The 72,089-nt window shown below is 38.2% G+C and overlaps 1 protein-coding gene across 1 annotated transcript; it reads right to left on the bottom strand.

The window, feature by feature from the left end:
• Positions 1-13,262: 13,262 nt before the first annotated feature.
• On the bottom strand, positions 13,263-71,473 carry LOC128666881 (cytochrome P450 2G1-like). The gene is made up of 10 exons (XM_053721687.1): positions 71,272-71,473; positions 66,217-66,430; positions 61,582-61,744; positions 57,221-57,370; positions 43,463-43,623; positions 37,164-37,340; positions 31,107-31,248; positions 27,832-28,019; positions 13,571-13,712; positions 13,263-13,458 (listed from the first exon to the last, which is right to left on the bottom strand). The coding sequence occupies exons 2-10, from the start codon at positions 66,400-66,402 to the stop codon at positions 13,277-13,279; spliced, it is 1,491 nt and encodes a 496-aa protein (XP_053577662.1). The 5' UTR covers positions 66,403-66,430; positions 71,272-71,473; the 3' UTR covers positions 13,263-13,276.
• Positions 71,474-72,089: the final 616 nt, after the last annotated feature.

Here is a 72,089-nt window from a genome sequence, read left to right as displayed (position 1 = left end):
GATTACCGTGTACATGTGTACAGTTGAGGATTTGCAGACATTAGGCAGATCATTTATAATGTAAATAGTAGGGGGCCAAAAATGGATCCTTGGGGAACACCACACGTGACTGGGAGAGGGAGGGAGACGCTGTCAGAAATGGAGACATATTGTGATCGATCCGATACATATGATCGAAACCAGGTTAGCGGACGATCACCAATACCTGAGTTTTTTAGTTTGAGCAGTAGTATATTGTGGTCTACTGTGTCAAAGGCCTTTGCAAAATCAAGGAAAATAGCTCCAGTTAGGTCTCCTTGTTCCATGCCAGTTTGGATATTGTTGCAAACTTTTAGGAGGGCAGTTGTAGTGGAGTGATTCGGGCGAAAACCTGATTGATCAGGGGTCAGATAATTAGATTGTTGGTAATACTCACATAGTTGCGTATGGATGCATTTTCTAAGATTTTTGACAATACTGGGAGCAAAGATATAGGACAATAATTAGAAACCAAGGTTAACTCCCCACTTTTATGGATAGGCACTACTCTTGCAGCTTTCCAAAGTTTGGGTATGTATCCAGACACCAAGGATTCGTTAATTAGGGTTGTGACGGGTTTAGCAATTGCTGGCGCGCTGAGCTACAACAGCATTGCTGGGTTTGATCAGGTCCAGACTGGTTTTTCATTTTTAGATTATTAAGGTGTTTCTTAATGACATTGATGGGTACAGGTCTAAAATTGAACTTCTCTATATTGGGTCTTTGCTGATTTAATGGGGCCTGATCCACATTTGTAGTTTCAGGATGTGTGTCATTTATTAGTTTGTCAATAAGGGTGGTGGAGCATCCGACAAAATAACTATTAAAGGCATTTGCTACTTCTAAGGGAAGTTGCAGGGTTTGGTTGTCCACATTGACAGTGGGGGGTTGGGAGTGGATTGGTTGATTTTGTAAGTTGTTTATGAGTTTCCAAAACTTTCTAGGGTTTGATATGTTATTGTTCAGATTTTCACAGAAATATTGGTCCTTGGCCAATTTTGTTTGTTTAGTGCATATATTTCGCCATTGTCTATATACACAGTGATCGTTCATAGAGCCTGTATGATTGAACTTTGACCACAATGAATCCCGAAACTGGTACATTTGAATGAGGTCAGCTGTGATCCAATTTAAGTGTGCTTCTTTTACTCTTACCTTACGCAGAGGGGCATGCAAATTGCAAACTTGTAGGAGTTCAGACTGAAAGAATTCAACTGCAGAATCTAGATCTGGGATTAGGTTTAATCTGTGCCAGGGGAGGTTCTTGATGTCATTTAGAAATGATTGAAGATTAAATTTTTTGAAGGACCTGGTGATTTTAACCTTGGGAGAGGATTTAGTTGCCTTTATTTTGCGCACGCAGTACACTAAGCAGTGGTCACTGAAATTGTTAGGGAGAACACCTGCCTCCTGGATTCGGTCGGGAGAAGTGGAGAGAATCCAGTCGAGCAGGGTGTGATTATGGCTTTTGATGTTTATGCAAGTTGGGGAGGAGATTAATTGCGTTAACTGCAAAGATTTAAACAGCGAGCGACAACTATTATTTTTTGGATTCAGCCAATCAATATTAAAATCTCCAAAATAACAAAATTTCACTTTTTGGGTTTTGAGCTATGATTTCACTAAGGAGATGTGCTATGTCAGAAAAGGAATGTACAGGGGAGCTAGGTGGGCGGTAGATCCCTGCAACAATTATTTACTGCATGAGATCTTAATTGAGCCAGAAAGGAAATCAAAGGTGGCAGGAGAGCTAGATTTTTGTAAGGGGGTGTACTTTGTGGAATTGTCAACATAAATTACAATGCTGCCTCCTCTTTTTGCTCTATCATTTCTATGGCATTAATACCCATGTATTGCAATGGCAGAGTCAGAATTCACCTATACCAGGTCAATAAGAATAATAGGGTTATGGGATTCTCGGCCTAATGAGGTGGTTTTATCAAATTCAGTAGATGCTATTAAAAATTACCTTTTTTTTTTTTTTTTAAATATCGTTTTTATTAAGGAGGAAAAAAAACCGCACACATATACATTGATGTACAGGATAATAGAAATACACATTGCATACAATTACGGCCACTGTATTGCCTGTTTTGTTACTTAGAGATCTTACAACATAGACATGAATAGATCATAAAAAAAGAGGGATACTTCTTATCAGTGCGATTTCCTCCTAAACATTTTCTTAACATTTTTCTATAAAACTTTTAACTAACTAACTCTAACTAACCATAACCGAAGCAGTACCAATGAGAGGTCTTGCTTGCGGTTGTGCTCTTGTCAGCTGTGGGGCCCGGCCAAGGAGAGTGGAAAAAAAAAAAAGGGGAGGGGTTGTGGGGCAGGGTGCTGATAACCTAGTGACTCTTCAACGAAACAAGTGTTCCCAATCCCCCCTTAGGGAGTCTTCCATGAATATCACTGAGTCCCTAAATGGCATTAAGACCAACCTCTGTATCTCTAGTTCAAAAGTTAGGATAAGTCTGCGCCATTTGCGTAGAAATAAGCTCAACCTGTGTAGTACATCAAATCTAACATCCATTTGTTCTATGAATAACTGGGTTTGTATCAAGTTTTTAAAACCCTTGAAGGAGGGTCCCACTTTCGTTATCCATTGTTTTAATATGTGCTTTCTAGCCACCAGGATAACTAAGCTCAGCAGTGAGTCATATTGCCCAAAGCTGTTGTCCCAGTTCAGAAATATGACGGTTTCAGGTTGCAAATTAAGCTGTATCTGTAATTTTTGCTTCATCCAAAACTGTATTTTACCCCAGTACTGTCTAATCGGTGGGCATTCCCATATATAGTGTAATAGGTTCGGATTGTCCATTGCACACTTAATACATCTATTCGGGCAACTGGGCATCCATTTTGCCATCACCCTTGGTGTGAAGTAGGCTTTATGTAGGAAGCGTATTTGGGACTCCCTATACATTGCTGATAGTGTCGCCTTTTTTGTTTTTTCCATACTATTTCTTATCTCTGCCCATGTGACCCCCCCCAGTCCCTCTCTGGCCCATCCCGTTGATATGGACGGCTGTAGGCCCACAAGGCGATGCTGCAGAAGTGTTTGGTATATTTCCGAAAGTGAGAACCTGCCCATCGCATATAGTGATTGGGTGAGACGAAAGGGTGAGCTTTCCCAGAAATCTGGGTTATTTCTCACCAGTTCTCCGATGTAATGGCGTGCTTGGAGGAAAGCATAAAAGTGAGTTCTGGGCAAGCCAAACTCCCTCTGTAGGACTCCGAATGTTTTGGTTGTTCTAGTAAGCGGGTCCATCAAGTGTTTGAGTGACCTCAGTCCCCTTTCCTCCCAGACTTTAAAAGGTAGGGTCTCGGATCCAGCCGGAAAGTCTGGGTTTTTTCGGATAGGTAGGTAGTATGAGGCACGACAGGCCTTACTCAGGTACCTATGCGCCAGATGCCATGCTTTCAATGGGTCTGTGAACATCACACTGAGGCCCAGGGTCCTCAGGGATTTCGTGTCTGCAATGTGCGGGAGGTAAGCCAAGGACACCCCCCCCAGCATCGCTTGCTCTAAGTTCGATCGGCAGAAGTGATGTGTGCCAACCTGCCAGTCCACCACCAGGCAGACCAGCGCGGCCCAGTTATATAGTCTAAAGTCTGGGAGGGCTAAACCTCCTTTGAGGAGATTCATGCTTAGCTTATCCCTCGAAATCCGTGGTTTCTTCCCTTGCCAAACGAGACCTTTTGCCGCGGTATTTAAGAGTTTGATATCCGATTTACTCAGAAGTAATGGAAGCATAAGTAGCGGGTACAGTAGCCTCGGGAGAACCACCATCTTAATTAGGCTGATTCTCCCAGACAAAGAAAGCGGCAGAGCTTTCCAACCATTCATTTGGGCCTGTAATTTAGCACAGATAGGGGTTAAGTTATTGGCATATAGCTTGTTGGGGTTAGCCGAAAGTTTGATGCCTAGGTATGTAATATCATGTTTGGCCACCGTAAAGGGGTACTTAACGTCGGTACCTGGTACTTTGTTAAGCCAAAGAATTTCCGACTTTTGTACATTTATTTTGTAGCCTGAAAAAAGTCCGAAGTCGGCTAGGTCTGTCACAATATTGGGTAGATGCGTCTGGGGATCTTGTACAAAGAGGAGCATGTCATCCGCATAAAGTGCCAGATGTTGTGGGGCTCCTGCTATGTCAATGCCTGGGAAATCTTGTCGTAGCTTGATAGCCAAAGGTTCGAGCGCTATATTAAAGAGCAGTGGTGATAACGGACACCCCTGTCTAGTACCTCTATGTAATTGAAAACTAGATGACAGTACATTGTTCACCAGTACATTTGCAAGAGGAGAGTGATAGAGATTTTGAATAAGGGTGAGAAAGGGGCCAGAGAAGTTGGCCCGAGTCAGGGTGTCAAGTAGATGACTCCATTCCACGCGGTCGAAGGCCTTCTCCGCGTCGAGTGACAGCAGGAAGGCCTCCGGTCTATCCACTACCCCGGTATCACGAGATCCGGCCCAGAAATGTTGGATTACCTGTAGGACCCTCCGCATGTTGACCACCGACGACCTTGCATGCATAAAGCCTGTTTGGTCCTCATGGATGATGCTAGGTAGGATAAATTTTAGTCTCTCTGCAAATAGTTTGGTGAGGATCTTGTAGTCCGAGTTTAGTAAGGAGATTGGCCTATAAGACTCAGGCAACAGGTTATCCTTTCCCGCCTTTGGAATCAGCGTGATAGAGGCTGCTAAGAATTCAGGGGCAGGTATCTTGTTTTCCTTAGAGTAACCCGTGAACAGCTCTACAAGAGTCAGGGCTATCTGCGATTTAAGCAGACGGTAGAACTCAATTGGCAGCCCGTCAGGGCCTGGTGCCTTGCCCAGTGACATGTTCATGATGGTTCTCTCAATTTCCTCCCTCTCTATGGGAGCATTTAAGTTGGCCAATTGCTCTTCAGAAATCTTAGGGAAGGAGATAGTCTCCCAGAATCTATCCCTCGTCTCCGTTCCAGAGGGGAGCTCACTTGAGTATAGGGAGGAATAATACGAGGCGAAGGCTTCCGCTATTGAAGCAGAGTCTCGGAGAACCCTGCCCCCCACTTTCACCGCAGCAATGCTTCTGGAGGACGTGGGCAACTTTACTAACGTTGCTAGAAGTTTCCCAGATTTATCGCCATAGCGATAGTATTTGCCTCGAGTACGTAAGAGCGTCTGGGAGGCCCGGTGCGTAAGAAGCGCATCATACTCCTCTTTAGCACCAACATATTTATGATATTTCTGAGTGGAAGGGCTGGTACGATAGTCACGATAGGCATCTGCTAAGACGGCTCGCAGCTGCTCTACTCTCTCCATGCACTGTTTTTTCCGACGTGCCAGGTAAGCAATGATGTTACCTGCGAGAACAACTTTTGCCGTCGACCAGAATAACTCTGGTGTACTTAAATGCTGGATGTTGTTAGCTCTGTAGTCATCCCAACAGTGCACTAAGTGATGTTGGTAAAAATTAACTTTTTAACAAATCAGGATATACACAAATATAACAGTTAGTATTGACAGTATAATTATAGTAGCTTGTTTATCCAAATAGAAATCTGATTCCCTGTTTGGTTTTAAGAAGGCTTTTTTTTCCCTTTGAGACGCAATTGAAAATGGCTTCAATTTGTTTTTGTTTTCTCTTTTTTTTTTGTCAATTTTACTAAGTGACTTTATGTAACTGTGTGTAGCACATTTGTAATATTGAGTTGACTCCATTGTAAATTTCAATATTCACATCTTTGGTATCTTCCATTTTATATGATAATCTATGCATGCACCATTACTGGATCATATTAAAAACAGAGCTCATTTGGGAGATAAGAATCATTTTCTTTGTCCTTACTTAAACTGATTGCTACTGAGCTTGTGCAATAATATATACAGTATATATATATATATATATATATATATATATATATATATACAGTATATATATATATATATATATATATATATATACATATATGTACTGTATATATAGTTCAGTGTCCCATAAACAGTTTAAGATGAAGTATTATGCTGTAGGACGGATTTGTGGTCTATTTATTAGAGTGCCGTATTTGTTCCAAACAATATGTTGGACAAACCTCGAGGGAACTTAGATACAGAATCAGGGACAATATAAGGGACACCAAAAATTATGAGAAGGACTCAGCAACAGTTAGGCATTTCAATTATGTGCATATGACTAATGTTTTTCAAATGTCAGTTATGTTTATTGTCATTGCTACCCTTTCTCCTAGAGGTGGCAACAAGTATTAAATATTACAGAAGATGAAGTTATTTTGAATTTATGGACTTGAGACAAAGGTCCCTTAAAGTTTGAATCAGGAATGGGATGTCTATAATAGGATTCATGACTCAGTCCATGTTATTTGAGTTGCAGTTCTTCCATCATACATCTTCATAGCTTTGTATATCCTACTGGATTATTCAAATGGGGCTAGATTATGAGTGGAGCACAATTGAAAAGGGGTTTATCCTTTTGTGCACGTCAGGTTTTTCCCTCGTATTACAAGTTGAAAGTAAACACGATCACTTGAGTGCAATTTAAGTTAATGTGGGCGAATGTTTTGCAACATTTGAAAAAATGAATCGAATTTTAACACGATTGTTCGTTTGTTTCAAATTTTTAATGTTTGTACAACATTCTAACATTTGTTTAATGTAATAGGATTTCTAATGCTTTCTTTAAATGTACGCTTCTATTTGAATGTTTATAAAAATTTGATTCGAATAAGCAATATTAAAATTCTTAAAATTTGAATTGATATATTTCTAATAGTATTTCTAATGCTCTCTTTAAATATAATATTCAAATTATGCATTATTCGAAGTAGAAAAAATTTAAAAATGATGTTTGTATATATTTATATATTTCAAATGTTCTCTTTAAATTTAATATTCAAATTATGCATTATTCGAAATAGAAACATTTGAAAAAATATATTTGTTTCTATTATGTACCATTTTACTAAATTCCCTACCACTTGATCTATTGAACATCTGAATAGTATTTGTTAAATCTAATGTTACATTCGAAATTTTGAAGGTGGGTATTTAATTTAATTATGAACATTTGAAAAAGAATGTAACATTCAAAACCATAAGTAACATTTAAATACTGAATTTTAATGGATATTCTTTCTGATTAACATTCGATTGTCTAAAACGAATGTCCACACGTCTATTTGTTCTACCAAACTGCATTTTCAGCACAATCGTCCATCCTAGAACTAACCGCTAACTTCATTTACATAGAAAAGGCCTAACTTCTTAGAAAAGTAATTTTGAGTACAATGTTTATTGAACATATATTTATAAGAAAAGATTTGATAGAATATAATTGAAAGAATCATATGTTTATTTTTCTTATATACAGTAAAAAGTTACAGAAAGGAAAAAACATCATCATTGATTTTTAGATCAAATATAACATGATTGATTGAACAAAAAAAAGGATTTAACGATTACTCATGTTTATCTTTTTTTTTTTTTAACAAAAGCATAATGAAGCAAATTTGATAACAGAACTAAATTGGAAACGTGTTTAAAATTGTATATTCTATCCTAATCATGAAAGGGGTTTCCTGTCCCTTTAATTATCTAAAGGAAACAATTCACCTGCTCTATTTGACATTCTACTACCTTGAGCCTGATATACAGGTAGAAAATCCTTTATCCAAAATGCTTGGGACCGGAAAAAGGTTTGGATTGCGGAATACTGGGCAGAGATAAAACCAAGTGTAAACAACAATATCTTAGGTCATTTAGGCAATATTTACATGTAATAATGCAGCTCATACATGCAACCTAAAGGTAGTTTTATATCATATTTAATGCTTTTGTATGCATAGTTCTATCAGAAAGATAGTACAGTACTCTAATCAGAAAGGCAATAGTTGATGTTTTAAAGAAACATAAAGGGGCTGATTTACCATTGTGCGGGCGGACATGATCCGCTGTAGTGGCTCATGTCTGCCCAGCATCGCTAAATGACGACAGCATGCACTGTTGGCATTTAACATTGCACACGCATTTCTGGTGAAATGCTTGTGCAATGCCGCCCCCTGCACATAACGCCGCCAGCTGCTAGCAGAGGGTGTCAATGATCCCGATTGGTGGAGGACAAGTTAAGGAGCTGTGGTTTTTGACCACTGCTTCTTAACTTGTGTTTCCGGCGAGGCGGAAACATCGCAGATAGAAAGCAGCATGCGCATAGTCTATTATTTGCATTTTAAAACACAAAACCAAACCAAAGACACAGGCCGAGAAGATTGTGACTTAGAGGTGGAGGAAATAATAGTCATGTTTATTCATTTTATTTTTATCAAAAATATTCATTAAAAAGTTTGGATTTCAGAATAATTGGCATTTCGGATTTGGGGAGTTGTACCTGTACACACATATATATATATATATATATATATATATATATATATATATATATGAAGTAAGGCAAGAGAAGCTACCAGCGCTAAATTATACCTATTATTCTAAATGGACAGAGAGTGGTATAGAGAGTAGTCTAATGAAACTACCTGGTCGTTCAAATGGTAGTGCAGCTTGAAATGATCTAAGTGTACCCTTGTCACTTATAGAAATGTTAACACAAAAGAGAAAAAATCATATACAGAGTTCAGCGCAACAATTACCATATATAAATTATTATTCTATTATAAGGCGTACTAATACTGATAAAGTCTTAGTATAAATATACTGTTCGTTGGTAAGAACAGCCTACAAAGTCTTTTCTGCTTCCAATATTAACGTGGATTATGATCAACAGCATTCACTATAGTAGGTGTCTCCTTACCAGATTTACCCTCAATCATATGAGGTAATGAGTGGTCATGAAAAGGTAAACTCAGGTGATTCTGGAGCAGTGGTGGTGTGTTGTCTGTGACCGTTTTTCACAGGAGAGTGTGGGTACTCTGTTCTTGTGCGTGCCACTTGCTGAATGGAAACTTCCAATGGATCTTTTCCTTATGTTGAGGAACTTGTCTGTGATCTCTCAGGAGTATGGTATTATCCTTTTTTTTCCACAGGCCAAACTGAAACAGCAGTCTTTCTGTGCTTTTCCCCAGCTTTTTGCACCTCCTCTTGGGCCAAGAGGAGGTGCAAGAAGCTGGGGAAAAGCACAGAAAGAACAGAGTACCCACACTCTCCTGTGAAAAACGGTCACAGACAACACACCACCACTGCTCCAGAATCACCTGAGTTTACCTTTTCATGACCACTCATTACCTCATATGATTGAGGGTAAATCTGGTAAGGAGACACCTACTATAGTGAATGCTGTTGATCATAATCCACGTTAATATTGGAAGCAGAAAAGACTTACCAACGAACAGTATATTTATACTAAGACTTTATCAGTATTAGTACGCCTTATAATAGAATAATAATTTATATATGGTAATTGTTGCGCTGAACTCTGTATATGATTTTTTCTCTTTTGTGTTAACATATATATATATATATATATATACATTTGAACAAGAAAAAATAGACCCTTATTTATCCAGCACCCAACTATGTCTGAAAAAATATATACTATTAGACAAGGAAAGATTATTGAGTCAATAATTCACATACTCTTTGAAAATGCGTAATTATAAGATTTATGTATCAATATCAGCATTACAATAAATCATAGGCATGACCCCCAAATTATAAGGCTCAAAGTCCACAACCCGGGTTGTTAGTGGAAGTTTAGTAAGTTAGTCCGTTAATCACTAACTGAGAAAATTTCACAATATGTGGACTTTTGCCTTAGACCAAATTTACTAAACCTCCCTTCCTATATCAAAGATACGTTAGATGTATTGAAAAAACTCAATGACATAACTGTTTCTGCAAACACCCTATTGGTTGCAATAGATGTTGAGTCACTCTACTCAAGCATCCCTCACGATAAAGGGGTAGAGGCAATAAAATATTTCCTAATTCAAAGAGGTTCTGAGTATGACAAGCATACAAATTTTGTATTGGAACTGTTATCTTTTATTTTAAAACATAATTATTTTGTTTTTGGAAATAAATGCTACCAACAAAATTTAGGAACAGCGATGGGGACTTGCTGTGCCCCCACATTTGCTTGCCTCTACCTAGGCAAATGGGAATTTGATCAGATTCTAAATAGTGCTGAGATAAATGACTCCATCTCTTTATGGCTAAGATTCATCGATGATGTGTTCCTCCTGTGGGAGGACACTGAGATGAAACTGATAGAATTTATGCAAAAATTAAACAACAATGAATGGAACTTAAAATTTACCTATACTTATAGTAAAAATGAGATTACATTCTTAGATCTACGCATCATTAATGACAACAACTGCCTAAAAACAGCCACATTTCGCAAAGATACTGCAGGAAATTCACTATTATCATTTGACAGTCATCACCCCAAAAAACTAATACAAAACATTCCCTATGGCCAATTTCTGAGACACAAAAGAAATTGCTCAGATATTGAACAATTTAAAATTGAAGCAGGGACTCTAAATAAAAGATTTAAAGCAAGAGGTTACACACAACAATGTTTAAAAAAAGCTTTTAACAAGACCAAAAGCAAGAACAGGGAAGACCTACTATATGAAAAATCAGATGATACATCGGAATCATCTTTAGTTCGATTTATAGGAACTTACAATCAAAAATGGCAGGACATTTGTTCAATCCTAAATAAACACTGGCATATATTGTGGATTGATAAATCAATTGGGAAATTTGTAGGAGAATCTCCACTAATGACTCCAAAAAGAGCACCTAACTTAAAAGATTTTCTGGTTCAGAGCCACTTTGAAAATAAAAATACAGGAAACTGGCTAACCAATAAAAAGAATGGGAATTTCAAGTGCTTACACTGCTCAGTTTGTACTAACATGCTAGTAGGCAAGAACTTCTGTGACAAATTTGGGTCCTTCCATACAATAAAGGGACGTATAACTTGTAAGAGTGAAGGAGTAGTTTACATGGTCTCCTGTAACTGCCCCCAATATTACATAGGTAAAACCTATAGGGAGCTCAAAGAAAGAATAAAGGAACACAAAAGGGATATTAAAAACAAATGTACAAAAACTAGCAGTGTAGCACGTCACATTGCAGAGTGTCATAATAGTGACAAAAGACTTTTAAAATTCAGAGGTTTGGAAATAGTGGACTTGAAAGGTAGAGGAGGAAATCTAGATAAGATTCTATTGTGCAAAGAAAGCAAATGGATTTTTAACCTAAAAAAGTCTGAAACCAGATGGCTTAAATGAAGAGTTAAATTTTGGCTCATTTTTGGGAGATTGAAGCAATATACAGAATATTAATATTTGGCATCTAACCGAAACATTATGAAAAATACTCAAACTATATTAATGAAAAATTTAACAACAAGTCATTTCCTACAAAGAAATTAAATATTAATGTTGTTGACCCTGTAATGTATGAACTAACAACATTGGAGTATCTTATATAGAAAATGTGTGATTTTATTAATTTGTATGAGTGTTAATAGCGTAGAAATATAGATAGTTACATTTGTCTAACATTTCACCTGAATGGCTTAAATATGTTGTTTTTTTAAAAAGTTAATTGAAGGCGGAGCATATTGTTTAAATGTTATGGAGAGCAATCTCCAATCATGCACAGCCGGAAGAAGCCCGAATGGTACCCGGGTGAAACGCGCGTAGCTGCTTGTTTGTTCAGTTGGAGCGGTGCAACAGCTGAGCACCGTCCAACAGCTGATTTCCCAAGAAAATCATACTTCCGCTGAAAGTTAAGGCGTGCGGATGCACTGAAAGAGCCGAAAAACTGCGGAGGAAAAAGCAAAGGTGATATCTCCAAACCCGGTCTTTATCAAAACAGTTGGAAGCAACGAGCAGGTAGATATGGCACCATGATATGTCACTATCGAAACATCGAGGAAGCAGGTACTTGTTTATTATGTCTCTACACGCAACATAGAACTGTCACAGCGAGTTAAATGTGGTATGGAAGAGTTGCCATTTTTTGCTGAAAGTGATACAGTTACAAATTTGCATTGGGAGTACGAAGATACAAGTTATACCTGCTGTGTTAGTGTTACACAATAATTGGTGCTGTCCTTGCATTAACGTTGGTTTCCAATCCTGGGATTACAAATATGCCAAAACAAAGGCATTTGAATTTATCCAATACCGGTTAATTAACGGACTAACTTACTAAACTTCCACTAACAACCCGGCTTGTGGACTTTGAGCCTTATAATTTGGGGGTCATGCCTATGATTTATTGTAATGCTGATATTGATACATAAATCTTATAATTACGCATTTTCAAAGAGTATTTGAATTATTGACTCAATAATCTTTCCTTGTCTAATAGTATATATTTTTTTCAGACATAGTAGGGTGCTGGATAAATAAGGGTCTATTTTTTCTTGTTCAAATGTATATTAACCAAATACCCTTATCAGTGCACTATACTGAGAAGTGTGGTCCTATATAGGACACACAATATCTTATCTCAGTATATAGAACTGTGACATTTATTAAACTAGGGGTGCTGGCACAATTTATATAAATATATATATATATATATATATATATATATGTATATATATATATATATATATATATATATATGTATATATATAGATATATATAAAACGCAATCCTGAAAGTAAATCTGCCCTCCTGGGTCAACTGCCTGGTTGCAAACATGAAATGAATAGGGCAACAAACAAAAGCACTCTCAGGTCTTGTTAATAGTGGGTCATAAACCAGTGTTTATTGACGTTTCGGGGGTTCACACAAACTCTGTGTGAACCCTGAAACTTCAATAAACACTGGATTATGACCCACTATTAACAAGACCTGAGAGTGCTTTCGTTTGTTGCCCTATATATACTGTATATATATATATATATATATATATATATATATATATATATATATATATATATTAACCATGGACGTATAATACCAGCACAAAAATATAAGCGCTATGAATTGTGCACTAAATTGCTTGCATTTTTGCACTCCACTAATCTGAACAATAGATTTATGCAAAAAATACTCTAGAACAGTATTTTACACTTTTATGTAAATTTGAAATATTTGATAATACATTTATTTTATCTTAATTTATAATAGGGACAAATATGATATTATTTCATAAGTAATAAAGTCTATAGTTACAGACATCAGTGAATTATGATAAAATATATAGGTAAACATCGAAAATGTATTGGAAAGGACATTATTTTGTAAGTTGACAAAAATATTATCGAGCAATGAAAGAGAGTTGAAAAGATATGGGGTGATTTACAAATCCAGTAAATTTTGGTGCGACTTCATCATCACTAAACTTTTTCTCTGAGGTTAAGGTGAAGTTTTGCAGGATGATGGTGAGGAATAGAAAGAGCTCTATGAGAGCGAGTCCCTCCCCGGGACATCTCCGCTTCCCTGTAAAAATATAATAAAGTTATTTGCTAGAAGCTTTATGATGACCATAGTAAATAAAATAAAAACCCATCGGTTCTCTGCAGTGGATAAATATCCTGATGAAGGTTATTACCTGCAGAAAAAGCCATCATAGCTTCATTCTCCTTGAATTGACCATTCTCATCTAGGAAGTGGTTGGGGTTGAATTTGTACGGTGTAGAGAATTGGCTGGGATCACGGTGAACAGTACAGAGCAATGGATAGACATCAATGCCCTTAAGAAGTAATACAAAAAAGAACTTTAGCTAATTATTAAACATATAGCAAAATTAGATACTTCTGAAGTATTGGAATATATCTATAAAGAAAAATATTATTTGGTCATTTTTTTTTCTCTCCAAGAAATATTTTTCTAGCTTTTTGATTAGTGACAAATTCCTCTGGTCCAAATGCATATATGAACTTACATAGAAGCATACATTTTTACTGATAAGAACCATAGGCCCATCAAGTCTACTTATATCATTCTAGAGATATGGAGCTCAATGTACAAAACAGTGGATGCATATGTGAGTCTGCTTTCTGCAATGTGAGTAACAGCAGTCATCTAACACATCTGTTCATGGTGACTGTCAGGCCCTGCTCTTGTTTGATTGGTCACTTGAGCTCAAGGGGTGGTGTTGCACGAGAATGCCCTTGTGTAATGGTATTTCCAGGCAGTGTACACTGCTGTTTGCCATGAAGGAAAAGGGAACAAGTTGCCAAGCCGGTACACCTGTTCGTACCCCTTTAATACATAGTGCCTATGATCTCAAGGACTTTACAATATATTCAAGATAAACCCTAATTAACTTGCAGTGGGTTTGCCAGGGAACACTAGTACCCTCAAGGTGCCCCCAAGTGTGATTGGCTCTTGTTTTGCAGCCAACAATTTTTGCAGGCTCCCTCCACCTGGCCTGTCCACTACATGCTCCACTCCCACATACAGACTTCCTGTCCCATCTCTACAATTGCATCACCACCCGTAAAATGTTTGATAGCCACCAGGAAGTGCCCCCCTTCCTTGAGATGTCAGTGCCAACTAGTGATCTGTAAAGTAGCATAGGAACTTTAATATTCTTGCTGCTGATACTTCTACCTATACAACCAAGCATTCTATTAGTCTTACTTGCTGCAATAATTACCAAAACCAAGCATACTACCAGCCTTAATCGCTGCAATAATTACCAAAACCAAGCATTCTACTAGCCTTAATCACTGCAATAATTACCAAAACCAATCATTCTACTAGCCTTAATCACTGCAATAATTACCAAAACCAATCATTCTACTAGCCTTAATCGTTACGATAATTACCAAAACCAAGCATTCTACTAGCCTTAATCGCTGCAATAATTACCAAAACCAAGCATTCTATCAGCCTTAATCGCTGCAATAATTACCAAAACCAATCATTCTACTAGCCTTAATCGTTACAATAATTACCAAAACTAAGCATTCTACTAACCTTAATCACTGCAATAATGACCAAAACCAAGCATTCTACCAGCCTGAATCGCTGCAATAATTACCAAAACCAAGCATTCTACTAGCCTTAATCGCTGCAATAATTACCAAAACCAAGCATTCTACCAGCCTTATTTGCTGCAATAATTACCAAAACCAAGCATTCTACTAGCCTTAATCGCTGCAATAATTACCAAAACCAATCATTCTACTAGCCTTAATCACTGCAATAATTACCAAAACCAAGCATTCTACTAGCCTTAATCACTGCAATAATTACCAAAACCAAGCATTCTACTAGCCTTAATCGCTGCAATAATTACCAAAACCAAGCATTCTACTAGCCTTAATCGCTGCAATAATTACCAAAACCAATCATTCTACTAGCCTTAATCGCTGCAATAATTACCAAAACCAATCATTCTACTAGCCTTAATCGCTTCAATAATTACCAAAACCAAGCATTCTTCCAGCCTTAATCGCTGCAATAATTACCAATTTCAAGCATTCTACCAGCCTTATTTGCTGCAATAATTACCAAAACCAATCATTCTACTAGCCTTAATCGCTGCAATAATTACCAAAACCAATCATTCTACTAGCCTTAATCGCTGCAATAATTACCAAAACCAATCATTCTACTAGCCTTAATCACTGCAATAATTACCAAAACCAAGCATTCTACTAGCCTTAATCGCTGCAATAATTACCAAAACCAAGCATTCTACTAGCCTTAATCACTGCAATAATTACCAAAACCAGGCATTCTACTAGCCTTAATCGCTGCAATAATTACCAAAACCAAGCATTCTACTAGCCTTAATCGCTGCAATAATTACCAAAACCAATCATTCTACTAGCCTTAATCGCTGCAATAATTACCAAAACCAATCATTCTACTAGCCTTAATCGCTTCAATAATTACCAAAACCAAGCATTCTTCCAGCCTTAATCGCTGCAATAATTACCAAATCCAAGCATTCTACCAGCCTTATTTGCTGCAATAATTACCAAAACCAATCATTCTACTAGCCTTAATCGCTGCAATAATTACCAAAACCAATCATTCTACTAGCCTTAATCGCTGCAATAATTACCAAAACCAAGCATTCTACTAGCCTTAATCGCTGCAATAATTACCAAAACCAAGCATTCTACTAGCCTTAATCGCTGCAATAATTACCAAAACCAATCATTCTACTAGCCTTAATCGCTGCAATAATTACCAAAACCAAGCATTCTACTAGCCTTAATCACTGCAATAATTACCAAAACCAAGCATTCTACTAGCCTTAATCGCTGCAATAATTACCAAAACCAAGCATTCTACTAGCCTTAATCGCTGCAATAATTACCAAAACCAATCATTCTACTAGCCTTAATCGCTGCAATAATTACCAAAACCAATCATTCTACTAGCCTTAATCGCTTCAATAATTACCAAAACCAAGCATTCTTCCAGCCTTAATCGTGCAATAATTACCAAATCCAAGCATTCTACTAGCCTTAATCACTGCAATAATTACCAAAACCAAGCATTCTACTAGCCTTAATCACTGCAATAATTACCAAAACCAATCATTCTACTAGCCTTAATCGCTGCAATAATTATCAAAACCGAGCATTCTACTAGCCTTAATCGCTGCAATAATTAACAAAGATGTTTTTGAAAGTACAATGACATGTCTTGATGGATCATGTTTCTCCTACAATAACGATTCTTATATTGTAAAAGTGTCAGTTTTTACATTTCCTAAATTCTGGCTAGGTAAACATTTGCCTTTTTATTTAGGAAATTATATAACAGTTTGTATGTGATACAATGTTTTATATCTGTTCCTATGAGTGATTACATGACATATACAGTCTCCTCACATCTCAGTATGTAGAATTACTGGTTATATGACTGTTTTATATATGAAAAAAATATTGGATATATATATATATATATATATATACATCACTTCTATATTGAATGGACATGAAACCCAAAATATTTCATGATTCAAACACAGCATAGAATTTTAAACAACTTTCCAATTTACTACTATTATCTAGATATGTGCATGGCGAAAAAATTCGGTTCAGTTTGGATCGATTTGGAATTTTTCGAATTTTGGTTCGGATCGATTCGAATTCAGAAAATTTTGAATCGATTCGTTTCGGATTCATTCGGATTCGAAGAAATTCGGCTGGATTCGGTTCGATTCGGAAATTCGGAATTTCGGTAAGTGTTAGGTGGGATTAGACTAGTATTATGTACTGTATATTAGGTGTAACCCATAGCAGAGTGATATAATCTAATATACTGTACAATACTAGTGTAATCCATGGCCATCCGAATTTACCGAATAAATCAGAACTAATTCGGATTTATTCGGTAAATTCAGCAGTATTTTAATTCGGAAATTTGGTTCGATCCGAATCTCCGAATTTTCCGAATTTCTGAATCGATCTGAAACGAATTGCACATATCTACTATTATCTAATTTGCTTTGTTTTCTTGGTATCCTTTATGGAAAAGCATATCTATAGATAGTGGAGTACACCTAGCGCCTACTAAATAAGACCTCTGGCTTTGATAATTTGACACCTAGTTGTCAAAATGGAAAGATGAAACTAATAAGGTATACCAAAGCGCCAACTATACGAAGGCTGGGTCTGGACCTAATGCAATATTATCAAACGATTACAATAAACAATTTATTGAGTACACAAATAAGTTAAAAACATGGATCCATGTATAAACAATCAAATTTATACAACAATATTAGCTAAATGTGTTCAAATAGTAACTTATATAAATGTAAATAATAGTCCAAAAAATAGTCCAACAGTGAAAACTTAATAGAAAAAATAATCCAACAATAAATTATAATAAGTAGTGTGTCTCTTTAAGAAAAAACAATAATCCTGAAATTGTGCTTACCAGTCGATGCGTTTCGGTCACAAAGAGACCTTTATCAAAACACACAGTTAAAGGTCTTACTCAGAGCCTTACACATTAGTCACTATTGGCAATATTTAGGAGCATTGCATAGAATCGAGAACATTATTGGTTAGATAATATTATATAACTGACTAATATATTTCACCTATTATGTGTATGTGGTAAACACAAAGTTGATTTTTTGTTGTGAGCCTTATACTTAATTTGGAATTTTTTAGGAATATTTTTTAAAAGCAAAGACCTAGATTTGGAGTTTGGCGTTAGCCGTGAAAACCAGCGTTAGAGGCTCCTAACGCTGGTTTTAGGCTACCGCCGGTATTTGGAGTCACTCAAAATAGGGTCTAACGCTCACTTTTCAGCCGCGACTTTTCCATACCGCAGATCCCCTTACGTCAAATACAATTCCTACAAATAAATACAATTAAATAAACTAGCTAAAGTACAAAAAATAAAAAAGAACTAAGTTACAAAAAATAAAAAAATATTTACAAACATAAGAAAAATATTACAACAATTTTAAACTAATTACACCTACTCTAAGCCCCCTAATAAAATAACAAAGCCCCCCAAAATAAAAAAATGCCCTACCCTATTCTAAATTACTAAAGTTCAAAGCTCTTTAACCTTACCAGCCCTGAACAGGGCCCTTTGTGGGGCATGCCCCAAGAAGTTCAGCTCTTTTGCCTGTAAAAAAAAACATACAATACCCCCCCAACATTACAACCCACCACCCACATACCCCTAATCTAACCCAAACCCCCCTTAAATAAACCTAACACTAAGCCCCTGAAGATCTTCCTACCTTATCTTCACCCTGCCAGGTTCACCGATCCGTCCTGAAGAGCTCCTCCGATGTCCTGATCCAAGCCCAAGCGGGGGGCTGAAGAGGTCCATGATCCGGCTGAAGTCTTCATCCAAGCGGGAGCTGAAGAGGTCCATGATCCGGATGAAGTCTTCATCCAAGCGGGAGCTGAAGAGGTCCATGATCCGGATGAAGTCTTCATCCAAGCGGGAGCTGAAGAGGTCCATGATCCGGATGAAGTCTTCTATCAACTGCATCTTCAATCTTCTTTCTTCCGGATCCATCTTGCAGACCTCCGACGCGGAACATCCTCTTCTCCCAACGCCTACTAGCCGAATGACGGTTCCTTTAAGGGACGTCATCCAAGATGGCGTCCCTCGAATTCCGATCGGAATTAAGGTAGGAATATTCTGATTGGCTGATGGAATCAGCCAATCAGAATCAAGTTCAATCCGATTGGCTGATCCAATCAGCCAATCAGATTGAGCTTGCATTCTATTGGCTGATCGGATGAAGACTTCATCCGGATCATGGACCTCTTCAGCTCCCGCTTGGATGAAGACTTCAGCCGGATCATGGACCTCTTCAGCCCCCCGCTTGGGCTTGGATCAGGACATCGGAGGAGCTCTTCAGGACGGATCGGTGAACCTGGCAGGGTGAAGATAAGGTAGGAAGATCTTCATGGGCTTAGTGTTAGGTTTATTTAAGGGGGGTTTGGGTTAGATTAGGGGTATGTGGGTGGTGGGTTGTAATGTTGGGGGGGGGGTATTGTATGTTTTTTTTTACAGGCAAAAGAGCTGAACTTCTTGGGGCATGCCCCGCAAAGGGCCCTGTTCAGGGCTGGTAAGGTTAAAGAGCTTTGAACTTTAGTAATTTAGAATAGGGTAGGGCATTTTTTTATTTTGGGGGGCTTTGTTATTTTATTAGGGGGCTTAGAGTAGGTGTAATTAGTTTAAAATTGTTGTAATATTTTTCTTATGTTTGTAAATATTTTTTTATTTTTTGTAACTTAGTTCTTTTTTATTTGTTGTACTTTAGCTAGTTTATTTAATTGTATTTATTTGTAGGAATTGTATTTAATTAATTTATTGATAGTGTAGTGTTAGGTTTAATTGTAACTTAGGTTAGTATTTATTTTACAGGTAATTTTGTAATTATTTTAACTATTTTAGCTATTAAATAGTTCTTAACTATTTAATAGCTATTGTACCTGGTTAAAATAAATACAAAGTTACCTGTAAAATAAATATTAATCCTAAAATAGCTATAATATAATTATAATTTATATTGTAGCTATATTAGGATTTATTTTACAGGTAAGTATTTATCTTTAAATAGGAATAATTTATTAAATAAGAGTTAATTAATTTCGTTAGATGTAAATTATATTTAACTTAGGGGGGTGTTAGTGTTAGGGTTAGACTTAGCTTTAGGGGTTAATACATTTATTAGAGTAGCGGTTAGCTCCAGTCAGCAGATTAGGGGTTAATAATTGAAGTTAGGTGTCGGCGATGTTAGGGAGGGCAGATTAGGGGTTAATACTATTTATTATAGGGTTAGTGAGACGGATTAGGGGTTAATAACTTTATTATAGTAGCGCTCAGGTACGCTCGGCAGATTAGGGGTTAATAAGTGTAGGCGACGTTGTGGGGGGCAGATTAGGGGTTAATAAATATAATATAGGGGTCGGCAATGTTAGGGAAGCAGATTAGGGGTACATAGGGATAATGTAAGTAGTGGCGGTTTACGGAGCAGCAGATTAGGGGTTAATAATAATATGCAGGGGTCAGCGATAGCGGGGGCGGCAGATTAGGGGTTAATAAGTGTAAGGTTAGGGGTGTTTAGACTCGGGGTACATGTTAGAGTGTTAAGTGCAGACGTAGGAAGGGTTACCGCATAGCAAACAATGGGGCTGCGTTAGGAGCTGAACGCGGCTTTTTTGCAGGTGTTTGGTGTTTAGTTTTTTTTCAGCTCAAACAGCTCCATTGTTTCCTATGGGGGAATCGTGCACGAGCACGTTTTTGAGGCTGGCCGCTTGCGTAAGCAACTCTGGTATCGAGAGTTGAAGCTGCGTTAAATATGCTCTATGCTCCTTTTTTGGAGCCTAACGCAGCCATTCTGTGGACTCTCAATACCAGAGTTATTTTTATGGTGCGGCCAGAAAAAAGCCGGCGTTAGTTTTTCGGGTCGTTACCGACAAAACTCCAAATCTAGCCGAATGTTTGCACTATTTTAAATCCCATATCTGCTATTTAACTATTTGTTTTAATTATTCATTTAGCTATTATTGCTGTATAAATTTGTGTATGTGTATGTGGTAAACACAAAGTTGAATTTCTGTTGTGAGCCTTATACTAAATTTGGAATTTTTTAGGAATATTTTTAAGAGAAATGTTTGCACAATTTTAAATATATCTGTTACATAACTATTTGTTTTAATTATTCATTTAGCTATTATTGTTGTATAAATTTGATTGTTTATACATGGATCCATGTTTTTAACTTATTTGTGTACTCAATTAATTGTTTATTGTAATCGTTTGATAATATTGCATTAGGTCCAGACCCAGCCTTCGTATAGTTGGCGCTTTGGTATACCTTATTAGGAAAAGCACATCTAGATAGGCTCAAGAGAGGGGAGCTAGCTGCTGATTGGTGGCTGCAGAAAAATGCTTCTTGTTATTGGCCTACCAAGGTGTTCAACTAACTCACACGTAGTGTATTTATGTTCCTTCAATAAAGAATACCAAGATAATTAAGCACCATTGCTAATAGAAGTAAATTGGAAAGTTGTTTATAATTGTATGCTCTATATGAATCTTGAAAGAGAAGATTTGGGTTTCATGTCCCTTTAAGGAGTAATAAGTTGTCAGTATTTTTTCCCTGTTGTATTTGCCATGTGCTGCTGGCAGCCATTTTACTCACCGCTCTTCCTGACTATGGTGCATTGTGGGGGATGCTGCTCAATTCCTGCACTTCCTTTTGTGGCCAGACTGGTGTGCATCATCCATGTGAGACAGAATGCAGTCTCAGAATTGTGATGTCATCACTTATTATTTAAAGGGCCTCTGTTCAGTATGCTTTGCCTTTGCGTTGTCTCAGACCTGTTTGTGAGAGTTCCTGTGTATTACCTGGCTGCCTGATGTCATTCCGTGTTCCTGATCCCTGGCTTGTTCCTGACTCTGCTGTTTTCCTTGTTCCTGATTCCAGCTCGTCTGACTATTCGCTTTGGCTCCTGACTCGGCTCGTCTGACTACCAGCTCTAGTTTTGATTCCTGGCTTGTTATTTGACTTGTGGAATTTTTATTATTTTTTGCTATTAATAATGGTGTGATTATTTTTGCACTTCTTGTCTCAGTCTGATTCCTGTCACCCTGAAATTACGCAAAGGCCATGAATCCTGATGGTGCTAATAATCCACCTTTACCTGCCATCATTTCCAGGATAGATGTACAGGATAACCGTTTGGATCAATTTGCACTAGCCCTGCAAACCCTGATGACTCGCACTGCACATTTGGACCAAAGTGTCCCACAAGTTATGGCTGCTCCTGTTTCCACTGCTGCACCTATACCTACCAGGAGCATGTCCGGTTTTGCACCTCTACCTCAGCAATATGGAGGCGATCCTATTCAGTGCAGAGGGTTTTTTAACCAGGCGTTTCCCTCTGACAGAGCTAAGGTGGGATTTCTCATCTCGTTACTCTCTAAAACAGCTCTTGCCTGGGCTAATCCCTTGTGGGAGACTAATAAACCTGTGATTTCAAATTACCCTGAATTTGTGGCCTCCTTTCGAAGGGTATTTGATGTTCCGGCTTGCTCCTCCTCTGCTGCTAAACAACTCATGTCCATTCAGCAAGGTACAAGATCTGTTGCTCAGTATGCTATAGAGTTCCGTACGCTTGCCGCAGAGGTAGGTTGGAACAATGAAGCCCTTGTTGCTGCCTTCTTTCATGGGCTCTGTGATGCGATTAAAGACGAAGTTGCTGCCAGAGATTTACCAGAGGATCTCGAGGCATTGGTGTCTTTTTTGATCCTAATTGACATCAGACTCAGAGAGAGGCCCTCTTTCAAGGAGCACTTGCAAAAGCCTCCTGTTCCGTTGTCTCCTACGTGTTCGTTCCCACCCATGCCTCCCTCTCCTCCCATGCCTCCTGGTCCTGAGTCACCAGGTACTGCTGAGCTGATGCAGCTGGGATTCACGCACCTCTCCGAGGCGGAGAGGGCCTTTAGGAAGAGGGAGGGGCTCTGCCTCTATTGTGGGTTACAGGGCCATCTTTTGAAGTCTTGTCCTACATGGCCGGGAAACGCTCACACCTAAGGTCCTGTCGAGGGCAGACCTTGGGTGGTTTATCCTCGTCCCCGGAACCGCTTAAGGAGAAACCTTTGGTCATGGTTGTCCTTTCCTGGGTGGACTCCTCCATAGTCACCCAGGCTCTTGTTGACTCCAGTGCTGCGGGCTATTTCATTGACAGTGCTTTTGTATCAAACCACTCCATTCCTGTTTTGTCTTGGTCCGTTCCGCTTGCTATTGAGGCCATTGATGGCAGGCCCCTTCAGCCCGCACTTGTTACTCATGAAACTGCTCCGTTGTCCATGGCTGTTGGGGCTCTCCATTTTGAAACCCTCCAGTTCCAGGTGATAAACTCTCCACATTTTCCCGTTGTTCTGGGTTATCCCTGGCTCCAAAAGCACATTCCCAGTCTCGACTGTCTTCAGAAACCAGTTAAAGTCTTGTGCACTTCTTCAGTTTCTCAATTGCCAGAGGAGTACCAAGAGTTCCTAGATGTGTTTGACAAGGTGCGTGCCAGTACGTTGCCTACTAAGCGGTCTTACGATTGTGCCATAGACCTGCAACCTGGAGCCATTCCTCCTTGGGGCCGGTTGTACCCTCTGTCTGTTGCAGAGAATTGTGCTATGGAGGAGTATGTTGCCGATGCTCTGTCATGGGGGGGTCATCCGCAAATCCTGCTCTCCTGTAGGGGCTGGCTTCTTCTTTGTGAAGAAAAACGGTGGCGAGTTAAGACCATGTATCGATTATAGGGGTCTTAATTGTCTTACCATTAAGAATGCTTACCCTATTCCACTTATTACGGAACTCTTTGACCGCCTCAAGGGAGCTACGGTGTTTACTAAACTTGATTTGAGAGGAGCGTACAATCTCGTAAGGATTAAGGAGAGCCATGAATGGAAAACAGCATTTAACACCAGGAGCGGGCATTATGAGTATCTTGTAATGCCCTTTGGCCTATGTAATGCTCCTGCTGTTTTTCAGGAATTTATTAATGATGTCCTACGAGATATGTTGCAACAGTGTGTTGTGGTGTACTTAGACGAAATCCTCATACACTCACCCACACTTGAGGCTCATCGTTCTGATGTTACACGGGTTCTTCAGAGACTACGTGAGAACGGCCTGTTTTGTAAACTCGAGAAATGTGAGTTCCATCAGACTCAAGTAACCTTCCTAAGTTATGTTATCTCCGTTGCAGGGTTCTATCATGGATCCTGACAAGTTATCTGCAGTTCTGCAGTGGCCTCGCCCAGTTGGTCTTCGGTCTATTTAACATTTTTTGAGGTTCGCCAATTACTATAGAAAGTTTATTAAAAACTTTTCTTCCTTGGTCAAACCTATCACAGACATGACCCGTAAAGAGAATGATCCACTCCATTGGTCACCTATTGCCATTAAGGCCTTTGATAGTCTTAAGACTGCCTTTGCTGCCGCTCCAGTTCTGGCTCATCCTAACCCTGTCCTGCCTTTTGTTCTTGAGGTTGATGCGTCTGAGACTGGAGTAGGTGCCCTCTTGTCTCAACGTCCTACACCTGACGGTTCCTTGCATCTGTGTGGTTTCTTCTCTAAGAAATTGTCTCCAGTGGAGTGCAATTATGAAATTGGCAACAGGGAATTACTGGCCATAATTTTGGCACTTAAGGAATGGAGGCATCTTCTCGAGGGTACTAGTGTGCCAGTGCTCATTATTACTGACCACAAGAATTTAACTTATCTATCTGAAGCAAAACGTTTGACGCCCTGACAGGCCATATGGACGCTATTTCTGTCTCGGTTTAATTATGTGGTCTCCTACCTGCCTGGTAGTAAGAATGTTAGGGCTGATGCCCTCTCAACAATTTTCACCTCTGTCCAAGGAGGAGTCTGTACCTACTCCTGTTATACCTCCTGACCATATTTTAGCTACCATACGTACTAATTTGACTTCTCCCTTGGGGGAGGAGATCCTGGCTGCACAAACCAATACTCCTCCTGAGAAACCTAGTGGTAAGTGTTTTGTTCTTGAGAATCTTCGAACTAAACCTTTGCACACTTACCACTATCCTAAAGCCGCAGGTCACCAAGCAAGAAGCAAATGATTTGGTCTGTCACTCGACAATTCTGGTGGCCAGGTCTTCGTTCTGATGTTGCTGCGTATGTTGCCTCCTGCTCAGTTTGTGCACAGAATAAGACTCCTCGACATCTTCCTGTGAGTCTTCTTCAACCAATTGCTAATGGTGAGCGTCCTTGGACACATCTTTCCATGGACTTCATTGTCGAGCTCCCTGTTTCCAATGGCAATACTGTTATCCTTATAGTGGTTGACCGGTTTTTTTCTAAAATGTCACATTGCATTCCCTTGATGAAGCTGCCTACCGCTCAGGAGCTTGCTTCAATTTTTGCCTGGGAGGTCTTCCATTTACATGGGTTACCCAAGGAGATAGTGTCGGACCGGGGTAGCCAGTTTGTCTCCAGATTGTGGCGTTCTTTTAGTGCTCAAATGGGGATCCAGCTTTCCTTCTCCTCAGCATATCACCCTCAATCCAATGGGGCTGCGGAACGGTCTAATCAAGCTCTGAAACAGTTCCTCCATTGCTATGTCTCAATCACCACAATAATTGGTCTGAACTGTTACCTTGGGCAGAGTTTGCTCGTAATAGTGCTATTAATGCTTCCTCCAAGTTATCCCCGTTCATGGTGAGATATGGGTTTCAACCATCCTTATTGCCCGATTCATTCATGTCTCAGGGTATTCCGGCTTTGGAGGAGCATCTCCGGCAACTCCATTCCACGTGGGTGCAAATTCAGGATTGCCTTCATCGTTCTATGCAGCGCCAAAAGTTCCAGGCTGATCGTAGGCATCTGCCCGGAACTTCCTACCAGGTTGGTGAGAGAGTTTTGCTGTCCTCCCGCAACTTGAACCTTCATGTGCCTTCCAATAAATTGGCTCCCTGTTATGTTGGTCCGTTTCGAATACTCTGACGGGTTAATCCTGTGGCCTACGCTCTTGACCTTCCTCCTGCTATGCGCATCTCCAATGTTTTTCATGTCTCCCTCTTGAAACCATTGGTTTGTAATTGGTTTACCACTGTGTTGCCTTGTCCACATCCTATCTTTGTTGATAACCATGAGGAGTATGAGGTCAGCAGCATTATTGACTCTCGTATGTCCAGGGGCCGTGTACAGTATTTGGTTCACTGGAGAGGCTACGGTCCGGAGGAGCGTTCTTGGGTTCCCTCCTCTGATGTTCATGCTCCCGCCCTCCTCCGTGCCTTCCATGCCCATTTCCCCAATAAGCCTTTTGCGGGGGAGGGGTCGTTGTACTGTCAGGGTTTTTTCCCTGTTGTATTTGCCATGTGCTGCTGGCAGCTATTTTACTCACCTCTCTTCCTGACTATGGTGCATTGTGGGGGATGCTGCTCAATTCCTGCACTTCCTTTTATGGCCAGACTGGTGTGCATCATCCATGTGAGACAGGATGCAGTCTCAGAATTGTTATGTCATCACTTATTATTTAAAGGCCACTGTTCAGTATGCTTTGCCTTTGCGTTGTCTCAGACCTGTTTGTGAGAGTTCCTGTGTATTACCTGGCTGCCTGACGTCATTCCTGGTTCCTGATCCCTGGCTTGTTCCTGACTCTGCTGTTTTCCTTGTTCCTGATTCCGGCTCGTCTGACTATTCGCTTTTGCTGCTGACTCGGCTCGTCTGACTACCAGCTCTGGTTTTGATTCCTGGCTTGTTATTTGAATTGTGGACTTTTTATTATGTTTTGTTATTAATAAAGGTGTGATTATTTTTGCACTTCTTGTCTCAGTCTGATTCTTGGCACCCTGACATAAGTTTATTTACATTGATGCATATAAGATTACTGGCTATACAACTGCACATTTTATATTTAATTACATGCTATATACTTGACCCTGCTGGCTACAGAATATCATTAGCTGCTTTGCCTTTACCTTCTTGCCTGAAAACCTGTTTATGAACATTCATGCTTCACTGGATTGTGCCTATTGGAAATAACTACAGTGTATCCACTTGATTCCTAAATATATGTGTATGAACCTATTTAATTTATCAGACTGTGCTTATTGGAAACTGGTATTGTGAAACCTCTATTGCTTATTGTACTGTACGCTAAGCCATCTGCAAACGTTTACCAGTTTGTTTAAGCATTGCAGTACCTCTTGTTCTAGGTTCCCTGTTTTCAACTCACTGTCTGACCATAAATTACCGGATTGCTACAGAATTACAGCACTTCTTGTTCCAGTTACCTTGTTTGTTATTTACTGCAATGAACTTATATCATTTAAATATGACTTCCCCTGCATTAAACTTTGGTGAGTAAGAATCCAGCCTCCAGATGATGTGTTTTCTATGGTCTACAACATCTAATGTAACAGGGTTTGTTCCCCTTATAGTTGTGTTTAGATTCTTTGACAACTTAAGCTGAGGGTCCAATATCAAGATTATACAAGTTTACTGTTAAATCTTGACATTAAAAGACATATGAATGTGATAGTATTGGCTTTATCTGCCTTATTTATCTGAGGTAATTAGCTTCCTACTAGCTTTTTGTAGTTATAACTGATGTCTATATGCATGATAATAAATTTTTTAATACTAAATATATAAATATACTGTTTATAAAAGATTCTGGCCATCTGTATGTAGGTTTACAGGACACTATATACAACGTATCTATTTGTGTGGGCTTGATGACTATATATTTGCCCACTACTTCTATGAGAATATGTATGCAGCATTATCTGGCATAATGTGTGAGAAACATTTGAACTGGTAGCTCCATTAGATTTTATTGGTATTATCTGGAAACCCAGGCACATCTTTGACATAATTTTACCTTGGGTATAGTATATCCTCGGAACTGGACATCTTTTGTCACTGAATGTGTGCTATTCAGGGGAGAAATATCAGCAAATCTCTGGACTTCATTGATCACGGCTTCTGTATAAGGCATCTGGCTCCGGTCAGACAGCAGTGGAAGTCTATTTCTTCCGATCACCTGATCAATTTCCTCATGAAGTTTGGCTGCAATGTACAATATTATTGGTCAACATTTTGCAATATGATGACTAGACCTCATAGACAAAAATTTCTGAGCATGGAGAGAAATCTGGCAAAATATTGTTTTTCTTTGTTTTTAGCATTAAAGAGTAACATATGTGTCTTTCTTTCTGTGGCCGGACTGTTATCCGACGGACATTTGTCCGACTGACATTTGTGCGACAGATAATAATTCGTCATACAAATGTCAATCGGATAGCAGTCCGGCCACAACCAAATGTGTCTGATTCTACTCACGCATTCTGTCTGTGAACCGTAAAAAGTATGTCCTGGGGTGTGGGACCCATGGTTAGGTTCCCAGAGGCACTGTTTAGAACAGAACTCTCTGAATCGTATCTGCCCTCGGCCGAATGTACGTCCACTCGGAATATAGTCTCTCTGACATATGTCTGATGGACAAAATGTGCTTTGGCATTCTGCCACAGAACCCTCTCTATTACAAACAGAACCCTGCATTGCAACATAAACTGCCCTCAAACTAAATGTACCGTTCTACTTCAGTACTGATCAGACATTTTAGATAATTTCACCAGACCAAAGAGTTTTAGAGAATCAGGTTGTAAATCTGATAGTTTTGTCATTTTATGCATAAAGACCACTACTGCAATGTTATGTTTTTTTAATTTCATCTCATTTTTAGATTTTTGGCATTGCTTAACTGCTTTGTGACAGTGAGGCATGTGTAAATAGAGTGCTCTTGCTGAGACCTGCACTCCTACAGCTCTGGAAGTCATTGCAACATTTTGTGCCTAAATACTGTAGTTTAGGATGCCTGATACACTACAGCCATATTTTTGGAACATGTGGTAAGGTAAATATAAGAATATATACATAAGAAATGTGCCTTTTTTTTTTGGATGAATGCACTGTCTTTACGAAAATTTGATTTTCCTTTCATTTGAATGAAACAAAAATCAGAAAGGATGCACCAATGAAAATAAAGAAAATGAAAAAATACTGACGAAAAATTGCCAGTATCCATTTGTTTGCTTATAATTTTTTAAGCGCTTAATACTTACCTTAATGTGCTCTCCATGCTCTTGAGAGCATATTAACCCCTTTCCACCATTAGGACATTCCATGCCATCCTAACTGCAAGGAGGGTGTGCTTAGCATCATATGCACTTTCCATGACCAGATCCCATCATTGAAATCACGCGATCGCATGGACAATTGTGTGATTTTAATTTGTTTATATCAGAACTTTGTTCAGATGAAGACAAATTATACCGGGCAGGAAAGGATTAAGGAAAGTATTATAGCTACAGGTAGCTTTGAATCATTTACATTTGTTTTAACAAGACACAAACCAAATAGTGCAGCCAATGATATTTGGGGGAAATGAATTTGCCAAAATATTTGTTTTACGATAATTTCTTACAAAATTAAAATTTCTTCCCTGCACATCTTTAATATACATTATAAGGAATAGATGTTTCAAAGGAATATTCCAAAACTGACAGTCAATCAGAAATGAGAAAATCATAATACATTGATTAATTGTTGCTAATGAATGTCTAATGTGTTTTTGCTTAGAGGCTGTTACTCTACTAAAGGTATAGCTGAATATATTCCATGTGTGAAACCAACCCTTGTCAACATGTGTAAACAAATGTAAGTACAGTTGTAATCAACATTTTTCAACCCCATTGCAAATCAGGTTTATTGTCAAAATGTACAGACTTTCAGCTGTTTGCAATGAACAAATCAAACAAAAGCAATTTAAATAGCTCAACAAAAGATATGCCTCAACTGGTTTCCCAAAATTCTATTGAAAATGCAACGTTTAATGAACTCTGCAGTCTCAAGATTTATCAAGCCCCTCATGGCAAGCATCTTTAGTGCTTAGCAGTGCACCCTTTTGCTGTTATGACCTGCTGCAAATGAGATGCAGAGCCAGACACCAGCTTCTGGCAGTGTTCCTGAGGAATCTTAGCCCATTCCTCATGGGCAATGGTTTCCAGATCAGTAATGTTCATGGATTTGCGTTCTGCAACCCCTTTCATCAAATTCCATCAGAGATTTTCTATAGGTTTCAAGTAAGGTGACTGATGGCCACTGTAGAATTTTCCAGGACTTCTTCTGCAACCAAGCCTTGGTGGAATTTGAGGTATACTTGGGATCATAGTCCTGTTGTTGGAAGATCCAATGACACCTAAGATTCAGCTTCCTCACAGACGGCATGACTTTTTCTCCTAGGATTTCCTGATACTTCAATGAATCCATCTTGCCTTCCACACGCTGCAGGTTTCCGGTGCCAGAGGATGCAAAGCGGCCCTAGAGCATCAGCGACCCACCACCATGCTTAACTGTTGGCAGATTGTTGGCAGAGTGTTCTTTTCAGCGTATGCTTCATTCTTCCTCGTTCCACAGAACAGAATAAGAATCCCCAAACTTCTGTGGCTTATTTATATGATTTCGAGCATATTGGAGCCAGTAGTTGTAACAGTAGTTGTAACAGTAGTTGTACTTTTGGGTCAGTAGTCGTGTACATCTACGGTCTTGCAGTTCTGTCATGGAAGCCTTCTGCGTTTAGTACCTTACTGTGCAAACTGAAATCTGCCTTTTTGCCACCAAGTCTAGCTGCAGGTTTTTTGCAGTGACTCAAACTGTGCTTCTAACAGTGTGTCTAGGAACATTCAGTGCCTTCATAATCTTTTTGAATCCTGTTCCTTGTTTGTGAAAGGCCATGATCTCTTCTCTTAGCCTTTTGGACCATTCTTTTGACTTAGGCAACTAATGAAGCCCTTGATTAGTTGCATCAGGTGTGCTTGAGACAACACCTGTTTTGCATTTTTGTGCTGTTGTGAGGGATTCTATTCAGGGGGTTGAATAATTTTGAGATTGCAGAATTCATTAAAAGTTGCATTTTCAGTTGAATCTGGTGAAACCACTTGAAGCATTTGTTGTGTTGAGCTATTTCAATTGTTTTTGTTTGATTTGTTCATTGCAAACAGCTGAAACATGTTTCATAGATTATTAGACAAATGTCTGTCATAGGATTCTAAGTATAACTTCCAAGTTTTAGGGCTCTTGTAAACATTGACCTACCTTGTACCTCAGGATATGTCAGTAATATTAAGAGTGCGTGCCTCAGTGTGATATCAACAGTATTTGTAGCACCAAGAACCAGATTGTGAACTGATATCAATAAATTTCTCATGGTGAACTCTGTGTTAGGATTGTGTTTTTCCTGTACAGGACACAAAGAAAATCCTAATTTATATACAAACAATAAAACAGAAGTTATTGGTTTTTACCTTTAATATAATATTGCCTTTTCCTAGTGCCCCAGGTGTTTATATGAGATGCCTCAGAGCCGTCATTAGAACTCAACTACCTTTTTTGCAATCTGGGGGCCCCCATCCGCTCCTACCCCGGCGATTGGGCCTGCATAGTGACAGGCATCGCCGAGGCTTCCCGTTACGTGCGGTGACGTGATGACATCACTGCGCAACTTTAAAATTGTCAATACAAAGTATAGGGAAAGGGGGCATGCTGCTTAGAAACCTGTATCTCAGGGATCTGAGCAGCTACAGACCCCCAAGACCGACCATTGGGGGTCTGGGGGAAACATTTCCAATGGTATAAGTCTTGGGGATCTGGGGGAAAAATAAAAAAGGAAAAACATTTTTTTTTTGAAAATAGTAAAAAACAGAAAAATATTAAATTCAGCTTAGCACTCAAAGGGTTAAAAAATGTAGCCAATCATAGACTCATATACAAAAATACTATAAACTCTTGCACATGCTTAGTAGGAGCTGGTCCCCCAGACACTGTGAATATAAAATCACTGTGCACAATTTGTTATTGGAAGTTAACAAGAATAATTCACTTTTACACCTTGTTAAATGAAGAAATTGTTTATATAAAATATATTTCATTACATTTGTTCTCAATATAATTCATCATATTGCTGTATATAACCCTCCCTTTAACTCTTTCTATTGTTTCATTTAACCCTCCATATAACTCCTATTGCTTCATATAACCTTTCATTATAACTCACCCTATTGCTTTAGTACACCCTTCCCAATAACTTCTTTTATAGTTCCATATATTATCTCCCCATACAGCTTAGCTCTGATTACTTCTTCCATCTTTATAAGGAAACAATCAATATTATTGCTTCATACAACCTCTCATTATAGCTCCTCCTATTGCTCCATATACTCATCCATATAACTCCTCCTATTGCTCCATATAACTCTCCCTATAACTCCTCCTATTGCTCCATATAACTCTCCCTATAACTCCTCTTATTGCTCCATATAACTCTCCCTATATCTCCTCTTATTGCTCCATATAACTCTCCCTATAACTCCTCTTATTGCTCCATATAACCCTCCCTATAAATCATCCTATTGTTCCATATAACTCTCCCTATAAATCCTCCTATTGCTCTATATAACCCCTCCCTATAACTCATATTGCTCCATATAACTCTCCCTATAAATCCTCATATTGCCCCATATAACCCTCCCTATAACTCCTATTGCTCCATATAACTCTCCCTATAACTCCTCCTGTTGCTCCATATACTCATCCATATAACTCCTCCTATTGCTCCATATAACTCTCCCTATAACTCCTCTTATTGCTCCATATAACTCTCCCTATAACTCCTCCTATTGCTCTATATAACCCCTCCCTATAACTCATATTGCTCCATATAACTCTCCCTATAACTCCTCTTATTGCTCCATATAACTCTCCCTATAACTCCTCCTATTGCCCCATATAACTCTCCCTATAAATCCTCCTATTGCTCCATATAACCTCTCCTTATAACTCCTCCTATTGCTTCATATAGAAACTGAAAAGCAGAGGGGCGCTTACGTTCCTGGGTTAAGTCTGTGAGCTGTGAAAAAGCCGGTTGCTCTGTTGAGCAGGAAGTAGATCCACTGTAATAGCGTGTTGCAGGTGTCAGTGATAGTCTGCTTCCTGTGTCACTGTAGTGATGAGCGCTGCCTGAGACAAAGGGGGGTGTATTCTCCAAACACCTCCAGCAGGTAGTAGTCTGTGAAAAGAAAGCAAAGACAGGCGCAGCCCAATTCAAGTGTAGTATTCTTTAATTCAGTGTAAGTGCACACATACAAATGGCTACTTACAAGAGGCACAAATAAAATCTGCATATAAAGGTATCTTTACATCCAAACTGTGTTATGATATAACATACAGCTATGAAACAAACTCTACGCGTTTCGTCTGAGGACGCCCAGACTTTCTCAAGAGATGAAAAATTAGAAGTGTTGCAAGCATGGTGCCTACCGGCTTTATAAAAGGGACCATTAATTGCATGATTAGTTACCAGCCAGTCAGAGTGTGGTGATACTGATTGGCAGGTGAGCTTGTTAAAGCTTTGCATTATTGTATGTTTGAAAAACATATAGGATTTGTTCAGTGTTACCACCTTGAATGCTATAGTAAACATTAAAATATGAACATAGATAAGAAAATAGACAATAAACTTTATGTTAAAAAACCTTGTTTGTTAAAAACTAGAAAGAATCTTAAAAACAATTTGTAGTTGTATACACTAAAATTAAAAATCTGATATTGTGTTTTTTTTTTTTTTTTTTTTTTTTTTTTTTGTGTTTTTTGAAAAAAAATAAAAAAAAAAAAAAAAATGTTTTTTTAAAAATAAAGCTACATGAAAGCTTGCAGGTCTAATTCTAGGTTTAGACCTGATGGTTGCATGGTGTTAAGTTGGTAAATCCACCATGATTCTCTGCGTCTGAGTGTTAGAAGCCTGTTTGGAAATATATTGGGGGGTATCCAGTCTATGACTTGGATTTTAAGGGATGCAGGATTTGAATTATGATGTAATTTGAAATGTTCTGGCACACTGTGTGTCATGAGGCCATTTTTTATATTATTGACATGTTCTCCCAGCCTTGTACGTATATTTCTTTTGGTTCTTCCTATGTAAATCAAATTGCAGCTGCATTTTAGCAAGTAAACTACATAGGTGGTACTGCAGTTGCTCTTATATTTCTGTTTGAATGTAATGTCACCCCCTGAGTTGGTAAAGGTAATCTCTCTATTTACATATTGGCACATGCCACATCTTGATACCCCACATTTGTAGGTGCCGGGTTTTTGTTGTAACCAGTGTGTTTTATCCTTAATTATACCAGGTTTATTGAAGTTACGCAATAAAGTCAGGGCTCCAGAGAAATACAAAACATCCTAAAGAAACACTGGGGTGTTTTAAAGGCAGATCCTATATTGGGCGATGTTTTACCAGATCACCCATTGGTAACTTTCAGAAAAAATATGGATTTTAAAAACATTTTAGCACCCACAAGATTGCGTAACTTCAATAAACCTGGTATAATTAAGGATAAAACACACTGGTTACAACAAAAACCCGGCACCTACAAATGTGGGGTATCAAGATGTGGCATGTGCCAATATGTAAATAGAGAGATTACCTTTACCAACTCAGGGGGTGACATTACATTCAAACAGAAATATAAGAGCAACTGCAGTACCACCTATGTAGTTTACTTGCTAAAATGCAGCTGCAATTTGATTTACATAGGAAGAACCAAAAGAAATATACGTACAAGGCTGGGAGAACATGTCAATAATATAAAAAATGGCCTCATGACACACAGTGTGCCAGAACATTTCAAATTACATCATAATTCAAATCCTGCATCCCTTAAAATCCAAGTCATAGACTGGATACCCCCCAATATATTTCCAAACAGGCTTCTAACACTCAGACGCAGAGAATCATGGTGGATTTACCAACTTAACACCATGCAACCATCAGGTCTAAACCTAGAATTAGACCTGCAAGCTTTCATGTAGCTTTATTTTTAAAAAAACATTTTTTTTTTTTTTTTTATTTTTTTTAAAAAAACACAAAAAAAAAAAAAAAAAAAAAAAAAAAAACACAATATCAGATTTTTAATTTTAGTGTATACAACTACAAATTGTTTTTAAGATTCTTTCTAGTTTTTAACAAACAAGGTTTTTTAACATAAAGTTTATTGTCTATTTTCTTATCTATGTTCATATTTTAATGTTTACTATAGCATTCAAGGTGGTAACACTGAACAAATCCTATATGTTTTTCAAACATACAATAATGCAAAGCTTTAACAAGCTCACCTGCCAATCAGTATCACCACACTCTGACTGGCTGGTAACTAATCATGCAATTAATGGTCCCTTTTATAAAGCCGGTAGGCACCATGCTTGCAACACTTCTAATTTTTCATCTCTTGAGAAAGTCTGGGCGTCCTCAGACGAAACGCGTAGAGTTTGTTTCATAGCTGTATGTTATATCATAACACAGTTTGGATGTAAAGATACCTTTATATGCAGATTTTATTTGTGCCTCTTGTAAGTAGCCATTTGTATGTGTGCACTTACACTGAATTAAAGAATACTACACTTGAATTGGGCTGCGCCTGTCTTTGCTTTCTTTTCACAGACTATTGCTTCATATAGCCCTCCCTATAACTTCTCCTATTGCTCCATATAACCCTCCCTATAACTCCTCTTATTGCTCCATATAACCCTCCCTATAACTCCTCCTATTGCTTCATATAACCCTCCCTAAATCTCCTCCTATTGCTCCATATAACCCCCTATAACTGCTACTATTGCTCCATATAACCCTCCCTATAACTCCTAATGCATCATATAACCCTCCATATAACTCATATTACTCTATATAATCCTCTATTATTCTCCCCTCTATTGATCATAAAACCTCTCACGATAATTCCTCTGATTGCTCTACCTAAACTCCCTGTAAATCCTCCTATTACACCATATACACTCATCTTACAACTCCACCTATTGCTCCATATAACGCTTCTTATAACTTCCCCTAGTGTTCCATTTCACCCTCCCTATAACTCCACCTATTGCTCATACAACCTCCCTATAGCTCCACCTATTGCTCATACAACCTCCCTATAACTCCTCCTATTGCTCCATATAACCCTCCGTATAACTCCTCCTATTGATCCATATAACCCTCTGTATAACTCCTCCTATTGATCCATATAACTCCCCCTATAACTCCTCATTTTGCTCCATATAACCCTCCCTATAACTCCTCCTATTGCTCCATATAAACCTCCCTATAACTCTTCCTATTGATCATATAACCCTCCCTATAACTCCTCCTATTGATCATATAACCCTCCCTATAACTCCTCATTTTGCTCCATATAACCCTCCCTATAACTCCTCCTATTGCTCCATATAAACCTCCCTATAACTCTTCCTATTGATCATATAACCCTCCCTATAACTCCTATTGATCCATATAACCCTCCCTATAACTCTTCCTATTGCTCCATATAAACCTCCCTATAACTCCTCCTATTGATCCATATAACCCTCCCTATAACACTCCTTTTGCTCCATATAATTATCCCTATAACTCCTCCTATTGCTCCATATAACCCTCCCTATAACTTCTCCTATTGCTCCATATAACCCTCCCTATAACTCCTCCTATTGCTCCATATAACCCTCCCTATAACTCCTCCTATTGCTCCATATAACCCTCCCTATAACTCCTCCTATTGCTCTATGTAACCCTCCCTATAACTCTTCCTATTGCTCCATATAACCTTCCTTATAACTCCTCCTATTGCTCCATATAACCCTCTCTATATCTCCTCCTATTGATCATATAACCCTCCCTATAACTCTTCCTATTGCTCCATATAACCTTCCTTATAACTCCTCCTATTTCTCCATATAAACCTTCCTATATCTCTTCCTATTGATCATATAACCCTCCCTATAACTCCTCCTATTGATCCATATAACCCTCCCAAAAACTCCTCCTATTGATCCATATAACCTCCCTATAACACTCTTTTTGCTCCATATAACCCTCCCTATAACTCCTCCTATTGCTCCATACAACCCTCCCTATAACTTCTCCTATTGCTCTATGTAACCCTTCCTATAACTCCTCCTATGGCTCCATATAATCCTCCCTATAACTCCTCCTATAGCTCCATATAACCCTTCCTATAACTCCTCCTATTGCTTTACTAAACCCTTGCCAACAACTCTGTTTATAGTTCCATATATTATCTCCCCATACTGCTTAGCTCTGATTACCTGTTCCATCTTGATAAGGAAACAATCAATATAATCCCTAGGGCAGGTAGGATCTAATGTTGCTTGGTTGATCACTACTCTCTTTTGTATACACGCAACCATTTCTTCTGATACAGCTATGATCTTTTTGTGTGGCCCTGGGATGTATTTCATCACCTCTGGAAGTGTATCCTCCAACTGCAACATCACACAGATTATTGATGAGTAAAATGAAATCCCTTCAAGTAATGCAATGTTTCTCATATAAAATAAATCATTTTAGGACATTTAACACAGCTGGACAGTCCAAAACTCTTTCCAGTAGGTTAACTAAAAATGAAGTATTGTTTAATTGTTTTCCACTTAAAGGTCTATTATAGCAAAAAATGACATGCTCTTTATTTGTTAGAACATGAAATTTGAAGACTAGCAACCTTTTTAATGCTATTTGTTTAACCCCGGCAAATGGGTTAAATACATGGTAGAAGTACTGGTCGATACTTGCAGAGTAATGATGTTCAAGAGCAATAACTACCACTGACCAATCAGCATCGCTATTTGCACTACTCAGCTGCCCTTTGAAAAAATACAGGTGCTCCACACATCTTTAAAATGTGACCAACACATTCACATGATTGGATGAAAGTTGTTAAGATAAATAGCAACAAAAACAAATATATATTTCCATGTGGAGACCCCAAAACAAATTCACAACAGAAAAAGTAACGTATATAAAAAAATAGAAAATATGCAACACAATGATACACTAATGTTTCTTCACTTATTTAAGGTTTCACCTCACCCACGTTTTCCTGGACACTTATGAGTTACACATGCTGCAGGGTATGCTGAACATGAATAATGCTGTACAGGGTCACTTTTTGTGTGCTGTCCAGCAGCACAATGCATGTTCCCCTCTACACAACCTGCAGTATGTGTAACTCATAAGTGTCCAGGAAAACATGGGCGAGGTGGCAACCCTACAATCATTGCATACATAGTTGCCAGTCAAAGTACTAATAATATTATTTTGATAGGGCTTCTATTTCAGAATTTTGTTTTTTAAGTTTGATATATATATATATATATATATATATATATATATATATATATATATATATATACAGTATATATATACACATACATATCACATCACTTATTAAAATAAAGAATTAATATGATTAAGTGAGTGCTCCTATTACTTGGAATACGTACATACCTACATAAGGAAACGTACCCTGGCATGAGAAATCCAAGGAGGACGGTTACAAGAGTGCTTAGCCCCATTTATATATATATATATATATATATATATATATAGACCTCCAACAAAAGCAGGCACTCACCGGGTTTGAAGTGGCAAAAAACTTTATTCCAACAAAGTGACGTTTCAGGGTTTTACCCCCGTCCTCAGTCTCAAACAACAACAATGAAATGCTCAACAACCTCCCTTAAATACCCTGTTCACCTTACATGTGTTACAAATAAGTGTTAATTACCTTGTGTGCAAAACCAGGTGTTAGCAAGCACTTAGCATACATTACTAATTAGCATTGCATGTAGCCTAGCAACCAAACACTAGGAATTCAATATGCACCTAAGCAGTAGAATCTATACAACAATTAACAACATATACCAATATATTGCTAGGATACATGCAATGCTAATTAGTAATGTATGCTAAGTGCTTGCTAACACCTGGTTTTGCACACAAGGTAATTAACGCTTATTTGAAACACATGTAAGGTGAGCAGGGTATTTAAGGGAGGTTGTTGAGCATTTCATTGTTGTTGTTTGAGTCTGAGGACGGGGGTAAAACCCTGAAACGTCACTCTGAATAAAGTTTTTTGCCACTTCAAGCCCGGTGAGTGCCTGCTTTTGTTGGAGGTCTATAAAATATGTTGCTGAGCACCCCGGTCATAAGGAAAGTATTGTGAGTGCTAAACTGCTGTGTATTGATTATATATATATATATATATATATATATAGACACACGCATATATATACATACAAATAAATGTTTCTGTTTTTTTATCTTAAAATCTTGAAACAATTAATTTTCATGTTGATCTTAAATGATTAATTAGTTAGTTGCTAAAATCCCAGTTGTTTAAGCAGAATGGGCGAGATTACATATGCGGTGCAGGTTTCAGTGTAACTGCTGAAACCCGCGTTGCCCATAATTTCACCTCGCCAATCGGGGAATCACATATACGGTGCCGGCAGTTAATAAAGTGCCGTAAGTCGGATAAACTAGCTATGTATAGAAATGTGCGTAAGAACAAATTTCTGGAGTCGCCGGCGTCTATAAAAAAAAAAGGTTAAATCTGCCATAAAAGTCTAACCCACCTCCCAATAATAAACCCGACACGTAAAAACCCTTATATCCTCCATTACCCCCATATCGGAACTAATGATAAAAGTATTAACCCCTAAACCGACAATCCCCCACAATGCAAAATGCCTAATTAAACTATTAACCCTTAATCCACCATTCACCCACATCGCAATCTCCCTAATAAATGTATTAACCCCCAACCTGCCATTAACCCACATCGCAAACTACCTAATAAATGTATTAACCCCTAACCCGCCATTCACCAACATCGCAATTAACCTAATTAAACTATTAACCCCTAATCCGCCATTAACCCACATCGCAATAAACCTAATAAATCTATTAACCCCTAAACCGCCAAACCTCCACAAGGCAATTAACCTATTTAAATTACTAAGCCCCTAACCAAACACCCCCTAAATTAACCCCAATTACCTAAATTAAAAAATACTATGTTACAATTAAAAACCTAACATTACTTTAAAAATATAAAAACTAAGTTTAAATTAATCTAACATTACAAAAAATAAAAAACTCTGACATTACAGAAAATAATAGACCAAATTATCAAATTTATGAAAATATACTAAACTACCAATAGCACTTAAAAGGGCATTGCCCTAAGTTAAACAGCTCTTTTGCATTAAAAAAATTCTAATTCCCCCTAATAGTAAACCTCCCACCCACCAAACACCCCAAAATAAAAAATAACTAAAAAACCTAAGCTACCCATTGCCCCTAAAAGGGCATTTGTATGGGCATTCAGCTCTTTTACAGTGCCCAAAATCCCTATTCTACTACTGTTAAGGGCTATTGGTAGTTTAGTATTAGATTAGGGGGTGTTTTTATATTGGGGGGGATTTTTTATTTTCATAGGGACTAGGTTTAATTTTTTTATTTTTGATAATTTGGTTTATTATTTTCTGTAATGTTAGACTTTTTTATTTTTTGTAATTTTAGATTATTTAAACTTATTTTTTTATTTTTAAAGTAATGTTAGGTTTTTAATTGTAACTTAGTATTTTGTAATTTAGGTAATTGGGGTTAATTTAGGTGGTGTTAGGTTAGGGGCTTAGTAATTTAAATAGGTTAATTGCGTTGTGGGGGTTTGGCGGTTTAGGGGTTAATAGATTAATTAGGTTTATTGCATTGTGGGGTTTGGAGGCTTAGGGGTTAAGAGATTTATTAGGTTTATTGTGAACAGCCACTACTCAATACTTATCTTACTTGATCTGTCTGCTGCCTTTGACACCGTTGACCATCCCCTTCTCCTACGGACTCTCAGCTCCCTTGGGCTCTGTGACATTGCCCTTTCCGGGATCCACTCTTATCTCTCTAATAGGTCCTTTTCTGTCTCCTTTGCTGGCGACTCCTCCTCTCCATTGCCTCTATCTGTTGGAGTACCTCAAGGCTCTGTTCTAGGCCCTCTACTCTTCTCTATTTATACTTCCTCACTGGGTAAACTTATTAGTAGCTATGGCTTCAGCTATCACCTCTATGCTGATGATAGTCAGATTTACCTATCCACCGCTTCACTCTCTCCTTCTGTCCTTTCTCACATCAGCGACTACTTATCTGGCATTTCTTCTTGGATGGCCTCTCACCACCTAAAAATCAACATGTCCAAGACTGAGCTCCTTCTAATCCCCCCCTCTAATTCTACCCTGGTTTCTAACTTTTCAATCACTGTTGGTGACACCACTATCTCCCCATCACCCCAAGTCCACTGCCTAGAGTTACACTTGACTCCAATCTGTCCTTCATACCCCACATCCAATTGCTCTCTTCCTCCTGTCGCAACCACCTACGCAATATCTCCAAAATTCGAGTGCTGTATCTATTAAACAGCTAATCCCTGGTAATCTCCCGACTTGATTACTGTAATAACTAACTGGCCTCCCTCTCTCCCGCCTCTCCCGCCTCTCCCCTCTTCAATCCATCCTAAATGCCTCTGCTAGACTAATACAGCTCTCCCAATGCTCTGTATCTGTTGCACCTCTCTGCAAGTCCCTTCACTGGCTACCCATCCACAGCAGAGTTAAATTCAAAATTCTCATCCTGACCTACAAAGCCCTTACCAACGCAGCCCCCCCTACATGTCCTCACTCATTAACAAATATACTCCAGCCCGCTCCCTAAGATCCAACAATGACCTGCTTCTTGCATCTCCTATCATCACCTCCTCCCATGCTAGGCTACAGGACTTCTCTCATGCGGTACCAACCATCTGGAACGCACTTCCTCGAGCTGTCAGACTTTCCCCTAACCTTTCCTCCTTTAAACGCTCCCTAAAGACCTTCTTGTTCAGGGAAGCCTATCTCCAAATAAGTAACAAATGAATTCCACTTGCCTAATAGTTGCCCTCATCTAACTTCACACTAACATCATTCCCACCTTTGCAGTCCCCACCTCCTGTTTCTCACCCTCCTACCCATATAGATTGTAAGTTCCCATGGGAACAGGGCCCTCAATTCCCCCTGTATTTGTTTGTTAAACTTTGTCTGGTGTTTTTTATATTGTATTGTACTGTACTTTTATCTCTGTACCCATGGACAGCGCTGCGGAATCTGTTGGCGCATTATAAATAAAGAATAATAATAATAATAATGGCAGATTAGGGGTTAATACATGTATTAGGTTTATTGCGATGTGGGTTAATGGCGGATTAGGGGTTAATATACTTTATTAGTTATTGCAGTGGGGGTTGGCGGTTGACAGGTAGATAGATATTGCGCATGCGTTAGGTCTTAGTTAATATTTTCAGGGAGTTACGATACTTTCATACTCAGCGCAAGGCTTGCTGTGCCTGCCGATGTGTGGCGAGGTGAAAATTGAGTAAAATTTCTCTATTTTCGCCGTGTAAGTCCTTGCGCTGAATATGTGATACCGATTTGCGACGTCGCATATGTAATCTGGCCCAATATGTTTTGCTTGTGATGAGGAAGCAAGTTAAACACCAAATTAAACAGAAACACATAATATATTTAAAATTAGATTTATTTTATGGATTTTTTTTTTTTTAACTGGGTGCAGTTAGCTGGCCAGTAAATGACTTATGCTTGTGCAATGCTTATTTTGTCTCCAGAGTTGGAGTAAGCTTTTATTTGATTTTTTTAGTGTGTTTGCTGATATATGAGCACAGTTGGATGCAGTTGTAAGTTTGGTATGTAAACTAAATATATACAGAAAAAAAGACCTGTGAGCCAAATAAAACCAGTCTGTTCTGCTGTTGCTTTAGTTAAAGGGATCGGAAAGTCAATATTAAACTTGCATGATTCAGAGTATGTCATTTTAAGACACTTTTAAATTCACTTCTATTTTCAAATGTGCTTCGTTCTCTTAGTATCCCTTGTTAAAAAATGAATATGCACATATCCTGCGCTAGTGGGAGCTAGTTGTTAATTGGTGCCTGCACACATTTGTCTTGTGATTGGTTAACTAGATGTGTTCAGCTAGCTACCAGTAGTACAATGTTTTTTCTTCAGCAAAGGATAACAGGTGAATGAAGCAAACTTGATAATTAAAGAAGTAAATTGGAAATTTGATTAAAATAATATGTTCTATGCGAATCATGGAAGAAAATTGGGGATTTCCTGTCCCTTTAATAAAGCCAAGACCCTACATTAAAACCAAATCAACAAAAATAGTCTGTTCTGTTGCTATTGTTACTAAAACACTATATACAGGTTGTTTGTATATCAATGTTGAAAACTCTGCTGACATGGATTGCTTAAGACACGTGCACATTTTTGAGAATACATCAGTATCAGTATTTAAAAAGAAGATCCCAAGAAAAAGAAGGTACATTTGGTAATAGACAGAAATAGGACTTTACTCTTTGGGTAGATTTATCTAAGGTCGCTTCTGGCGAGCCTGCTTAATAAATCTACCCCTATGTCTGATTCATGAAAGCTTAATATTAAATGGCAGGTCCCTTTAAATATACTGTACTTATAAATAAGGCATTTATATGCAATATTACCTGTGCCCACGGTGTGCTCATAAGTCTAGCGGTCTCTTTTGCAAAACTGAATATGTTTGTGAATTTTTCATCTTCGTATTCAAATTGGTTTCCAAATATAATAAAACAAAATACTCTGGATACAGTACCCATAATCAGTTTCGATGGATCTATTGGTAAACCTAAAATAGAAAGAAAGAAAGACGTTAAAACTTGGTAAGAATGAGTATTCCATTTTCTTCTAAACTTGTAAGGCCACTGAAGAAGGATAAAATTATACTCTATGAGGGTCCTTGTCTATTGTAATCCAAATTACCACCATGGGCTCCATTTATTATTGTGTGGGCCAACAATGTTCCCAGTTAGGGAACCTGTCTTCCTGTAAGTGAAGTTAGTGGTCAGCGTCGCACTGCCTGAATTTATAAGTTTAATAAGTTATGTTCTCACACATCTGTTCTCATGCATCCAATCTCACAAAAACAGGGTCTGTCACCCCCCCCCCCGACAGATTATTTAGTGATGAGAAACAGCAGCCTCCACCTCAGGAGCTCCAAAGATGCATCTAAAGCTGGCAGTAAAAACATTATGGGCTAGATTACAAGTGGAGTGCTAATTTATTGCGTGCCTGTAAACTGGCAAATTACAGGTGGCTAGTTATTGCTACTGCTCTGGTTAATTTTCCAAAAGTGCTCCAACTGTCCCAAAAATAAAGAGTCTATGGGGCCTATTTATGAAAGGCCTGTCGGACATGATCCGACATTGCGGATCATGTCCGACAGACCTCGCTGAATGCAGAGAAAAATACCCTCTCCGCATTCAGCATTGCACTAGCAGCTCTTGTGAACTGCTAGTGCAATGCCACCCCCTGCAGATTTGCAGCCAATCGGCCGCTAGCAGTGGGGTATCAATCAACCCGATCATATTCGATCGGGTTGAATTGCTGCAAAGTCTGAAGTCTTTAGACCGCTGCTCCATAACTTGTGTTTCTGGTGAGTCTGAAGGCTCTCCAGAAACACGGTCCCTCAAGCTCCATACAGAGCTTGATAAACGAGCCCCTATTAGTTTTTTTTATGAAAAAAAATGTAGCTTTTTATTTTCCACAAAAAAACTACTGCACGGAGCAGTTTTTCAGAGTTTTACAGTGGTGGGTGTGGAATGTTAGAAAAAAAATTGGCACTAAAAAGTGCCTTAACATTTTGGTGTATGGGAACTGTGTATCACCTGTAAATATTTATGTATCTGCTTATATACAGATATATTTATGTGTTAATATGGGCATATACACACATATTAACACATAAATATATCTGTATATATTCATATATGTATATCTTTTCAATTTGCTGCCCTTCGCTGCACTACTCACTCTCTTCGCTGCACTAGTTCACATGCCGTGTCTCAGTCACGGCATGAGAACAAGGCTCCCATAGGAGACTATGGAAGCACGATCTTGTAAGTACAATGCTTCAGTACAATGCAAACTCGAGGTTGCATTCCCATTGTGCCTCACCTGTAATGCTAACAGACATTAGCATGCGCTGGTATTACGAATAGTGATTTCGCGAACCTAAAAATTTCGGTTTGCGAACGGCGGACTCGAACTTCCGCAACTGTTCGCGAACCAGCGAACCGGACGAACCGCCATTGACTTCAATAGGCAGGTGAACTTTAAAACCAACAGGGACTCTTTCTGGCCACAATAGTGATGGAAAAGTTGTTTCGCATGCCGGAGGGGGATCCATGGCAAAACTCCCACAGAAAATTATATAGTTGATGCAGAGTCTGGTTTTAAGCCATAAAGGGCATAAATCACCTAAAATTCCTAAATTGTTTGGAATAACGTGCTTTAAAGCATCAGGTATGATGTTGTATCGATCAGGTAGTTATTTTTTTAAAATATTTACACTACTGTTATAACAAATATGATTGGTGGCACTAGTTGGCAAGTGCGCCTGGCACACACGCTGGCAGGCAGGCAACTGCAATTAGATTACACTAGCAGACTGATGTTTCACAGTCAAAAAAGTTTTTTTTTACAAAATTTACACTACTGTTACAACAGATATGAGTGGTGGCACTTAGCAAGTGGGCCTGGCACACACGCTGGCAGGCAGGCAACTGAAATTAGATTACACTAGCAGACTGATGTTTCACAGTCAAAAAAGTTTTTTTTTTAAATATTTACACTACTGTTACAACAAATATGAGTGGTGTCACTAACTTGGCAAGTGGGCCTGGCACACACGCTGGCAGGCAGGCAACTGCAATAAGATTACACTAGCAGACTGATGTTTCACAGTCAAAAAAGTTTTTTTTTTAAATATTTACACTACTGTTATAACAAATATGATTGGTGGCACTAGTTGGCAAGTGGGCCTGGCACACACGCTGGCAGGCAGGCAACTGCAATTAGATTACACTAGCAGACTGATGTTTCACAGTCCAAAAAGTTTTTTTTTAAAATATTTACACTACTGTTACAACAAATATGAGTGGTGGCACTAACTTGGCAAGTGGGCCTGGCACACACGCTGGCAGGCAGGCAACTGCAATTAGATTACACTAGCAGACTGATGTTTCACAGTCAAATTTTTTTAAAAAATATTTACACTACTGTTACAACAAATATGAGTGGTGCCACTAACTTGCCAAGTGGTCCTGGCACACACGCTGGCAGGCAGGCAACTGCAATAAGATTACACTAGCAGACTGATGTTTCACAGTCAAAAAAGTTTTTTTTAAAAATATTTACACTACTGTTATAACAAATATGATTGGTGGCACTAGTTGGCAAGTGAGCCTGGCACACACGCTGGCAGGCAGGCAACTGCAATTAGATTACACTAGCAGCCTGATGTTTCACAGTCAAAAAAGTTTTTTTTATAAATATTTACACTACTGTTATAACAAATATGATTGGTGGCAATAGTTGGCAAGTGGGCCTGGCAGACACGCTGGCAGGCAGGCAACTGCAATTAGATTACACTAGCAGACTGATGTTTCACAGTCAAAAAAGTTTTTTTTAAAATATTTACACTACTGTTACAACAAATGACTCTGAGTGGTGGCACTAGTTGGCAAGTGGGCCTGGCACACACGCTGTCAGGCAGGCAACTGCAATTAGATTACACTAGCAGACTGATGTTTCACAGTCCAAAAAGTTTTTTTTTACAAAATTTACACTACTGTTACAACAGATATGAGTGGTGGCACTTAGCAAATGGGCCTGGCACACACGCTGGCAGGCAGGCAACTGCAATTAGATTACACTAGCAGACTGATGTTTCACAGTCAAAATGACACAGGCAAAAAAAAAAAAAGATGTTCTAGCCCTAAAAAGGTCTTTTCGAGGTGCTGTCCTTACAGCAGAGATCAGATGAGTCCTTCAGGACTGTAGTGGACACTAAATACACTAGCCTAGCTATGAATTTCCCTATAAAATCAGCAGCAGCTACACTATCCCTCCTCTCACTAAGAATGCAGGATCAGAATGAATCTAAAATGGCTGCTGTCCAGGAGCTGGGAGGGAGTGTCGTCTGCTGATTGGCTGAAATGTGTCTGCAGACTGTGAGATACAGGGTCAAAGTTTACTCAATGATGACGAATAGGAGGCGGATTGAACATTGCATATGTTCGCCCGCCGCAGCAAACACGAACAAGCTATGTTCGCCGGGAACTATTCGCCGGCGAACTATTCGCGACATCACTAATTACTAAGTTGATCGCAAATATCGCTTTTGCGTAAGCGATATTTTGGGCTCAACCAGTACTCTATCCCTATATATCAGCTTTTTTTGTATTGATATTCCAATCAATTATAAGAACTGCAGGTTGAATTAGAAATCCGTAAAAAAATAAAATAATAATCCAACAACGTATACAAATATACAACAAACTTGCGGCTAGATTACGAGTTGTGCGTTAGAGGCTATGCGGTGCTAACGAGCAGTTTTGTGTCACCGCTCACTTACATGCAGTGATGGTATTACGGGTTTTTACAAACCTGGCATTAAAAGACAAGAAGTGAGCGTTGAGCAAAATTTTGCTCATTACCGCACTCCAATACCAGCGCTGCTTAAGTCAGCAGTGAGTTGGTCGTACGTGCTCGTGCACGATTTCCCCATAGGAATCAACAGGGAGAGCCAGCTGAGAAAAAGTCTAACACCTGCAAAAAAGCAGCGTAAAGCTCCTTAACGCAGCCCCATTGATTCCTATGGGGAAATAAAATGTATGACTACACCTAACACCCTAACATGAACCCAGATTCTAAATACCCCTAATCTTACACTTATTAACCCCTAATATGCCACCCCCAACTTTTCCGACACCTGCATTATATTTATTAACCCCTAATCTGCCGCTCCGGACACCGCCGCCACCTACATTATACTTATGAACCCCTAATCTGCTGCACCCAACATCGCAGACACCTACATTATATTTATTAACCCCTAATCTGCCGCCCCCCAATGTCGCTGCAACCTACTTACACTTATTAACCCCTAATCTGCCACCCCCAACGTCGCCGCCACTATACTAAATGTATTAACCCCTAAACCTAAGTCTAACCCTAACCCTAACACCCCCTAACTTAAATATAATTTAAATAAATCTAAATAAAATTGCTATAATTAACTACATTATTCCTATTTAAAACTAAATACTTACCTGTAAAATAAACCCTAAGCTAGCTACAATATAACTAATAGTTACATTGTATCTAGATTAGGGTTTATTTTTATTTTATTTTATTTTCAGGCAAGTTTGTATTTATTTTAACTAGGTACAATAGTTATTAAATAGTTATTAACTATTTAATAACTACCTAGCTAAAATAAATACAAACGTACCTGTAAAATAAAACCTAAAACTAACCTAAGTTACAATAACACCTAACACTACACTATAATTAAATACATTTACTAAATTAAATACAATTACCTAAAATAAATTAAATTAGCTAAAGTACAAAAAAAAACCAACTAAATTACAGAAAATAATAAACAAATTACAGATATTTAAACTAATTACACCTAATCTAATAGCCCTATCAAAATAAAAAAAAGCCCCCCCAAAATAAAAAAAAAAACCCTAGCTTAAACTAAACTACCAATAGCCCTTAAAAGGGCCTTTTGCGGGGCATTGCCCCAAAGTAATCAGCTCTTTTACCTGTAAAAATAAAATACAAACAACCCCCCCAACAGTAAAACCCACCACCCATACAACCAACCCCCCAAATAAAATACTATCTAAAAAAAAATAAGCTCCCCATTGCCCTGAAAAGGGCATTTGGATGGGCATTTCCCTTAAAAGGGCAGTTAGCTCTTTTGCAGGCCCAAACCATAACCTAAAAATAAAACCCACCCAATACACCCTTAAAAAAAACTAACACTAACCACCTGAAGATCGACTTACAGTTCTGAAGACCGGACATCCATCCTCAAGGAAGCAGCAGAAGTCTTCATCCAACCGGGCCAAAGTCCTCAATGAAGACGGGAGAAGTCTTCATCCAAGCCGGGTGAAGTGGTCCTCCAAACGGGCAGAAGTCTTCATCCAGACGGCATCTTCTATCTTCATCCATCCAACGCAGAGCGGGTCCATCTTCAAGACATCCGATTGAACTTCAATCCTATTGGCTGGTTGCATCAGCCAATAGGGTTTTTTCTACCTTAATTCCGATTGGCTGATAGAATTCTATCAGCCAATCGGAATCTAAGGGACACCATCTTGGATGACGTCACTTAAAGGAACCTTCATTCGTCGGGTAGTCGTCGGATGAAGAGGATGCTCCGCGTCGGATGACTTGAAGATGGACCCGCTCTGCGTCGGATGAATGAAGATAGAAGATACTGTCTGGATGAAGACTTCTGCCCATCTGGAGGACCACTTCGCCCGGCTTGGATGAAGACTTCACCCGGCTTCGTTGAGGACTTCGGCCCGGTTGGATGAAGACTTGAGGATGGATGTCCGGTCTTCAAAACTGTAAGTCGATCTTCAGGGGATTAGTGTTAGTTTTTTTTTTAAGGGTGTATTGGGTGGGTTTTATTTTTAGGTTTGGGTTTGGGCCTGCAAAAGAGCTAACTGCCCTTTTAAGGACAATACCATCCAAATGCCCTTTTCAGGGCAATTGGGAGCTTAGTTTTTTTTAAATAGTATTTTATTTGGGGGGTTGGTTGTGTGGGTGGTGGGTTTTACTGTTGGGGGGGTTGTTTGTATTTTTTTTACAGGTAAAAGAGCAGATTACTTTGGGGCAATGCCCCGCAAAAGGCCCTTTTAAGGGCTATTGGTAGTTTAGTTTAGGCTAGGTTTTTTTTTATTTTGGGGGGGGGGGCTTTTTTTTATTTTGATAGGGCTATTAGATTAGGTGTAATTAGTTTAAATATCTGTAATTTCTTTATTATTTCCTGTAATTTAGTGTTTTATTTTTTTTGTACTTTAGCTAATTTAATTTAGGTATTTGTATTTAATTTAATAAATTTATTTAATTGTAGGGTTAGGTTAGGTGTTAGTGTAACATAGGTTAGGTTTTATTTTACAGGTAAAATTGTCTTTATTTTAGCTAGCTAGGTAGTTAGTAAATAGTTAATAACTATTTAATAACTATTCTACCTAGTTAAAATAAATACAAACTTGCCTGTAAAATAAAAATAAACCCTAAGCTAGCTACAATGTAACTAATAGTTATATTGTAGCTAGCTTTGGGTTTATTTTATAGGTAAGTATTTAGTTTAAAATAGGAATAATTTAGTTAATGATAGTAATTTTATTTAGATTTATTTAAATTATATTTAAGTTAGGGGGTGTTAGGGTTAGGGTTAGACTTAGATTTAGGGGTTAATACATTTAGTATAGTGGCGGCGACTTTGGGGGCAGCAGATTAGGGGTTAGTAAGTGTAGGTAGGTGGCGGCGATGTTAGGGACGGCAGATTAGGGTTTAATAATATTTAACTAATGTTTGTGAGGTGGGAGTGTGGCAGTTTAGGGGTTAATATGTTTATTATAGTGGCGGTGACGTTGGGGGCGGCAGATTAGGGGTTAATAAGTGTAGGTAGGTTGCAGAGATATTGGGTGCGGCATATTAGGGGTAAATAAATATAATGTAGGTGTCGGTGATGTTGGGGGCAGCAGATTAGGGGTTCATAAATATAATGTAGGTGGTGGCGGTGTCCAGAGCGGCAGATTAGGGGTTACAAATTTAATTTTAGTGTTTGCGATGCGGGAGGGTCTCTGTTTAGGGGTTAATAGGTAGTTTATGGGTGTACTTTTTAGCACTTTAGTTATGAGTTTTATGCTACAGCGATTTTTAAATGCGTTAGGAATCTTGACAGGCTAGGGTGTACCGCTCACTTTTTGGCTTCCCAGGACAGACTCGTAATACCGGCGCTATGGAAGTCCCATAGAAAAAAGGCTTTACGAAGTTTACGTAAGTCGTTTTGCGGTAAGGCCAAAGAAGTGTGCGGTGCCCCTAAACCTTTAAGACTCATAATAGCAGCGGTAGGACCTGTTAACGCTGCTTTTTCAGCCTAACTCACAACTCGTAATCTAGCCGTTGATTAGGTATTGAAATTAAATGACTTATTCTAACATATTCTCTTCTACCTTCTGCTATAAATAAAGTAATTTTTAATCAGAGGAAAAGAAAAAAGTCTATAATGTTGGTACTTTTATATTTTGCATACTATACATCCAAATTAAACTAGAGAAAAAAAAAAGGTTTCAAAGTCAGTCACCTCTTGCTCCTCTGCCCCCCCCCCCCCGGGTTTAACCAAATGCCCATACTGGGGGAAAGATTTCTCTAAGAGCCAGGGACTGGAAAGGGTCAGATCTATGTAATTGAAGGGTAAACATATACTAAGTTGTTATTGGAGAGGACAGAATCATTTTAAGCAATTTCGAAAAAAATTTTAGAAATTTGCCTGTCTTGAGATGTTGTAAAGTTAAACTGTTCGAAAATAATCTGCGCATGTATCATCTTAATAAACATAGAAAGAGTAGGGGCTTTTCTATCCTTTCAATTCTTTAAAATTAACTTACAACCTATCATAATAATAGTGTTGATTAGATTACGTTCTCGTCTATTTACTTCTGTGTATAGAAAGATTATATCCTTTGGGTGGATTTTAATCCTTGACTCCATCATTTTATTTAACCAGACATTTTTTTTTCTAAAATTGATTATTTTTTGGACAATACCACAGACAATGCATAATATCCACCTGGGGAGAATTACATCTAGAGTATGTTACATTCTCGTTTTTTTCCACTTAGATAATCTTTGTGGGGTAAAATAGGCATTATTTAGTAGCTTAATATGTGATTCCTTCCATATATTAGAAATTGATGCTTCTCTGATCCATCTAATGCTATGTTTTAATTCTATTGAATCAAGGTCAGAAAAGCGTTTTACCCACTTAAGCTGAATTGTGTCAAGAAAGTTTTTACCATATTTAGTTAAACATATTTTATACAGGGAGGAAGAAGAGTGACAACCGTGTTGATATAGTCTAATATAATTTCCCACTTCTCCTAGCCCAGTTGACCTTTGTATAAGTTCTGTGTTATCAAGTATAAAGTGCTTAAGTTGCAAATATGCAAAGAAGGATTTACTTGAGATATTATATTCTGGAGAAATAGCTTCAAAGGATTTAATCTGATTATTACTATCTAAAATTTGGGTTAAGAAGACCAGACCTTTCTGTGCCCAAGTTCTAAAGACCTGCAAAGTTACCCCTGGAATAAAGTTTGGGTTGCCAGCAATTGTAAGAAAAGGAGATATTTGGTCATTTATATCTAACGTGGTACATAGAATCTGCCAGGCAATGATAGTATTCCATAATATAGTCCTATTTTGAATGTTTACTGGGAGTTGATTTTTCCGGAAGTGGAGCACTTCTTTATCCCAAGATAGTCTGTTAGGAGATATTATATAGATCCTATATGCATTTCTGACTTGTTTCGCTAGTTGTAGTTCCCGACTCCCCGAGCTCTAGATTTCTTCTTCTGTTTTATCAAATATGTTTTAATTTCTCCTCTGAGATCCCCTTCTTCCAGTGGGTCGAAAGGAGTTTGAGAGTCCAGTGGCTTTGGCTACTCTAGGGTTGGTGGCATGGTTTCTTCTAGTTATTCCAGCTCCTAAAGTGATAGGTCTCTGAGGATAGTCAATAAGGGGCAGGGGCCCATGTTCAGCATGCTTAAGAAACTAGTTGTAGCACAGGCTCCCCTAGGTTTAGTCCAGGCAGGAGTGCTTAACCAGTTTGTATCGCTAGTGTTTCACAATCAAACAGCTGGGATGGAGGGCTCTGCCGGGAAATAGCAGCTTTCCTAGCTTCAGGATAACTGTACATCAAGATACAAACCCTGTCGAGCCCATACAGTGCTTTAAAATCTTAAAAGCAAAGTCTATAGGAAGATTATGGAGGGGAAATATTCCCACAAAATATCTGTGTATGCTTACAGGCACAAAGACCTGATGGCATTTGGCTTAAGAAATTGATATGCCTAACACTTACAAGGAGTGGCAGCAATGTCTTTAGGTTCCTCTTGCTATCTGGATCATAGGTTGGATCAATCACTTTAATATGGACACCATTGATTTGATTCACAGGCATTGTATAGATGTTTGGAATTTAGCTAAAAAATGTCAAGTAGGTGCTAGATTACCTTTCCCTCTGACAGTTTCTAAACAATCTGGAATGTGTCTTGCAAAGATTACTAGGTATAAAGGCAAGGACATTTGGCAATATGACAAGGCATGTGACAAGAAAACCTCATTTTTCCTTTGTCATGTCTGCCCTTTACAGCAGTTGACTGCATCTCAACCTTGGAGGCAAGTATGGGCAAGGACTAAAGGTGGCTCCAAGGCATCTTCTGGTAAGAGCTCAAACAATCTGCATGTGGCTGCTATTGAAACCTGATTGTTGGGCTACCCAGATTGGGAGGTTGGTAGACTCCTTTTTAAGATTAAAGAAAGGTTTCATATTTAAGTGGATGGGGTAACATAATGAAATCGTAGGCATGAGAACATGAAATCCACATATGAATTTGTCAACTTACTAACAGGACAGTTAAACATGGAGGTTTCACTAGGCCTTATGACTGACCCTTTTCCAGACCTCTCTTTTCCTAATTTGATGGTTTCCCTACTGAGTTAGTTCCAAAGAAAAGGCAGGTTTAATTGTTTCTGCGCCTGTCCTATAATAAATGTTGCTCAGCTAATGCCATTGAACCATTGGTTAGTATTATCCATTATCATTATTTCAATCAGACATTAGAGGTACTTAAGAGAGATGGGGGGACAGGGAGCTTTATTATCTAATTTGGTATCAGAATTTAGCTTGCTCCCCATTCACCCTGATTTATTCCAGTTAATGGCATGCAGATTTGAGGGTAAGTATTATGAAGATGGGTGTCTTCCAAATGGTTTCTCTGTGTTCTGTGCTTAATCTGTGAATGGAAACATGGCTTACTATCCTAGGCCCTTTTAGGGTAGCACCACATTCTTTCTGGATTGGGGCTGCTACCACAGCCCCAATGGCAGAAATGTCAACTAGTTATAGACACATTTTATGGTGCTTGTGTTTGCCTGTTGCTTAAAAATAAAATTATATTTTTAAAGTTAGGTTGGATTTCATGAATTTATGTTGAGTAACCCTATATTGTGCCTGTTTTTTTAGGAGCCAGTTCTGGGTTTACCAGAGTTTGGATACTTAACCATTCTTGTTCATTGGGCATCTATAAGTGCATCAAGTACAAATGGTCAACAACTGGGTTTTCCCATTTAAAGTAGCATTTAGCGAGTGGCAGGGGCATGCATTGGCAGTAGTTGCTGGTGCTTGTTCAGGAAGCACAACACATATGGGGAGACTGCACATAATTGTGTTGCACGTTGGAGGCAAATACATGGTCTCTTCAACTGTACTAGAATTGATTACCAGTATGGAATCTGACTGTATGTGGTTGATTGTTCGATTCCTTGGTGTGCATGTTGGTTGGTCTAATATGTTAATGAGGATGATCTGGAGGTATCTTTTACCTCATAAGTCTAACTAATGTATTAGGAAAAGGATTAAAAGGGAGATGGGCTGTGGTAAGCTGCTAGTTTAGACACAATCAAATTATTGGTGATAGCAAGAGCCTCTATCGCCTTAATATTGTTCATCTTACCCAGTGGTTCCAAAACCTTTTCAGGTCACTGTCCCTTTGTTCTATAAACTCACCATCAGCACCCCCCTAACATAATACACAAAAATAATATTCAGGCCAGGGGCCCCATTTATTAATGCACAGTCAGACAAGGTTCACCTCTGGGAACCTTGTCTGCTGGAAATTGGTGGTGAGCAGGCAGCTTCTGATCCCTGTATTTAGCATTGCACAAACTATTGCTTGTGGAGCCACTCCCCCTGCACAGCAAATCACTTGAGAGCAGGGCTTGTGAATCATCCCGATCGGATCTTGAGGTGACAGAGAGGTTAAATGGCAGCATTCTTAAATGGGCCCCAGATGTGCCCTTAATAAAGATAATGAGTCTTATAAACCACATTTAATAATTACTTAACTTTTCAAAAACGTTTAATCTAATGGATGGGTTTGATGAAGTTATACCAGTGTCCCAATCGCCATTGTTGGAGATCTGGAGTTGATATCTTTGCTTGAAGCATAGTTGTATTACTGCACCAATACATCAAATTTTAAAGTATATTTTACATACCAAACTGTTAGTGCATTCAGATTATTTCTTATGACAGAAGACTTAAAAAAAATAAGATGGCTGATTGTGTACAAAGCTCTCAGAGAAGCACAGCAGGCAGGGTTTTTTGTGTTTCCTGCTACTACACAATGATTCTAAACAGTGCAATTAATAATCAATAATAATGTACAGCAATGGTAAAACAAGATATGCAAACCTCAAGTAAAAAATTTCAAATATAAAGTAAGACAGTTGTTTTGCTTTTTGCATCAAGAATAAACAACAATTAATTATGAGAATTATACTTGGAGGAGCCTAGTAGCATCCTCTTCCACTCCTTTCCTATTAGCACCCCCTATGGTAATTCCAGTGCCCCATTTCATCTCTTGTGCCACCTCAGTAATCCCACTTCCCCCCAGGGGGCGGTACCACACACTTTGGGAACCACTAATTTGATTGATAAAAGGTTTGAATACATTTTGGGCAAATTTGTGAGGGGCTTTGTCCTTTTTCCATAAAAAAAAAATTGCTTAGTTCTTTGTCATGTTCTTTAATTGATTAGCATAATGTTTTTGTTTGTGGAAAATAAGAAAAGTCTAAACATTTTAGATCTGCAAAGTTTTAATAAACGTGACCATGACATGAAACCCAAATTTTTCATTTGTAATTCAGACAGAGCATACATTTTTTTTAAAAAAAGTTTTCAATATACTTTTCTTATCACATTTACTTTGTTCTCTTGATATTCTTTGTTGAAGAGATGTCTAGATAGGTAGTGTGCACATATCTGGAGCAGTGCATAACAGGAAACAGTGCTGCCACCTACTGTTCTTACAAATGTATAACATGGTTAATAAACCACTTCTATATATTTCTCCAATCATGTGCACATCCCTACACCTTCTTAGCTGCTTTCAACAAGATACAAAGAAAACAAAGCCAATTTGATAATAGAAGTAAAATTGAAAGGTTTATTTATTTTTTATACACTGTCAGATTCATGAAAGACATTTTAGGGGTTTCATTTCCTTCTAAAGAAAAAACTTGGCTTTTTGACAAATCTTTCCAAGGAGACAACAAATGGATAGATTATTGTCACATTCTTCGATCTACTGTGTACATTATTTTTTATCTGTATTTTATTTTACACTACACTTCAAGCATCCCCCCGATTTAAAGCTGGAAGATGATTAGAAGATAGAAGATAGAGCGATAGATGATAATATATGATTGATAGATAGATGATAGCTAGATAGATAGATAGATTATAGATAGATAGATAGATAGATAGATAGTCACTCGTTGACATGGTGCCCGATAACATCAGTTTGTTTATAAAAATGATTATGCAAACATTATTATTTTTGTATATAAAGTCGAGGAATACGCTTGTATAGGAAAACAAAGAGGAGAAAGTTAATTACAAAAATGGAAAAAAAATGTTATAGTTGTTAAAAGGAAAGCACAGAAAGGGGAATGAGTGACATAAACAAGTGAGAAATACGACGGGGCAAAAGGGTTGTGAAAATGAGAAAGGAGGTGGTACAAAACAGAGAAGAGTGAGACAAAGAAAAAAGGACAACAGGGGGATTAATAAGGGTTAACAGGAGTGTGGTTCAAAGGGGAAGATAAAAGTTTAGCACACAGGACAGAGATGATTACAAGAAGGAGAGAGACAAAAAGAAAGCCATTGGGGACAGCATGCCATATATAACATTTTATATCTTATGTATTGAGAACTTTGAAGTGAGGTTTTAATTTAAAATAAGCCAAAGGGTATTAGAAGATGAAAATGCATCTCTGATTATATAGCAACAGCTATTCTATTAATTTTTCAAACACACATGCCAGCAAGATAATTATTAATAGGTTCAATAATGCATCTTTATATGTGTTAAACCTTATGAACCACTTTCATACCCATCCACTTTATTTATATTAATATACACACTCTAACTTATAACATTGAACTACCAATGAGTCCCTGGTTCACTATGCCAAAGAAATGCAAATTAAACATAATGTTTCTTTCATGTTTCTTTCATTGAATATTTTAGAAACCTTCACTGTTTTTGTAAATGTATTGAACTTACCATTTACTATTTTTATTTCATTCACCAGATTCTGTACCTCCTCCTGAATCTTCAACTCTGTGCTTTTCTTCCCAAGTCCAAATTCCCTTAGAGTCTTAAATGAGAACTGTCGCATTTGCTTCCAGCGTTCCCCATTTGCAAAACCAATTCCTGAAATATATTGATACACAGAGGCAGAATTTATTTAAAGAGGAACTGCTGGGCTCAGCTTCAATAGCATGGCTACTAATTACTATTATATTATTTTCGTCCTGTGCTTACAGCTCTCTTTAAATAAATTCTCTTATTTTAAACCCTTACTGTTACTGACTTGTAAGCTTCACAGCTTCATACTAAGTGCAGCTATAGCAAGCAATAAACCGATTTCCTGGCCTGGCCTGTGTCTTTACCTGTATCAGGTGGAGTACTGTTGTCCTAAAATATTACAGACTTAAATCAGTGGCTGAAAGGCCCAACAAGGCCCAACTCAGTATAAAACCTTCTTGAGATACTGCAAGTTAAATATAGCTACCAAGCAAAGGCTAGAGGTAAGAGAATAAGAAGACTAAACTTAGTAGCTGAACTTTCTCTAATACTTTAATCAGCACCTGCAAATTAAAACAACAAATTCGGACTATAAATTAAAAGTAAATTAATAACTCTAAATACTACAGAAAAACATACATTTTCAACAGTTTAGTCTTGCTATCCAGACAAAGACAAAATCGAATAGGAGAATCAAATGTTGATCCCCTTATGGTAGAGGAATCCAAAGTAAAAAAGGAAATTCAAAGTCAAACAGTCCAGGTCAAGTCCTTACAGGGAAAAGCAGTACAGACTCATTAAGCAAATGCAGAGTCCAAAAACAAGCTAAAGTCAGATACCAAGTTAGTCCAAATCAAGGGGTTGATACAGAAGCGTAGTCACGGAAAGCCAAAGTCAAACAACAAACTGCCAGACAAGGAATACTTTAGCTAGAGAAATTTGTGGGACCCCTCAGTCCCTTATTCCCTATCCGCTGTATGCCCTGGTTTCTGTATGCCCTGGTTTACCCCTGTCCCAATATTCAGTGTTAACTATATAAAGAATATTACTGTATATCACACCTCCTTATACCATAAACAGTTCTTCATAAACTTAATACAGGATGTACATTGTACCTTTTCATACCTTCACCCCTAACACTGCAGTGTCCCTCAAAGCATGGGCCCCTGGGCAGGGTCCCCTCTTGCCCTGGTTTAAGGACAGGTCTGCTGCCAAGGTAAATGTAAGATAACTCAATACACAAGCATCGTGCTGCAGATATCTTATAAAGATAAACAATTAGGGCCTAATTGACCTTCTAGGCCAGTGTTTCTCAACCACTGTCCTCAAATACCCCAACAGACACGGGCGAAACTACAGGGGGTGCAGAGGTTGCAATTGCGACTGGGCCCTCAAGGGTGGGGGTCCAGCTTAAAAAAAAAGTTATTATTATTATTTTTTTAAATAAAAAATGTTGACCTGCCACTGCCTGAACTGATCATGTGAGTGTGACATGATGCTTCACTAGTGTCTCTGACTACAGGGGTTAGTCTTTCTGTTTTACCCATTGATGTTTATGTGTGTGTGTGTATGTATGTATGTATGTATGTTGCTGTGTGTGTATTTATGTTACTGTGTGCGTATTTATGCATGTATGTGTTTATGTGTGTGTGTATGTATGTATGTGTGCATGTATGTATGTTACTGTGTGTGTATTTATGCATGTATGTGTGTATGTGTGTGTGTATGTATGTATGTGTGTGTGTGTGTGTGTGTGTGTATGTTTGTGGAACCAGCAAATTACAGACCTTATTACTACAGCATGGGGGGAGGGGATAAACAGTGTCACTATACAGTACCACTATATACAGTACGGGGGGGCTGGACTATGTCACAGACTACTGTGGTCACTTTATAAAGTACTGGGGCGGGTAGGGTCAGGCCAGCCATCTCACCGGCAGATTACAGACTTTGTCACTGACTCACTATATAGAGTACTGGTGGGTCAGACCATCTCACAGACTGTGGGCACAGGGTACCTCCATTTCCAGACATGTAATCTGATTCACATTTTTTTTCTGTGTTCTGTGTTGGCTGTTGGGGGCACTTGAGAATCACGATTGAGAAACACTGTTCTAGGCCTCCTTAAAGGTACAACACTCCTTACTTCAATAGGGCAGGAATCACTCTCTTAGACAAGTGCCTGCTATGACAGTAGCCATCTTGTTATTCATGCACCTTTTGACAAGTGCTGCACTCTCACAGACCAGTGGCCTTTTGAAAGCTTTGTTGTGCACTTTTACACTTTATATTTTTACAGTGGCTGCATTGATCTAAATTATACCTGTGTTATTTTTATATATGTTATGAAATGTTTACACTGCGTATAAACCTCTCAATCTATATTGTGTGTTAACCGTAAGTGCACAATACAGCTGTTAAAGATCCTGCAACATCATTGATCTGGGAATGTTCACTAGTACGGTCACAGGTGCAAGAAAACCTAAGCTCCAAGATGGCGGCACCCAGAATGAAAATGTAGAGCTTCACTAAGCAGGATCTGTAAAGGGTTAAAATAAGACAACGGGGGATATTTATCAAAGTCTCAACTATGCTGCATTCGCCGGCACCAATACGCTCGCCTAACATCGCCTAACATTGCGTCCGTGGACCTGAATATGCTCTCCATATTTATAAAAAATCCCGGCAAAAAGACGTGCAACAAGTACGCGGCGATGAGCATCGTACTATTATTAACTAACAGTCATCGATCTCGTGTCTATTTGGCTTTTTACCAACTTTATTTAAACCCTGTCACTAAACGCCGCCACTATACTAAAATGTTTAACCCTTATCCCGCCACTCCCGGACCCCGACGTCACCTAAATAAAGTTATTAACCCCTATCCCGCCACTCCAGGACCCCGCCACCAACTAAATAATGTTATTAATCCCTATCCCGCCGCTCCCGGACCCTGCCGCAACCTAAATAAAGTTATTAACCCCAATCCCGACACTCCTGGACCCCGACGCAACCTAAATGAAGTTATTAACCCCTATCCCGCCGCTCCCAGACCCCACCACCACTAAATAAACGTATTAACCCCTAAACCTCTGGCCTCCCACATCACTACCACTAACTAAACCTATTAATCCCTAAACCGCCAGCTCCCACATCGCCATAAACTAAATTAAGCTATTAACCCCTAAACCTAACAACTATCTTCAAATAAATTTAAACTTACCTGTAGAATAAAAAAAATAATTAAACTATTAATTAACCTACCCTAAATATTATACTACAATTAAATTAAATTACCAATTAAATTAACTAAATTACATATTTAAAAAAACCTAACCCTACTCAAATTATTTAAATCTACTATTAAACATTATTAAAAATTACTAAATTACCAGTAATAGGTTTAGTTAGTGGTAGTGATGTGGGAGTCCAGAGGTTTAGGGTTAATACGTTTTACGTCCGGGAGCGGCGGAATAGGGGTTAATAACTTTATTTAGGTTGCTGCGGGGTCTGGGAGCGGCGGGATAGGGGTTAATAACATTATGTAGGTGGCGGACAGGTCCTGGAGCGGCGGGATGGGGGTTAATAACTTTATTTAGGTGGTGTTGGGGTCCGGGAGCAGCAGAATAGGGGTTAATAACTTTATTTAGGTGGCAGCGGGGTCCGGGAGCGGCGGAATAGGGGTATATATATATATATATATATATATATATAATTATTTTGATATAGCTATATATTTTACAAAAAATACATCAGATATACATAGAAATATCTACTTAAAATAAATATGACATTCTGTGAAAAACATTGGAATGTAAAATATGCATTCATGTTGGGTATAGTGCACCTGGTTAAACACATTTTTTTTTTCCAATTGCGCTCTCTATGGAAGTCTATGGAGGAGGAGTTAATGCAGTTGAGATATCTGAAGACCTACAGTTAGCACCTCAGGTTCGCTCTCGAGCTAACTTTTTACTTTCAAGTTGTAATATGCGCACTGAAAATTTACTTTCAGATGTATTAGCGCTCCACTTGTTATATGGAATATTGTTGATAGAATGTTTAAAATTAATATTCAGAGTAAAATCCCAATATGTAAATGTGAATGGAAAAAAACAGTCACTACATAAGGTGTAAAATCTTCAAAGTCCTATATCTATGTTAATATAAAGAAAACATTTCTAATTAGATTACATTTCTAGCCTATAACTCATTTTTAACCATGAGAAAAATCTATGTAGAGTTGAAGCAGAAGTAGTTTTACATTAAAACAACATACATTCTTCTGGCATATACTTAAACACCGGCATATCTAAATATTAGATTGGCTTACTCACCATATCCCTGAGTAAATTTATCGATTGAAGGAAGTCTTCCACGAATGCCAAATATCTCTGCATGATCTACAAGAGCTTCCTTCACCGCCTGATATCCACAAATAAAAACCACAGGCCTCATGCAAAAAAACAATGTATAGACTGGGCCATACTGGTCTCTCAGCTGTAACATGGAGAACAAAGTATGAAACATGACATTAATACATTTATCCAAGTATTTGAAGCCATTTAAATATGTATGGAAGTTATGGAGACTATTGATATGTTCACATCATTTTCTAAGTTTCATCCCCTGGTGTATTTACTAAGTAATATTTATAAATTAAACTATATTGTGGTTTTTTCTTTTCTTTTTATCCTTGTACTCAAATAATACTTTTGAACTGTTTCAAATAGCACTTCATGGCTTTTTTAAAATATAGGCTGGTACCTTATCAGCATAATCAATATTTTTTAAAATTTTGGTCCATTATACCACATGGAGTATAAAAATACTGATGTCGCACACAAATGTTTTGATGCAGTGAAATTGTTGTGCTACTGCTATACTGCTTTTTATTGGCTGTGGTTGATAGATGGCATATTACACCTTTATACCTCCCAAAATTGCTGGATGCCTTGCTGAACCGAGAAGCCCAGGCTAAGTTAGAGAGACTTGTGGGTAAAATTGAAGGTGTTTAGTGAGCAGGGTGCGAGAGCATGATTAGGAAGGCTATGGGTGGGGTTATTGCCCGATGTGGACACCCTGGTTTGACTTTGAAAACTAGGACTTTTAAATCTTTAAAAATATAAGTTAATGTGCTACACAATATGTAGACATTGGTGAGACAGCTGACTTTTTGGCCATGATACCCAAATATTGAAGTACTCGAAAGTGATGCAGCACAGCTGAAAAATGCTGGCCAGAAAATATTACCTGAACATCAGTATTTAAATAATGAAGATATTTTACCGTGAAATTTCCTAAGAGTTCACACCCTTCTGTAAAGAGACTTTAAACAGCCAATCAGGATGCTAGTCCCAGGACTTGCAAGGGAGTGTGCATCTGTCATTTTATTTTCATATTCAGTTTAAGGAAGTTTACTATGAAATGCACTGCTGATGCTGATTGGCTATTGTTATTTTTTTTTTTTTTCAATTTGCAACTGGACAGCAGCTGAAGTATAACTGTTCACATAGCACTTAGTCTGGTGAGCTGAAAAAATAATCTTTTTACATAGAGATGTTCAGGTGATCTTTTCATGTCAGCCTTTAACAGTTATGCTGTATAAGTTTCAAGTGATTTAGCATATGAGTACCATGTCCCTTTAAATGCGAATGGACATGGGTCCGCCCAGCATTGCAGTTATTATTCCACACAAAAAATGCAAGTCAGTTATTATTACACAAGAATGACTTGTCAAACATCCCAATCTGATTTAGGGACAGATTAAAAGTAGCGCGCTTATTGTTAGGAGATCAATCCAGAGATCATGGTGTTCTCTATGCTCTAATACATATTACAGGTGGAGTGCTGTTTAAATTACCACAAAAAGTTTGGCCAGAGGAACAGTTGGACTAAACTTCTCTATTGACAACTTTATATAGGGGTATCCTTGCATTCCTATTGGCTGATTTGTAATTTCAAATTTAAATCAGCCAATAGAAAAAAGCGTTAATTCAATTGGCTGATTGAAAATCAGCCAATAGTAATGCAAGGTTCCCCTATCTAAAGGGGGTACCTCACATTCAAAATTTAGTGTGAGGCTGGTGACAGCATGAAGAGGACGTGAGCGCCACTGGGAGGAAAATTGAAGACCGTCACTGGGATGAAGATAGAGGACTGCTGCTGGGATAAAGATAGAGCGCCGCCGGGATAAAGATGGAGCCCCGCTAAGAGCAATGCCCAGCCGAACTCCCTTTTCAAGGCAGTTTTTTTTTATAGTCTGATACATGATTATGAAAAATTATAGATATAATAGATATAGGAATATCTTTTTAACAATACTGTATATAGACCATATTACAGTGAATACTTATTATAACCAGGGATAGGCAAGGTGTCCGTACACGGACACTGGTGTCCGTGACTGGCCCTTGCAGTGTCCGCCGCCCATTTTGCTGTGGGGAGGGAGGAGTAAGACAGATGAATACTGGTCCTGACTCCTCCTTAACACATGCGGTGCCACGTTTCGCAGGGTTGTGGCCACTCCCACATGATGACGCTTAGTACCAGAAAATGACTCTGAGTGAGACAGAGAGAGAGGGAAGATTCAAGAAGCAAGCTGCCACTGTGTCCCTGGAGCTTTATATGCAAAGGTAAATCACTTTAACCAGCACCTGAGGTTTATTATAAGTAGTATTTAAATAGAAAGAAAAGATATAGTAAGGTTGTGATTCATAACCTTAGTATATCTTTTCTTTCTGATTAAATAATAGGAAAGGTAAAATATTTAGTGTGAATAAAGTTAGTTGCTTGTCATGAGACTGTTAGCGATATTGGGTGGTAAGTTATGGAATAAATAAAGCCTGAGTAAAATACTGGATGTGTATCTGCATCTGTATAATAACACCCAGCTCTATACAAAGACACAGAAGTGACACTGGAACATGTGTATAGCCAGACAAGGGTTGGTTATAGGGTCAGTGGTATCTGCATCAGTATAATAACACCCAGCACTATACAATGACACCGTAGTGACACTGGCACATGTGTATAGCCAGAGGAGGGCTGGTTATAGGATCAGTGGTATCTGCATCAGTATAATAACACCCAGCACTATATAATGACACAGTAGTTACACTGGCACATGGGTATAGCCAGAGGAGGGCTTGTTATAGGATCAGTGGTATCTGCATCAGTATAATAACACCCAGCACTATATAATGACACAGTAGTGACACTGGCACATGTGTATAGCCAGACAAGGGCTGGTTATAGGATCAGTGGTATCTGCATCAGTATAATAACACCCAGCACTATACAATGACACAGTAGTGACACTGGCACATGGGTATAGCCAGAGGAGGGCTTGTTATAGGATCAGTGGTATCTGCATCAGTATAATAAAATTCAGCACTATAAAATAATAGTTTTAATTTGAAATGTACCTTGGTGTCCTTCACTAAAGGTCTTTACTTTAGAAAATGTCCGCCACAGCCTTGGCTCGTGCCTGTCCCTGATTATAACGCTATTAAAATGAATATTGCATAAATATGCTTTTACATGTTTTCATCTACTTGACTGTAAAGGGCTCCAATGAACTTATATATATAAATGTCTATATATGTATTTTGGCGTATATATGTCTGTAAATACATATATACACATATAAACACATATGTACACACACACACACACATATATATATATATATATATATACACATCTTTAGACATGTATGTATCTCAATATTAAAGCCATTTGCCTGCCTTTTTTATCTAACACCTGAGACCTCATATGTTTGAGCCCTTATAACTTTTTTTTGTGCCATATTTTTTTAATACTTTTTATTAGATGATGTTATTATGAGTGTAAATGTACTTTCAAATGTATATTTGATGTGTTTTGTGACACTTTTTGTTTTACAGAACAGTTAACCACAGCTCTAAGGGCACGCTAACCCGATCAGAGTTAGCTTCAATTACGCTCAACTGATCGCGTTTACTTTCAACTCATAGAAGCCTATGTATCAAACGTCTTGCGGACCTGATATGACAGTGCGGATCAGGTCCGTAAGACCTCGCTGAATGCGCAGAGCAATATGCTCTCCATATTCATCATTGCACCAGCAGCTCTTGTGAGCTGCTGGTGCAACGCTGCCCCCTGCAGACTCGCGTCCGCCAGCAGGGGGTTGTCAATCAATCCGATCGTACTCGATCGGGTTGAATTGTGGCGATTCCTGTCCACCTGCTCAGAGCAGGCGGACAGCGTTATGGTATGGAGCAGCGGCCTTTATAACTACTGTTTCTGGCGAGTCTTCAGACTCGCCAGAAACACAGGCCCCCAAGCTCCATCCGGAGCTTGATAAATGGACCTCACAATATGAGCGCTACACCCGATGCGCAAACAGCCACGATAAACTCCTTTTCGCTTGTGCTTAACTGTTAGAACGCCACTGATAATCTGGCTCTAAATGTTTCTTGTGGTTCAGACAGAGTATACAATTTTTTATTTTATTTTCCAACTTACTTCTTTTATCAAATGTATTTTGTTCCCATCATATTCTTTTTTGAAGAGATACCTTGGAAGATGTCTACAGTACTACATAGCAGGAAATAGTGCTGCTACTTGGTGTTCTTGTAAATGGATAACATTTATATAGTGCTCCCAACATGGGTGGCTCCTAAGCATTACATCCCTGCTTTTCAACTAAAGATACCAAGTGAACGAAACAAAATTGATAATAGAAATTAAATTAGAAAGTTGTTTAGAAACGTTGGTTTCGTATCCCTTCAACTTTTTAATCATATTCATCCTTCAGTGATTGTTAGTTTTTATCAAGTGTAGCCTTCAAATATGGTCTAAGTGTAAAGTTTAGACAACTCTAACTTATAAAGTAAGTCTGAGTCTCTAGGTCATATTATTTCTGGTTGTCACATAATTAATAAACAGATCTTTTATTCTATACAACTGATTCACTTGTAATAACCAACCTTCATTAACGATCCGGCCATTTCACCCAACTTTATATGCAGCAGATTTCCGATCAGCGGGAGAGGCGTTGGACCTGGAGGAAGGTTACGTTTCCTGTACATTTGGTTCCATGTCAGGTACATGAAAATGCTGGTTATGACCAGAAGGAGGAACGTTCCTACCCCAATGGTATCCATGAGAGACATCCAAGAGATTTGTTTTTCTTCTGACTCCCTAAAATAAAGTTTGACAAATATTCCAAGTATAAGCAGGGCTTGAAAAACAGGCGGTGCTGCTAGTGCACAAGCAATTCACTATAGTAAGAGATTAATCTATGGGTTTGTATTTCTTCAGTTTAGTTTATGATCCATAATCTAGGTGATAACTGAACAATTATAGTTGCATAAGCAAATATATATATATATATATATATATATATATATATATAAAACATAGAAACAAAGCGCACTCCTAGGGATCCTTTTTCAAATACTTTTAATGGTGAACGTTTTCGGACGTATAACGTCCGTCCTCAGACCAAAAAGATGTTACATACTTACCCCAACTGCTCTTAAATGTGACAGACAATCAGTGAGAACCGGCCGGACCTGCACGCTCTCCCGAGTAGCTCCGCCCCAGCGGGTGACGTCATCAGCCCGGGCAACGTGAGTCCGGTCAGAACAAAAATATACTTAAGTGCACCCTACAAAATAATAAAACAGAAAATGGGCATGATGCAGACAAACAAATGCACAGTAATTACAAAATAATCTGAGTATTAGAGGACTATTGATTGGTTGTGTAAAGTGTGCCACGACCGGTTGTCATAGCAACCGTCACTAACAAAACTTGCTGGGCACATGACAATAGGACAACCAATGGTAGAGCCCCAAGCATCTCACAAATATTGTATCATACCAAAGCTATGTAATAACTCATGAAGGAAAAAATGCAGAATACAAATGCAGAAACAAGAATGTTAACTTAAATGTTATTATAATATATTGTCAGCTCTACGTTGTACTCAAGAAACTGGGTCACATGACCGTTAAGCGTTCCAGTTTCTTGAGTACAACGTAGAGCTGACAATATATTATAATAACATTTAAGTTAACATTCTTGTTTCTGCATTTGTATTCTGCATTTTTTCCTTCATGAGTTATTACATAGCTTTGGTATGATACAATATTTGTGAGATGCTTGGGGCTCTACCATTGGTTGTCCTATTGTCATGTGCCCAGCAAGTTTTGTTAGTGACGGTTGCTATGACAACCGGTCGTGGCACACTTTACACAACCAATCAATAGTCCTCTAATACTCAGATTATTTTGTAATTACTGTGCATTTGTTTGTCTGCATCATGCCCATTTTCTGTTTTATTATTTTGTAGGGTGCACTTAAGTATATTTTTGTTCTGACCGGACTCACGTTGCCCGGGCTGATGATGTCACACGCTGGGGGCGGAGCTACTCGGGAGAGCGTGCAGGTCCGGCCGGTTCTCACTGATTGTCTAGCACATTTAAGAGCAGTTGGGGTAAGTATGTAACATCTTTTTGGTCTGAGGACGGACGTTATACGTCCGAAAACGTTCACCATTAAAAGTATTTGAAAAAGGATCCCTAGGAGTGCGCTTTGTTTCTATGTTTTGTATGCCCATTTTGCAGCACCCAGGGCATTGGAGTATCTGTTAGCTTGGAGTGCAATCCGCTTCTAATTTGTATATATATTTGTATATATATATATATATATATATATATATATATATATGTATGTGTGTTGTACAGGATTAAAGGTCAACATGTGCATGGGTGCATTTCAATTTTTAATATAAGCATTTTGCAATATATGTCCATTATCAAAAATGCCAATTTTAAATAAAGTTATTACTGGTTTTAAGAGGCTTACGCACATATCCTGTGAGGGCTGTGCACCAGTATTGAAACACCATGCCTAATCAGCTGCAAGTAATGTGTATTGCTTCTGTAAAAACATAATTTGTGTCATACAAGCTACTGCTGACTCTCTGAGAAGGTGTAGTGTTTGAATACTGGTATAAGGGTCCTCACAGCATATGTGAGTATGCTGCAGAAAAACAGCATTAACTTTTCCTAGAATAGTTTTTCATATATATATATATATATATATATATATATATATATATATATATATATATATATATATATATATATATATATATATATATATATATCTCAAAAATGCTTCTGTTTCAAATGGAAATGCCCACATGTACATCTCAGTTTTGACCGTTCTATCCCTTTAATTACCTTAATGTTACTAAAACAGAGCAGACATTTAAGTATGCTTTTTTATTTGTTATGTGCTACATTCGTTATTAATGTAACAGGGGTAAAATTACTATTCTATGATATATGTAATGTACCATGGATCCATGATAGTTTTGTATTGAACTTGTTTTTACCATGTATTTACCTTTATTTATGTATTAAAAACACATTTTAGACCAATTTGGCTCTCCATCCAATTATACTCTAACCTAGCCTCCTTAGGGTAGGCGCCTGGGATTTTTCTTTTCTTTATCTGCTTTAACCATTGGGCACCTGCTAGGAGTCCCCCTCCTTAGGCTTAGAGGTTACCATTAGGCGCTGAGGTTTTCTCTATTTTAAAATTACTATTCTGAATGTAGCTCACTCCCGCTCTGGTCTAGTAGCGGGAGCGAGCTGAATTCATTTTAATTGGCGCGACCGGGCACACAGTATTGCAGAGATGCGCTGTGTAAAATCCAGACCCGCTCAGTAGAGCAAGGAGCGGCGTTCTGGTAAAAGGAGGTTTTAGTTACAATTTCTCTGCAATCCTTTAAAGTATAAAGCTACCGGTAAGCTAATGTTATATAATTCTCCAAAATCAGACACTGCTGGATCTAATATAGTTTTAAATTTTTTTACAAACCCATGGCTTTATTAAAGAGACAACACAAATAGACACACAAGTCTTCTCTACACAAACACATCTAGATACCACAGGATCCTAAACATTTTTACAGACAAATATATTGATCCTTCCAGGCTCTGCTTCATTTTTATAAAAAAAAAAAAATGCTGTATTTGACTGGATCCATATCTAATTTAGACAAACACAAATGTAAGTTTATTCCAAACAAATAAATCCAAACTGGATCCAATACTTCTTTTTTTTTTACACAGATACATCTGGATCATATAAGAGCATTGACATTGCTTGATCCAATGCTTTTACAAAAACAAACAAAAAAACATCTAAATCCTGCCAGAGCCTACCCTTTTTTTTTTAAACAGGAAACAGCTTGATTCATAGATAATTCAGACACATTGGGGTATATTTGTTATAGTGCAAGCGTACATGATATGATGTAGCGTATCATGTCCGTTGCACATCGATAAATGCCGACAGCATACGCTGTCGGCATTTATCATTGCACCAGCAGTTCTTGTGAATTGCTGGAGCAATGCCGCCCCCTGCAGATTTGCGGCCAGGGGTGTCAATCAACCGAATCGTATTCGATCAGGTTGATTTCTGTCCACGGCCTCAGAGCAGGCGGACAAGTTATGGAGCAGCGGTTTCCGGCGAGCCCTCAGACATTAAGTTCCACATGAAGCTTGATAAATCAGCTCCGTATTCTCTACACAAACACAACTAGATACCGCTGGATCCAAAACTATTTTACACCAAACATCTGGATACTGCCAAAAAAAACACTGGATCCATAACTAATTCAAACACACACACAAATCCAAGTCTTCTCTACAAAATCACATCTAGACACTGCTGGATCCAATACATTTTTACACATAAAAACATCTGGATCTTGCAAGAAAACTAAATCAAGATACAGGAATTTTACACAAAAACATCTGGATTAATTCAGAACTTACTTTTTTTTCTTTTTCTTTTTCTTTTTTACATTGCTGGATCAAATGCTGTTAAAGGGACAGTCTAGGCCAAAATAAACTTTCATGATTCAGATAGAGCATGTAATTTTAAACAATTTTCCAATTTACTTTTATCACCAATTTTGCTTTGTTCTCTTGGTATTCTTAGTTGAAAGCTTAATCTAGGAGGTTCATATGCTAATTTCTTAGCCCTTGAAGGCCACCTCTTTTCAGAATGCATTTGAACAGTTTTTCACCACTAGAGGGTGTTAGTTCACGTTTTTCATATAGATAACACTGTGCTCGTGCACGTGAAGTTATCTGGGAGCAGGCAGTGATTGGCTAAACTGCAAGTCTGTCAAAAGAACTGAAATAAAGGGGCAGTTTGCAGAGGCTTAGATACAAGATAATCACAGAGGTTAAACGTATATTATTATAACTGTGTTGGTTATGCAAAACTGGGGAATGGGTAATAAAGGCATTATCTATCTTTTAAAACAATACAAATTCTGGTGTAGACTGTCCCTTTAAGTAAAAAATCATGTTTATGTGGGAAAGACTTGAATTACTAGGTGTCTGTCTAAATTATACATACTGTAGATCCATAGGGAAAAAAAGTATGATCTGGTAGGTATATGGCACGTTTGGTTGTATTTGCATTTGTGTGTTTATGTAAATAAGACCTGGATTAAGCAGGATTCTGATGTTTTTTGTTATAAAAATAATTTTTTCAAAGTGTGTTTGTTTAACCTCTTAAGGACAAATGACGGAATTTTTCCGTCATAAAACAATTGAGCAAACTGAAAGCTGTGTCCTTAAAGAGTTAAATTAGACACTAGACCAGAAAAATCCAGAGGTGTTTACGTACTTAGTTTTAGACGGATCCATGCTTGTTCATATAAAAAAAAAACACATATATCCATCTAGATCCCTACAATATAAATAGTAAACCTGGCACCATCTGTTTAATTCTGCAAAACATTAAAAAAAAACTATCACGCTGTGTCCCTGCACGAGAGGGTTGTCTGAGGACAATGACATTGCAAGATTGTAACACTGTAAATGAAAATCAAACATTTCTATGTTTATTAAAGGGACATAATACACACATCACATTATCTAATACTTAGTAAATGTTAATGCATATAAATTTGTATATTTTCAAGTATAAATATAATTAATCATTACCTTTTTTGGCAGAAAATTGTCCCTTTCGTCTTGCTTTTAAAATTCCCAAATCACTGATACGTAGGGTCCAATCAGTAGTATCTTTCAGCTAGACCTCGGAAGCCTTCATACAGAGTAGGAATATATGGTAACGACGCTACTCTAAGATACAACGTACTAGATTCTGTGATGTTTTGCAAATGCTCACCAAAAAGTAATGAAATGCTGCTGTTCCCTCTAAGGGAAATACAATTCTCTGCACATATAATGAGCTGCAGACATGGGTGGAGAGAGCTGTAGGCAGTAAAGTTTGGATTTATTTTCTGAGTGCAGCAGGAATATATTAGCTTCATTAAAAAAAAAGATAATACAATACTACTCGTCTTAGAAAAGCTACCATAGGGCTAGGCTACGAGTTGAGCGCAAGAGCAATAAAGTTTATTTTGTTGGTATTTGCATGCGTCAGGCGTAACATGCTTATTACGAGTTGTAAGTAGAGTGGGTATTGAAAATAATCACCCCCTGTTAAATAATAACATTTTGTTACTTTGCAGCCTGAAATAAAGACAGACACATTTTTTGTTTATCCAGTTGTTTTTACTCAGTGCAACATATAAAATCCAAGTGAAATGTATAACACCAACATGTCAGGCAAAAATAAAGACAGCTCAAAAACAAAATCACTGCATTGCAAAAAGGATCACCCCTTCCTAAAATTACTTGTAAACTCAATCAGGTGTAGCTAATCACCTTCTCAATGGCACACACAAAGCCATTTGACCTTAAACTGTGATCAGCTGTGGGCATATTGATTAGCTCAACATGAAAATAGCTTTCCT

The sequence above is a fragment of the Bombina bombina genome, chromosome 7 (genome assembly GCF_027579735.1).
Source record: "Bombina bombina isolate aBomBom1 chromosome 7, aBomBom1.pri, whole genome shotgun sequence".
NCBI lineage: Eukaryota > Metazoa > Chordata > Amphibia > Anura > Bombinatoridae > Bombina > Bombina bombina.
The sequence above is the reverse complement of the archived record's forward strand: the minus strand, read 5'-3'. Positions and strand labels throughout refer to the sequence as shown.

Coding starts and splice junctions, on each gene's coding strand:
- LOC128666881 (XM_053721687.1), bottom strand. CDS start 66,402: ATGTCTCTCATGGATACCATTGGGGTAGGAACGTTCCTCCTTCTGGTC. Junction 57,371..61,581: donor TAAATTTACTCAGGGATATG/GTGAGTAAGCCA, acceptor AATATATTTCAG/GAATTGGTTTTGCAAATGGG. Junction 31,249..37,163: donor TCCTTATCAAGATGGAACAG/GTAATCAGAGCT, acceptor TGTCCTGTACAG/GAAAAACACAATCCTAACAC.